At 33.8% G+C, this 70,168-nt stretch overlaps 2 protein-coding genes across 6 annotated transcripts; both read left to right on the top strand.

Moving 5' to 3' along the window:
* The first annotated feature begins 9,589 nt into the window (after positions 1 to 9,589).
* On the top strand, positions 9,590 to 23,168 carry LOC128235486 (bcl-2-like protein 1). 2 transcript variants are annotated; one of them, XM_052950303.1, is made up of 6 exons: positions 9,590 to 10,238; positions 11,092 to 11,142; positions 12,738 to 12,812; positions 14,985 to 15,008; positions 15,686 to 15,761; positions 21,860 to 23,168. In XM_052950303.1, the coding sequence occupies exons 1-6, from the start codon at positions 9,711 to 9,713 to the stop codon at positions 21,862 to 21,864; spliced, it is 759 nt and encodes a 252-aa protein (XP_052806263.1). In that variant the 5' UTR covers positions 9,590 to 9,710; the 3' UTR covers positions 21,865 to 23,168. The 2 variants fall into 2 exon arrangements, with proteins under 2 accessions (XP_052806263.1, XP_052806269.1); XM_052950309.1 differs by lacking the exon at positions 14,985 to 15,008.
* Positions 23,169 to 35,412: 12,244 nt separating this feature from the next.
* LOC128233727 (bcl-2-like protein 1) lies at positions 35,413 to 47,473 on the top strand. 4 transcript variants are annotated; one of them, XM_052947555.1, is made up of 4 exons: positions 35,413 to 36,068; positions 40,199 to 40,273; positions 43,440 to 43,494; positions 44,817 to 47,473. In XM_052947555.1, the coding sequence occupies exons 1-4, from the start codon at positions 35,532 to 35,534 to the stop codon at positions 44,819 to 44,821; spliced, it is 672 nt and encodes a 223-aa protein (XP_052803515.1). In that variant the 5' UTR covers positions 35,413 to 35,531; the 3' UTR covers positions 44,822 to 47,473. The 4 variants fall into 4 exon arrangements, with proteins under 4 accessions (XP_052803515.1, XP_052803530.1, XP_052803523.1 ...); XM_052947570.1 differs by lacking the exon at positions 40,199 to 40,273; XM_052947563.1 differs by lacking the exon at positions 43,440 to 43,494.
* Positions 47,474 to 70,168: the final 22,695 nt, after the last annotated feature.

Genomic DNA, 70,168 nt, shown 5'->3' with positions numbered 1-70,168 from the left:
AAATCTCTTCTACACCATTACATGTGGTATATAGCATGTACCCTTCTACACCATTACACGTGGTATATAACACGTACCCTTCTACAGCATTACACGTGGTAATTAGCGTGTACCCTTCTACAACATTACACGTGGTATATAGCATGTACCCTTCTACAACATTACACGTGGTATGTAGCATGTACACTTCTTCACCATTACACGTGGTATATAGCAGGTACCTTTCTACAACATTACACGTGGTATGTAGCATGTACCCTTCTACACCATTACACGTGGTATATAGCGAAATCCCTTCTACACCATTACACGTGTGCTATATCGAAAACCCTTCTACACCATTACACGTGTGATATATCGAGAACTGTTCTACAGCATTACACGTGGTATGTAGCGTGTACCAATCTACACCATTACATGTGGTATATAGCGAGAACCCTTCCACACCATTACACGTGGTATGTAGCGTGTACCCTTCTACACCATTACACGTGGTATGTAGCATGTAACCTTCTACACCATTACACGTGGTATATAGCGAAATCCCTTCTACACCATTACACGTGTGATATATCGAGAACCCTTCTACAGCATTACACATGATATGTAGCGTGTACCAATCTACACCATTACACGTGGTATATAGCGAGATCCATTCTACACCATTACACATGGTATATAGCGAGATCCCTTCTACACCATTACACGTGCTATTTAGCGTGTAACCTTCTACACCATTACACGTGCTATATAGCATATACACTTCCCTATAACACGTGGTTATAGAGTGTACCCTCTTACAATATTATACGTGGTTAATGAGTGTACCCTTCTACACCATTACACGTGATATATAGAGTGTACCATACTTCACCATTACATGTGGTTAAAGAGTGTACCCTTCTACACCATAGCACCTGATTGTAGAGTGTACGCTTCTACACCATTACACGTGGTATATAGCGTGTACCCGACTACCGCGTTACACGTGTATATCGAGTACCTTTCTACACTATAACATGTGGTACATAGCGAAATCCCTTTTACACCATTACACGTGGTATATAACGAGTACCCTTCTACACCATCACACGTAGTATATAGCGTGTACCCTTCTACACCATTTCACGTGGTATATAGCGAAATCCCTTCTGCACCATTACACGTGGTATATAACGAGTACCCTTCTACACCATCACACGTGGTATATAGCGTGTACCCTTCTACACCATTACACGTGGTATATAGCGCGTACCCTTCTACACCATTACACGTGGTATGTAGCATGCACACTTATACACGGTGGAATGCAGTTCCCTTCCATACCATTACACGTGGTATATAGTGTGAACCCTTCTACACCAATACACGTGGTATATAGCGTGTACCCTTGTAAACCATTATACGTGGTATGTAGCGTGTACCCTTCTTCATCATAGCAGGTGTTATATAACGTGTACCCGTCCACATCATTACATGTGCTATATAGCGTGTACCCTTTTTCATCATTACACCTGGTATATAGCGTGTACCCTTCTACACCAATACGCGTGGTATGTAGCGTGTACCCTTCATCATCATCATAACACGTGTTATATAGCGTGTATCCTTCTACACCAATACACGTGGTATATAGCGTGTACCCTTCTTCACCATAGCAAGTGTTATATAGCGTGTACCCGTCTACACCATTACTTGTGTTATATAGCGTGTATCCTTTTTCATCATTACACCTGGGATATAGTGTGTACCTTTATACACCACTGTACGTGCTATATAATGTGTTCTACACCAAACACGTGGCATATAGCGAGTACCTTTCTATAAAATTAAACTGTAGACAGCGTGTTCCCTTCTACCCTTCTATTCCATTACATGTGGTATATAGGGTGTACACTTCTACATTATTACACGTGGTATATAGCGTGTATCCTTCTACATCATTACACGTGGTATATAGCGTGTACGCTTCTACACCATTACACGTAGTATGTAGCATGTACCATTTACACCATTTCACGTGGTATGTAGCATGTATCCCTCTACAACATTACACGTTGTATATAGCGTATATATAGCGCGTACCTTTATACACCATTACACGTGGTATGTAGCATGTACCCTTCTACACCATTTCACGTGGTATGTAGCATGAACCCCCCTACAACATCACACGTGGTATGTAGCATGTACCCTTCTACTCCATTTTACGTGGTATGTAGCGTGTACCCTTCTACAACACTGCACGTGGTATATAGCATGTACCCTTCTACACCATTACACGTTGCATATAGCGTGTACCCTTCTACACCATAACACGTTCCATACAGCGTGTATCCTTCTGCACCATTTCACGTTGCATATAATGCGTACCCTTCTACATCATTACACGTTGCATATAGCGTGTACCCTTATACACCATTACACGTTGCATATAGCGTGTGCCCTTCTACACCATTACACGTTGCATATAGCGTGTATCCTTTTACCCTTTTACACGTGGTATATAACGTGTACCCTTCTACACCATTACACGTGGTATGTAGCATGTACCCTTCTACACCATTACACGTGGTATATAGCATGTACCTATCTACACCATTTCACGTGGTATGTAGCATGTGCCCCTCTACAACTTTACACGTTGTATATAACGTGTACCCTTCTACATCATCACACGTGGTATTTAGCATGTACCCATCTACACATTTTACGTGGTATGTAGCATGAACCCCTCAACAACATTACACGTGGTATATAGCATGTACCCTTCTACACCATTACACGTGGTATATAGCATGTACCCTTCTACACCATTACACGTGGTATGTAGCATGTACCCTTCTACACCATTACACGTGGTATGTAGCATGTACCCTTCTATACCATTACACGTGGTATGTAGCGTGTACCCTTCTACACCATTACACGTGGTATTTAGCGTGCACCTTTCTACACCATTAAACGTGGTATGTAGCGTGTACCCTTCTACACCATTACACGTGGTATGTAGCAAGTACCCTTCTACACCATTACACGTAGTATGTAGCATGTACCATTTACACCATTTCACGTGGTATGTAGCATGTATCCCTCTACAACATTACACGTTGTATATAGCGTATATATAGCGTGTACCTTTATACACCATGACACGTGGTATGTAGCATGTACCCTTCTACACCATTTCACGTGGTATGTAGCATGAACCCCTCTACAACATCACACGTGGTATGTAGCATGTACCCTTCTACTCCATTTTACGTGGTATGTAGCGTGTACCCTTCTACAACACTGCACGTGGTATATAGCATGTACCCTTCTACACCATTACACGTTGCATATAGCGTGTACCCTTCTACACCATTACACGTTCCATACAGCGTGTATCCTTCTGCACCATTTCACGTTGCATATAGTGTGTACCCTTTTACATCATTACACGTTGCATATAGCGTGTACCCTTATACACCATTACACGTTGCATATAGCGTGTACCCTTCTACACCATTACACGTTGCATATAGCGTGTATCCTTTTACCCTTTTACACGTGGTATATAACGTGTACCCTTCTACACCATTACACGTGGTATGTAGCATGTACCCTTCTACACCATTACACGTGGTATATAGCATGTACCTATCTACACCATTTCACGTGGTATGTAGCATGTGCCCCTCTACAACATTACACGTTGTATATAACGTGTACCCTTCTACACCATTACACGTGGTATATAGCATGTACCCTTCTACACCATTACACGTGCTATATAGCATGTACCCTTCTACACCATTACACGTGGTATGTAGCATGTACCCTTCTACACCATTACACGTGGTATGTAGCATGTACCCTTCCATACCATTACACGTGGTATGTAGCGTGTACCCTTCTACACCATTACACGTGGTATTTAGCGTGCACCTTTCTACACCATTAAACGTGATATGTAGCGTGTACCCTTCTACACCATTACACGTGGTATGTAGCAAGTACCCTTCTACACCATTACACGTGGTATGTAGCGTGTACCCTTCTACTGCATTACACGTGGTATGTAGCATGTACCCTTCTACACCATTTCACGTGGTATGTAGCATGAACCCCTCTACAACATTACACGTGGTATATAGCATGTACCCTTCTACACCATTACCCGTTGCATATAGCGTGTACCCTTTTATACCATTACACGTGGTATGTAGCATTACACTTCTACACCATTACTCGCGTTATGTAGTGTGTACCCGTCTACAACATCACACGTGGTATGTAGCGTGAACACCATTACTGGCGGTAGAATGCAGATCCCTTCTACACCAGTATTCGTGGTATGGAGCGTGTACCTTTCTCCACCATAACACGTGTTATATAGCTTGTACCCGTCTACACCATAACGTGTGCATTAGAGCGTGTACCCTTTTTCAACATTATACCTGGTATATAGCGTGTACCTTTCTATACTATCACACGTGGTATATAGCTTGTACATTTTTTCACCATTACACCTGCTATATAGCATGTACCTTTCTATACCAGTACACGTTGTATATAACGTGTACCCTTCTACACCATAACACGTGTAGATAGCTTGACCTATCTACACCTGTGCACGTGCTATATAGCTTGTACCCTTCTACACCAGTACACGTTGTATATAGCGTGTACCCTTCTACACTATTAAACGTGTTAGATAGCTTGTGCGCTTCTACACCAGTACACGTGATATAAAGCTTACACCCTTCTACAACATTACACGTGGTATATAGTGTTTATTCCTCTCTCTACACCATACAACATGGTATATAGCGTGTATCCTTTTACATCATTACACGTATTTCTAACGCGTGAACCGTTCTTCACCATTACACTAGGTCGATAGCGGATATCCTTCTACACCATTACACGTTATATATCGTATATCCTTCTATACCATTACACGTGGTATATAGCGTGTACCCTTCTACAAAATCACACGTGGTCGATAGCGTGTACCCCTCTACACCATTAAACGTGGTATATAGCGTGTACCCTTCTACACCAGTACATGTGGTATATAGCGAGATCTTACCCTTCTACACCAGTAAAAGTGGTATATAGCGAGATCTCTTCTACACCATTTTATGTGATATGTATCGTGTTCCCTTCATCACCATTGCACGTGCTATATTGCGTGTACCCTTTTACATCATTACACGTGGTATATAGCGTGTACCCTTCTACAAAATCACACGTGGTCGATAGCGTGTACCCCTCTACACCATTAAAAGTGGTTTATAGCGTGTACCCTTCTACACTATTAAACGTGGTATACAGCGTGTACCCTTCTACACCATTACATGTGGTATATAGCGAGATCTTACCCTTCTACACCAGTAAAAGTGGTATATACCGAGATCTCTTCTACACCAGCTTATGTCATATGTATCGTGTTCTCTTCATCACCATTGCACGTGCTATATTGCGTGTACCCTTTTACATCATTACACGTGGTATATAGCGTGTACCCGTCTACACCATTAAAAGTGGTTTATAGCTTGCACCCTTCTACACTATTACACGTGGTATATAGCGTGTACCCTTCTACACCAGTACAAGTGGTATATAGCGTGTACCCTTCTACACCATTAGACGTGGAATATAGCGTGTACCCTTTTACAACATTACACTTGTTATATAGCGTGCACCCGTCTAAACCATTACATGTGGTATATAGTGTGTTTCCGTCTACACCAATACACGTGATATATGGCGTGTACATTTCAACACCATTATACGTGATATATAGCGTGTACCCTTCTACACCATTGTACGTGGAATATAGCGTGTATCCTTTTACACCAATAGACCTGGTATACAGTGTGTATTCTTTTACACCATTACACGTGGTATATAGCGAGACCCTTCTACAACATTACACGTGGTATATAGCGAGTACCCTTCTAAACCATTTCATGTGGTACGTAGCGTGTATCCTTCTACACCATTACACGTGGTATGTAGCGTGTATCCTTCTACACAATAACACGTGGTATATAGCATGTACCCTTCTACACCAGTACACGTGGTAAATAGCTTGTACCCCTTCTACGCCATTACACGTGCTATATAGCGTGTATCCTTTTATACCAATGCACATGTTATATAGTGTGTATACTTCTACACCATTGTACGGGGTTTATAGCGTGTACCCTTCTACACCAATAGACCTGGTATACAGTGTGATTTCTTCTACACCATTACACGTGGTATATTGCGTGTACACTTCTACACTATTACTCGTGGCTTATATCGTGTACCCTTCTACACCATTACACGTGGAATATAGCGTTTACCCTTTTACACCAATACACGTGGTATACAGTGTGTATCCTTCTACACCATTACACGTTGTATACAGTGTGTATCCTTCTACCCTTTTACACGTAGTATACAGCTTGTACCCTTCTACATCATTACACGTGGTATATAGCGTGTACCATTCAACACCATTACAAGTGGTATATAGCGAGATCTTTTCTACACCATTTTAATGTGTTCCCTTCAACCCCATTGCACGTGGTATATAGTGTGTACCCTTTTACACCATTATATGTGATACTGTGAAATCATTAATGTTCGTGGGCATGAAATTTCGTGGTTTGCCGAAAAAAAAACAATTTCGTGGGTACTTAAATTCGTGGATTTTCATTTTTGAAAAAAAAATCGAAGATGCGATTGTCCTAGATCGTCTGCATAATATCCACGCGCTGGCCCGTGATTTCCGTCTTCTACGTCACTCGGTTTATGACACTCGCTAATGTGGTACGACATGCCAATTAGTGCATATACCCAAGTCACTTATCGATTTAATTGGGAATAAAGGTAATAAAAGAAGATGTACCCTGATCATAAATACAGATAGGGGAAGCCATTGAATGCCAATTAAGAATTTTGCAAACTGTGAAAAGGTGCGTATATTGTCACGTTCGGTGCTTAGTAACCTTCAATATACTAGTAATCGATTAATACTTTTATTAAATAAAAAATCGAGTATTGACACTCATCACGCACATCTTGTAAACTTGGAGATTTTCATTAACAGCACACGTTTAAACACGTGCTTATAACTGTCATTTGCTGCATAAAGCACATTTAATTGATTTGGTTGATTATTTGTTAAAGGCAGTTATAATATATTAACAGAATAATGATCGTAAGTTATACAGTGAGACAGGTTTTATCACTGTATACTGCGACCTCTGTAAAGAATATACTAGAGTATGTACGTAACAAGGCAATTGAAAAAGTGAATAAAGGGTTTATATTTCGTGGGATCTTGAATTCGTGGATCACCCAACCCACGAAAACCACGAATATTAATGCCCCACGAACATTAATGATTTCACAGTATATAGTGTGTAATATTTCATTCAGCAAACGGAGACAATATTGATTGCACAAATTTCTATGAATAATACGATACCTTCTCACCCTAGGTCCCGAAATTGCTTAAGCTTAACATGCTTAAGTGGTGTATTTTAATTTGTATGCTCAATTATTTTTTGGTAACTCAGAACCTGACTAAAAAAGCAAACGCCGCCATTTACATGCAGCATGTTACATTGAAATGAAGGTGAAGTAAGAGGATTATATAATACGTTGTATCAAGTTAAAAAAGGATGTATCAATCACTAAAATCTTCTCAAGCAACCTTCAAACAAAAGATTTACTTAAAAGCCTTAGGATATGCTTTAGAATAATTGTAATTCGTAGTTGAAATCTTCATTAGCTCATTCGTTTGCAGGTTGTCATTAGTTTATCAGCTGATGTGATTTGCCCTATTTTATTTTTGATTGAACATCCGATTACATTTCATTTTATCGGAATGATATTTAATAACCATTGAGAAAAGTCTGGAGTTTTGGCATACACACAAGAGAATGACGTCGGAACCATAATAATAAATTGGTTGTATTGCAGTCCGAGTATGAGTTTTTGCTTGTTCGGCTATTTTCGCGCAGTAATTCTGTATCCCGGGAATTATATTTAGCAGAATATAACTATTTTTAGATCGCTATATTATCAGATTAATGTGGGTCAAAATAATTTAGGCTCTGGTAGGAAGGTAACCTAATGATATTCACTCTGAGTTTAACCCATGATGTTCCAGAAATTATTACCGACCCAAGTGTCCCATCGTCTGCAGGGTCTGTTATTATAACCTGACGTGACCCTGAATTTGTAATGGTGCATTATTTATTTTACTTTTATGAGATAAGAAACAAAAATGATTGTTGGAGTGTCAAAATAGTTGTATCTCAGGTTTCGCGTTGCTAATGCTTTGAATACTATAATTTACCTGCCACACAATAACAAGAGACTTTTCAATCTATGATTTTAGGCGTTTATATTTCTAATGAGATGATTTCATTTTTTGCATAAAAGCTTCGTTTCGGTGTATTCTAGGCATAGTTTAAGACATTATGTTTTCAATTTATATAAGCACACATGCCCTGATACGACTGTGAGTCATGCATACATTTGGTGAAGCAAAGTAGTTCGGATTAAACCTGTAAAACACCCAAAGAGTACGAAACATTCATAACAGCAGTAGTACTATTTCTACACAGATACATAAAACATAAATAACAGTAAATTTATCAATGAACTTTAAAAAAATTATTAGAACAGACAAGTTCCGATAATCTAAAAATAGTTTCAACTACATTAACTGACCGATATTTTTTACATACATTAACTGACCACTTGTTTGTCCTCACCACGGGAAAACGACCATCTGAAAAGCTCTGCATTTTGAAATGAATTATTGCCAAAGTTGTTCCTAAAATAAAATCATTTTACTTAAACAATTAAAACGTGTATGTTCATAAAACTTGCCTAACGTATGATATATAATCAAAGCACCGAATTTGTTTTAGAAACGATTGAAAGGGGCATGCATTATAACTTCAAATATATGGGGATGGGGGATACGTCGACTGAAGTGATAAGCTGTGCATTTTGAAGGGAATTATTGCTCATGTTGGTTTTAAACAAATTATTTTCCTTTAACAAAACGTGTATGTTCATAACTGGAAATGGTATATATAATGCATTATACTTTCCTATCGTATGATATCTAATGAAAGCAACGAAAAATCTTAAGAAACGATTGAAAGGGGCATGCATTGTAACATGAAATACATGGGGATGGGGGGTTACGACGTTTAACAATTAAACAAGTGACGTTTACATATACAAAATGACACCAGACGCCATAAAATAGATATATAGATAAGTTTGTTTCCTCGCCCAATCTGGGCACAAGCTCTCTTGACCCTCGGCACAGTCTTCACTTTTATTTACGTGCCCTTCATCTATTCCAATTGTTCAAATAAAATAAGCAACTCTCACATATTTGCCTGCAGATAGTCTTTCAGCGCATTCGCGCTTTGATTTTAAAAAGTAAACAGGTACACTCAGTAGGTATGTATTATTTCATGGATATATAAATATCCGTTCAAACCGAAAATATTGCCCTTGCGATATAAAAAGATATTGCGTGTTAAACATGATTCTATTTATAGATGTGCATTTCAGATACAGGTAACAAGGAAGACGTTTTTTAATCTCTTTTATTCAAACAGTTTATGAAGCAGCAAAGGTGTTTTATTCGTTTATAACATGTGATGAACATACTAATCATTACATAAGTGTAAACAATGTCGGATTTTGAGTCTATGACGGAATTAATAACACAAGACTATCTGAGTTACAAACTTCAAGAGTTAGGCTTCGACTTTGAAAGTTTTTCAAAATGGCCGACGGTATATTGTCAAAGGTGCAAATCGAAACTAGAGACGGAGGTGATTACGCATTGCGATAATTGCGACGACACCAAAATGTTCTCAGTGCCTGAAAATAAAGCTCCATGTCAGCGAGAGTTAAAGTTCACGAGAAAAGTGTGTGATTTATATCTAAACGATTTTGAAAAGCGATTTGACATAGATACTGCGAACATCAAACCAAATAAAGCAACAGTTCAGATTACATTTTTGGAAGAAGCCGATAACTTATTTGAAAAGGAAACTGACTGGATGGGAATCGTGGGTTTGTTGATCCTCAGTGGAGTATTGGCAACAAGGTGTGCAGAAAAAGGCTATATTTCTGAAGTGAAAAGTATTCAATGCATAACAAGCTGGTACATCAACGAAAAACTAGAGACATGGATGAAAGAACATGGCGGATGGGTCTGTATATTTTATACACTCGGAAAACGGATTTGGCGAGGTTGGGGAGGAAAGGGTAGCAGTTTGCTTTTTATCGACAAGTTTACCACATATTTTGCCATACTATATTGGATAAGTTTCATTTAGTCATTAAAGAAAATTGATTACATTAGAAAACGACTTATTTATAGCTTAATCTGGCAACATCTATTTCCTCGCAGTGCCTGTAATTTTTGTCTTAAACGTGTAATGCCCCGTTTCGCAGTGCAGTGTGTGTGTGTGTGTGTGTGTGTCTGTTGGTCGTGGATTTGAGAAGCCTTTTAAAATAACAGGATGAAGTCATAAATGTATTCATAAAGTAACAAGGTAAAGTCTTAATCGTATTTATGAAACATCAGGATAAAGTTATACATGACAAAATAGGTAAACTAATAAATGTTTTCATGTATCATGGTAAACTGTGATTTTTTTATTATTATTTTAACATTTAGTCTCGGTTATAGCAAAATAAATCTGATTGGAGCAGTTTAATCATTATAAATGATACATTTGAAATTGTACCACATTAAGTACAATTTGCATGCTTTATTAAAAGGAGCGCGTCAATTGTTTTGTTTAATTTTATCTTAAATGGCTTGGTACTTAATAATATACCCGCTTTTCCGTTGGAGGCATACTTTTCGCACTGAATGTTGGTAACCGAAGACCGGCTTAAACATTGGACCGCTTTTTAATTGCGTATCTAGTCGCCATTAAGAATATAGACACATGTATCTACTTTTATTTAAGAATGTTCCATTATATATGTTTGAATGCAATCTTTATTTGTATAATGTGCATGATTAATGTGTGCTTATAATCGACAATATTTCAGGGAAGCTTCTCCATATGGACAGATTTTATTATTGAGCTCAAACAATTTAAGGTAAATACTTTTCGATTACTTATGACAGAACTGGCTGGTTGTTGTGGGGGGCGTGGGAGCAGTCATCGTCTACTGTAATAAGTGTCTGCTCTTTATCAAACATTTTACCATAACTGTTGGCATACTTATAAATTAGTTTAAAAATGTCTTTAAAGATATTGATTAAAATTTGAACCGACTCATTATAGCTTAAAATGCTAACATATGTTTCCTTTCTACTACCTGTACTTATGTTTACTACCTTACAACCTGACATGACGTGACAGGTAATAAGGTCATACATTATTTATGAAGTGAGAGGATAAAGTCATAGAGTATTAAAGAGTAGTCATACAGTATTCATACAAGTTAAAGGATAAAGTCATATATGTATTCATGAAGCAATAGGATAAAGTCATACAATATTCACTAAGCAACAGGATAAAGTCATACAGAATTTTTGAAGCAACATGATAAAGTCATACGTATTCAAGAAGCAACAGGATAAAATCAGCTATGAATTAATGAAGCAACAGGATAAATTCAAAAATGTTTTCATGAAGTTCGAGGATAAACTCATAAATGTTTTTATGAAGTAATAGGATGAGGTTATACAGTATTCATGAAGCAAGAGGATAAAGTAATCTTTGTATTAATCAAGCAACAGGATAAAGTTATAAATGTTTTCATAAAGTAACAGGATAAAGTCATAAATGTTTCCATAAAGTAACAGGATGAAGTCATAAATGTTTTCATAAAGTAACAGGATAAAGTCATAATTGTTTTCATAAAGTAACAGGATAAAGTCATAAATGTTTTCATAAAGTAACAGGATGAAGTCATAAATGTTTTCATAAAGTAACAGGATGAAGTCATAAATGTTTTCATAAAGTAACAGGATAAAGTCATAAATGTTTTCATAAAGTAACAGGATAAAGTCATAAATGTTTTCATAAAGTAACAGGATAAAGTCATAAATGTTTTCATAAAGTAACAGGATGAAGTCATAAATGTTTTCATAAAGTAACAGGATAAAGTCATAAATGTTTTCATAAAGTAACAGGATAAAGTCATAAATGTTTTCATAAAGTAACAGGATGAAGTCATAATTTTTTTCATAAAGTAACAGGATGAAGTCATTAATGTTATTATGTATAAAAAGGATACAGTGATTTTGTTTTTCACATTTAGTCTCTGTTTATGCAACAGGAATTTGATTTGAGCTGTTTTATCATTATAAAAGATATATTTGAAGTTTTAACACTTAAGTACAATTTACTTGCTAGATACTGAGGTGCAACTCAGGTGTGTGGTGACTTTTATTATAAAATGATTTGGTACTTTATAATATCCCCGCTTCTTTGAAGGGGGCAGACGCATTTTTCGCTTTGAATCTTGGTAACCAAAGACCGGCCTTAACACAGGATCACCTAGGATCACCTATAATTTGCATATCTAGTCGCCATAAAGAATAAGTTTAAGAATCTGTCCAATAGACACATGTAACTATTTTTATTTATTTTATTACAGATTTCATTATAATATATGTTTGAGTGTTATCTATATTCTTATAATGTGCATGTTTGAGTGTTTGCTTATACTCAATAGCATTGCAGGAACGCTACTCCAAAAGGATGGACACCAGCGAGGCGCAACGTAGATTAAACATTTTATTAGATAGCATCATGAAGGTAAATATCCATTTCAGTTGATTAAATGCCTATCAATTTATTGTTACAATAGCCATATTCAAATTTATTCTGTTTCCTTCTAGTATTTTATATTGAGTGCCGCAGCGGTTCACACATGCCCTTCTTTAAATGATTTATTTTTTTAAATCATAAATTACATTATTTTTCTTTTTGTAAAGAAACATACCTAATTCACAAATCTCTATGAAATATTTCAATTGCTTTGTTGAGTTCAATTTCCAGGATTTGCACAATTTCATTATTAATAATAATGCGACTTATTACATAATGTTATCTCCTCTTCGTAGCATAGAAACCATGGAACCTTCGTTTCGCTAAAAGTAGTCGCCTTGTTTAAAACTGAACGCAGTTAATTTAAACATGGCTTTTATTATATAAATCAAATCAGCCATGTTCATGCATTTTCGGCGAATTGTATCACGCCTCATACGGTATGATACTTGCAATGCTCAATGGAACCATATTCTCGAAATTGACGACATGCAAGTCACAAAAAGCATTCTTAAATAATATCGCGTATATCCCGAATATCGTAATAGTTCCTACAGAATCAGGTTAAACATATGAATGCCTACTCCAACATCGCTGATCTGATACAAGTTGTTGGTTGAAATTCTTTTTCCCCGATTCGTTGTACACTCCCATGTAAGAGTCGCCAGTTTATTCAATGTGCAGTTTAAATAATAAAGAAAAACAATAACTACAGGTTTTCGAAAGTTTGTTATCATTAGTACCGATTAACGAATTCAGGGAAATGTCGAGCGGTTACGGTGGTTAGATTCTATCTAGCATAGTACATTTAACATTGAATTAATCGCTAAAGGGATTATATGTTAAACCTAATTACACACAAACAAGCGTTCTTAAATCACATCTTTCTGACCTCAATCGCGTTTCGTAATGAAGATATCGAAGATATATTTGAAATTTTAACACTTAAGTACAATTTACTTGCTAGATATTGAGGTGCAACTCAGGTGTGCAATGACTTTTATTATAAAATGACTTGGTACTTTATATTATCCCAGCTTCTTTGAAGGGGGCATACCGCTACTCGATTTTCGCTTTGAATCTTGGTAAACAAAGACTGGACTTAAAGCTGCACTCTCACAGATTGACCGTTTTGACAATTTTTTTTATTATTTTTTGTCTTGGAACGAGCAAATTTTTGCGAAAATCCATGAAAACTAGTCAAATAAGACTGCTGACAAAAAATTAGATCGCAGCTTTTTATATTTAAGTTCAAAAATTGATGTTTTATGCATTTTCCTTAAACCGTTAGTAACGGTTTAATATATATGCAAAAAGCTACAGAAACATGCTTAGTAGCAAAAAGTTTAAACATAAACCCGGTTTAGTGGCAATGGGCAACGCCAAAGACATAGAACACAAATTCACAAGAAACATAGAACAGCACACAACTCTACAAACAGCACAGTGCATAAATACTATATATATATATATATATATATATATATATATATATATATAATTGGTATGTTTATCAAGAATTGTTAGGTACCGCCTTGGAACGGTCAGTATAATGTAAATTTACTGGGTGTTTAAACCAGTTTATGTGCACAAACCTCACTCTTATCCCAACAATTCTTAATAAAGATAAAACGCAAAAGATAAATCTTATCAAAGTATGCATTATCAATAAAACAAAACAAAACGAAAAGGTAAACCCCAAGTACTTGAACAATGATTAGAGGTCCCAACTCTATCCGCAGACGGAGGGAAACAATTCAGAGCACCTAATGCAAATACTTTTCAAAGATACGATGCAATCATCGTTAGAAACCAAAAGCTTCACACACAGTCTGCCTTAAAAGGTTTAAAACTGTGTGATCATAGAGTTTCATAATAAAAAGCATCATTGTACTAAAACTGGGAACAAATAAAGAAAAACATTATCAAAAATAAAAGCGACTATTATATAATTATGCTATTCTCTCCTTCCAAATGATTTGAAAACGTAAAATATTTGAAGAAATTTAAGTCACAGCCAAAACACTCGGAGTCAGTCAACACGTGTCCTCCAAAAACGGTTTTAAAGATAACATGAATTAGCAAATTTTTCATAAAAATCAAAGCACTGAAAGTTTAGTTATGAAAGGATGCTATATTCAACCCGATATTTTGTTTCAGGTATTCATCTTCAAATACAAGAAGGCAAGTGCTCTTCAAAATATTGCCTTAATATCCACGGTTTAAATAAAATCCAAGTAATTCATTAAGTCTATCTGTCCAACTGCCTGCTGGAAACTTAATTTTACGAATTTTCTTTAAAACATCACCATAAAAATCGGGATGAGCAATACTATCAACAATGAGCGATTTAGATTTCTATTGTACTTTGATATGAGATTATAATGACCATTAACAAATTTAGAGAAAGTTTTCCTTAATTTAAAATATCGGAAACCCTGTTTTAGAAGTTTTTGCGTCATAAGTTTACTGCGAGAGCTGAAAGTTTTTACATACGTACATATTTAAGCCATAAAACATTAATTTTCGAACGGAAATATGAAAATCTACGATCTGATTTTTGTCAGCAAACTTATATTATTGGTTTGCAGATATTTACGCAAAAATTTGCTCTCTCCAAGACAAAAAATAAAAAAGTTGTAAAAATGGTATATCTGTGAGAGTGCAGCTTTAACACAGGATCACCTATAATTTGCATTTCTAGTCGCCATAAAGAATAAGGTTAAGAATCTGTTCTATAGACACATGTAACTATTTTTATTTATTTTATTAGAGATTTTATTACAATATATGTTTAAGTGTTATCTGTATTCTTTTAATGTGCATGTTTGAGTGTTTGCTTATACTCAATAGTATTGCAGGGATTCTATTCCAAAAGGTTGGACACCATCGAGGCGCAACGTAGATTTAACATGGTACTTAATAGCATCCGTCCAGGTAAATATTCATTTTAGTTTATTAAATGCCTATCAATTTATTGTTACAATAGCCATATTCAAATTTATTCTGTATCCTTCTAGTATTTTATATTGAGTGCCGCAGCGGTTCACACATACTCTTTTTTAAATAATTTATTTTTTTAAATCATAAAATACATTATTTTTCTTTTTGTAAAGAATCATACCTAATTCACAAATCTCTATGAAATATTTCAATTGCTTTGTTGAGTTCAATTTCCAGGATTTGCATCAATTCATAATTTAATAATGCGACTTATTACATAATGCTATCTCCTCTTCGTAGCATAGAAATCATGAAACCTTCGTTTCGCTAAAAGCAGTCACCTTGTTTAAAACTGAACGCGGTTAATTTAAACATGGCATTTATTATAATAATAAGGTGATTTCATATTGGCCAAGTTATTTTTCCGAGGTTAGCTGTATTTGCATGAGCCCAACAAATACAGCTGACCGAGGACAAATAACCGGGCCAATATAAAATCACCTAATTAGTAAGTATTTAATTAATTAATTAACTATTACCAATTTGGTTAAAAACATTCTTATAACTTACCTTTAGTTCACATTGAAGCCGTATTTATCCCTTAACCATTCATGGTGTCTGCTTTTCAAAACTTGACTTTGCTGATTTTGGCATGCATCCTTAAAGTGACATTGCACGTACTTATGAATAAAGCACGGTACATTGTAAGGAAGCATGTATTTTTGTCTTAATTTCGTAAATCGGTTGCCAAAACGTCCAATGTTTCACCTTCGTCGTCCATTTTGTCGGTGTACAAAATCGTCATAGTCGTAAAATCCACAAACGTGTTAAATACAATTGTAATACCAAAGCGTACTAGGTGGTTCAATCATTCAATTGGTTCAAGTATTCCAGGTTTATACGAAGCACAAACTTTTCAAAACAGCCGGAAAACAAAATGGCTACCTTTAAAAATAATTTCCGGCATATTTCTCATATTAGGCGAGTTTCGACAGCCAATGAAAATGGCCCATTTCTCAAATCCTATATTAGGCGAGTTTTTAGCCGATCAAAACGGAAGAAACTCATATTAGACGAGTTTTGTTGATATTGGCCGAGTTTGTCGATATTGAGCGAGTTCTGGCATGTATTGTCTTAATTGTCTGGTATTGGTACCGCAATTGTCTCTGTATCTCGCCAAATACGTAAAAGTTGATTAATAATAATCAAATCAGCCATGTTCATGCATTTTCGGCGAATTGTATCACGCCTCATACGGTATGATACTTGCATTGCGCAATGGATCCATATTTTCGAAATTGACGACATGCAATTCACAAAAAGCATTCTTAAATAATGTCGCGTATATCGTTCATATCGTAATAGTTTCTACATAATCAAGTTAAACATATGAATGCCTTCTCCAACATCGCTGATCTTATACAAGATGTTGGTTGAAAAATTTCTTTCCCCGATTCGTTGTACACTCCCATGTAAGAGTCGCCAGTTTATTCAATTCGCAGTTTTAATTATTAAGAAAAACAATAACTACAGGTTTTTGAAAGTGTGTTATCATTAGTACCGATGAACGAATTCAGGGAAATGTCGAGCGGTTACGGTGGTTAGATTCTATCTAGCATAGTACATTTAACATTGAATTAATCGCTAAAGGAATTATACTTTATACCTAATTACACACAAACAAGCGTTCTTAAATAACATCTTTCTGACCTCAATCGCGTAATGCGAGAGGTCAATCGATCTACGAGTCACAAAAACAATCTATAACAATTGTAGAGGTCTTGAATTTCTCCAAACACAATATGAAAATTGAAGAAAATCGCCTTAACGAAACCAACTTAAAACTTTTAATAAAAATATATTAGAATTTAATACGCACGAAAATGAAACAAACTAATTCAAGATGAGACTTGAGAATACGTTCACTGAAAAATAAAAATAAAATAAAAAAAAATCTAATAGAACGTCTGTTATAAAAATGCAATGAATGTCGTGACTTTTACGTACTAACACAGCGAAAGGAAGTAAGTGGTGCAGGACGCAAAAGGATGATTGTTAGTATTATCATTATTATCATTAAATGTAAAGTCATCAATGTATTTATGAAGTAACATGAAAAAGTCATTTATGTATTCTTGAAGCAATAGCGTATAAACATGAATGTATTCATGAAGTAATAACATAAAGTCATCAATGAATTCATGAAGTAATAGGAAAAAGTCATCAATGTATTCATGAAGTAATAGGATAAAGTCATAAATGTATCCATGAAGCAATAGGATAAAGCCATAAATGTATTCATGAAGCAATAGGGTAAAATCATAAATGTGTTTATGAAGTAATAAGATAAAAAAAAACATAAATATATTCATGAAGTTACAGGATAAAGTCATAAATGTATTCATGAAGCAATAGGATAAAGTCATTAATGTATTTATGAAATACTAGGATAAAGTCATAAATGTATTCATGAAGCAATAGGATAAAGTAATAAATGTATTCGCGAAGTAATAGGATAAAGTCATTTATGTATTTGAAGCAATACGGTAAAATCATTAATGCATTCAAGAAGTAATAGGATGAAGTCATTTGTGTATTCTTGAAGCAATAGGATATAATCATGAATGTATTTATGACGTAAGAGGATACAGTCATAAATGTATTCAAGAAGTAATAGGATAAAGTAATAAATGCATTCTTGAAGTAACAGGATAAAGGCATACATGCTCTCATAAAGTAATAAGGTAAAGTCATAAATTCATTCTTAAAGAAAAAGGATGAAGTCATCAATGCATTCTTTAAGCAAAAGGATAAATTTATAAATGCATTGCTACAATAACAGATAAAGCCATAAATGCAGTTATAGGGTAGAGTTATAAAATATTATTGAAGTGACAGGATAAAGTAAAAAAAAATGTTTTCATGAGATGAAAGGGAAATACCATAAATGTTTTCAGGAAGTAACAGGAAATAGTCATAAATGTGTTTAAGAAGAAATAGGATACTGTCATACATGTTTTCCTGGACTTATAGAGTAGAGTCATCGATGTATTATTGAATTGATAGGATAAAGACATCAATATATTCATAACCTAATAAGATGAAATTATAAATGTATTCATAAAGTAATAGGTTAAAGTCATATATGTACCCTTGAAGCATTGTGATAAAGTCATAAATGTATCCATGAAGCAATGGGGTTAAGTCATAAATGTATCCATGAAGCAATGGGGTTAAGTCATAAATGAATTCATGAAGTAATAGGGTAAAGCCATTAATGTATTCATAAAGAAATATAACAAAGTCATAAATGTATTCATGTCGTAATAAGATAAAGCCATAAAGGTATTCATGAAGTAATAGGATAAAGTCATACATGCATTCATTAAGTAATAGGGTAAGGCATAAAATCATTTTTGAATTAAAAGGATGAAGTCATCAATGTATTCTTAAAGCAACAGGAAAAATTCGTAAATGTTTTGATATTTTAACAGGATAAAGTCATATATGTATTCATGGAACTATAGGGTAAAGTCATTAAATAGTATTGAAGTAACAGGATAAATTAAAAACAAATGTATTCATAAAGTGAACGGGAAATACCATAAATGCTTTAAGGAAGTAACAGGAAGTAGTCATAAATTTGTTCATAAAGTAATAGGATACAGTCATACATGTATTTCTTCACTTCTTAGATAAAGTCATCGATCTGTTATTAAATTTATAGAATAAAGTCATAAATATAACCATACCGTAATAAGATAGAGTCATAAATGTATTGATAAAGTAATTAGTTAAAGTCATATATGTATTCATACAAAACAGGATAAAGTCATAAATGTTATCATGTATCAACAGGATATAGTGAATTTTTAGATTTTTTCCTTTAAAATTAGTCTCTGTTTATGCAAAAGAAATCTGATTTGAAATGTTTAATCATTACAGAAGATATTTGAAATTGTGACACATAAAGTACAATTTAGTCGCTAAAGAGATGGAGATGCACCTTAACGTTTTGTTGACTGTTATTGTAAACTGCCTTAGTATTCCATACTACCTTCTTCGAAGGGGGATACTATTTTTCGCTCTGAATGTTGGGAACCAAAGAACGGCCTTTAACACAGGATAACTTATAATATGCAGAACTAGGTAAATGTCCATTTAAGTTTATTTAATGGCTTTGAATTTATTATCACAAAAGTCTAATGTAACTGTATCCCTTATTGTTCAAGTGTTTTTTTTTGAGTGCTGCAGCGGTTCACACATGCCAATTCAAAAATCATTTTTTTCTTCAATTCATATTTAATACATTATTTATCTTTTTGTAAAAGGAACATATCTATAACATAAATCGTTATGAACTATTTCAAATGCTTTATCGTGTTCTAACCCCATGATGTGCTTACAATAATTAATATTAATGCGACTTATTTAATAATTTTATCCCTTCACCGGAGGAAAGAAACCATGGAACCTTCATTTCGCTAAATATTGTCGACTTGGTTAAACTGAACGCGGTGCAAAAACATGGACTTTTATTTGTTTAATAAAAAAAGCTATATAAACATAGTACAATGGTTACTTTTCTTGCCAAGTGTATCACTCATTATTCGGTGTGAGACTTGCATTGCACAATCTCGTTTGATTAATGAATTAGAAATTGACGACATGCAACTGGGAAAAAGCGTTCTTAAATAATGGCGCTTGTATCTTAAATATCATCATCGTTTCTACAGAATGTCCACTCCAGCATCGTAGTTCTTAAACAAAATGCTGGAATATGAATGTGTTTTTCCCGATTCCTTGTAAACTCCCCTGTGTCTAAAGGAGTCGTCAACTTCTTCAAACATAGTTTAAATTATACAAACAGAAATAAATACAGGTTTTTGGAAGTTTGTTACCATTAATACTGACGAAACAAATTCTCAAAAATGCCGTTCGGTTACGTTGATTAGATACCATAAAACGTGGTACATTAAACATTAAATCAATCGATAAAGGGTTTATTCTTAATACCTAATGACAAGTAAACAAGCATTCTAAAATAGCATTTGTCTGATCTTTACCGCGTCTCAAAGTAAGCACACGAAATGCGAGATGTCAATGGATCTATAATTGCTTACACACCAACGTCGACGTGTAGCAAGTCGCAAAAGCGGCGAATTGCAATATCGTTTATAATATGGATCCAGACTTATAACAAAATTCTTATTTATATTGTAAAAAGTAATGAATTGCAAGCCTATAAATTTTAAATAATCAAATGTATTTGTTCTAAGCAACGGGAAATGCTCAGAGTTCTACAAATGGAATCAGTCACGCTACAATCTTTGGTAAAACATTTCAATGTACTTTCTTGTAGGACATATATTCTAAAACAATTGAAGTGTTAATTAATAAATATCTTCAAATATTAAAAAAGCTTTTCTTTAGAGTCGTGATTTTCTGTCGACACAGTTTGAACAATAAAAAACATTAAAACAAAACCAACTTTAAGCGGTTTTCTTTTGCAAGTTCAAACCAATCCCAATTTTAGAAAAAAAAAACACAACTTGCGGTCACTTTCAAATTGATTTCTGATTTCGTATCATTCTAGGACTGCTCACTGAGTGCTGCAGTGATTCATACACTAAAATCTTTCAAAATATTTTTACTGGCTTTTTTGTTGAATTCATAACAAGTATAAGTAATTGAAATTCTTTATTGTGCTCAAATGCTAGGATTGGCACAAAATCATTGATATAAATGCGACTTTTTTTTAAAATGATGTCTCCATTCCGGGGCAAGAAACCATGTAACCTTCGGGTCCTTTTTTGCAGTCATTTTGATTAAAACTGAACGCGGTTCAATAACTATGGACTTTTAATTGTTTTATCAAAACACTATATATACATATTACAAGTATTACGTTTTCTGACGAAGATTAACATGCCTCATTCGGTGTGAGATTTGCAATGCACAATCTCGGTGGACCCTTATATTCGATATTGAAGATATGCATGTCGCAAAAAAACGTTTGAATAAATTCGCACTCATCTTAAATATCAATAGATAAGGTTGTTAATTACATGATTTTTGCTTGTCCTTTTCAGGATAGTGCTCCCTGCTCACGACGACGCCTATACTTCAGTATATCTTCAATTTGACACTGGAATTTGTATGCTAGTGCCATGTGAGGGCCCAGATGTGTTTGTCCTAACAGTTCTTAAACGTCACAAGCTTTAGTAGCATATATCATCAAGACAAATGTCTTGCTTCATCCTGATATTACGAAATGAAAATAAGTTGAACTTAAATATCATGAAGATCATTTTCTTAAACTCTTAAGAATGTTATTAATGCATATTTACACCAAAACAAAAATAATGAGCTTAGCTTTTTACTGCTGTAAAGGTTTCGAGAATTTGGGACTATGTGTTTGTGTTATTGTACAGGATGTTATTAATCAGAACTAGTTCACTTTCGTTGTGCTGCAGTTTGTTCAAAATATGGTGTGCCGTTTCATACAATATTTTCGTTTTTGTTTGTTTTTTGTTCTTGAATGTTTTTTTTCTATGTACATTGTATATTTTATGTGGTATATATATGTATCTGATCATTGTTTACCACTCGGAGAGTATATTTGTAAATTATTACAAATTCATCTGGTCCATGTATTATCTCTTTCATCAGGCATATTCTTAAGTGATAAAACGACACATCCTTTCTGCAAATGCCTTGATGCCTTCATGTATTAACATTTGCTGTGTACGAATGTTCATAGGGGTCATTATGGACCTGGGGCCTTGTGAACGAACCGTCTCCAGTCTGCGTTAAGACTCAAGATAAAAAAAAAACCTGCAACCCTCTCACTTTTTTTTCAGAGCAATGATGGTGAAAACAGTTAGATATATTACCACAACGACGTTTTTCACATTCTAAGGATACTATATAGAAATCATATTATTTAAATGATGTTTAGTACCTTAATTGTTTTGCTTTTTTGAGTATGAATCTGTACTCAGACCTAAGACTGTTTGTAATCATGGCCACAATGTGCTGAATAGCAGGAATTAATGTAGAATCGTGTGAAATGTATTAAAAACATCCTGAAGCACATCATAAATAAGTGAATTTTAGTGATCAAAGTGATTTTTTTCTCACTTTATTCACAAACACTCGACTTTGATTGCAGACTGGCTATTAAAAAGAGTTTAAACTCATCAATATATTGATTAAACTATATATCTAACTATGTTTTACGTGTGAATGAATTAAAGTAGAATGTATAGGAAAATATTAAGGGGTTTATGACCGGCAGTTTTTTTTAACTTTTTCTGATTTAACTTCGTCAATGTATTATTGTAGATGGTTGTTGGGTACTCCTTACCATCATAGTTATAAATAAACTAATTAACACTTTTTCATGTTGATAGTTCTCATTTATGGCTCTCGAGAACGAATACATAAATTTGAGTACGTCTTTGAATCCGAAATATAATCCAAATACCATTCACTTACCGAGAAATGGGGATTTCCTGCATTTTTAGATTAACATGTGTATTTAAACACAGACGGTTAACTCCCAAATGGAATTGAATCACATACCCCCTTGGTATGGTCCTAGACAATTATGTATGGAAAAGCGCCAATAAGAAGCCTCAAAACCATACATTACAATAACTGTATCTATAGTAATTTCTTCGGTCATACCTTTTTTTCCAAATTGTCCTTAGCAAGCAATGTTTTTTTTTCTAATGATACCAACATTGTACGGGGCCACTGGGAATCCAAAATCGGCTTTATGTTCCGTAATAGAATGAACCAATGACAAGCTTCACATAGGTTACAATAGACTGTGAACACCGGCATTATTTAAAACTAACTATAATAACAAATACATTAGGAACTGTAAATGTCAAATCTGGTTTTCGAAAGATAAAGTTGTCATGTTTTGATAATGTTATGGCAGGAATTATTTTCTTATGTGCATACATACGTATTTACCTCGATCATCAAAAATGTGAACGTCAATACGTTCACTCAATGGCTCGAATTCTTACAGTAATTTAACCATCGCGAAATATAGTGCCACGCGAGCTTGAAAAAACAGACACTCAATTAACGTTTCTTTTAAATTTTGATAGTGTCCGTCTCGATAACATAACTATATTCATGAAAATAAATATACGTATAATAATTATATTTGTATAAAGGATAATATGCAATTCCCTTTGTTTTTAAAGTTTATCAAAGAAAAGGCTTTTGATATATGTCGAACATTATACAGTGAACATGACCCACTAGGTTGCACGAAATGCAAATCATGATCTAGTATAATTAGTCACGCTTTAAACCTCACTTTCAGGTTAATGTGTGTTCACACTCCTAGTTTTCATTTTTGCATCGTCATTGATATTCACTAATTTGACGTTATGCATACTAAAAACATTATGATATGTCTCTATTTTATATAAGAGCTAATAAAAACCATGGTGTGACTTTCCAAAAAACACGAATCAACACACTAGTTCTCAGACAGGCAACAACGTACAAAGAAATGAGTGCACACATTTTTATAAAATATTTACGAAAAAGAACATTTTGTAGCATACCAATATTCCCGAAACAATTAATTGACTCAACAGAACAAGTATACAGTTACTTAATGGTCATTTTGAACTGTTGTCCCATGGTGGTAGGGATGACATCTAAACTGTTGCTCGAGAACAATATGCCGAGGGCAACAGTACATAAATATTTGATGGCTGATAGGGGAAAGAAAAATTGTCAACTTGTGGAAAAACTGTCGAAATCTTAAACTCTCCGCATTTTTTTATTGTACTGAAACAATTTTAGGAGATCAAATGCTTGTTTAAAATACAAAATGCCATTTAAAACCAAGAAAGACTTTCTATTATCAAATTATCGCAGTAAACAAAATAACGTTAAGGGGTACTAGCTATTTCGTCATCTTACTACAAGTGCATGTACATAAATCTTCCATTAGTAAGTTTAATTGATAGAAGGGTATATCTTGTATTTTACGTCAATTTTGCATTTTTCTATCATACGTTTTAAAATCCAGTATTTCACACTATCATTGTACTGCACGTTTAGTATTCTTCGAATGTTTTACGTCATCTAGAATACTGTATTTGATGATTTCTGGTGAATTTAAGAAATTTATCAGTGAAATAAAAATGATACAAGACGGATCCAGGTTATGTCGTTAGAGGGGATATAACCATTTGACTTACGTCCTTTACTCAGAACAGAAATTTATTGGGTTTAAAATGTTGGCAGGGGGAGGGAGTTAAAAATAAAAGTTCTAGTCCAAAATGGTGCATATTGGGCGTATTGTAACCTTTTATATTGGAATTAAAGTAAACTAGGACAATTTTAGTTGTTACTTCACTGTTTTTGAACAGTGAATTAAAAATTTGATATTTGACACTTTTTAATTTTTTTAAAAGCTTATCAGACGTCAGCGTACACTGGACTGGGACACAACTTCAACAACGGCATTTCCGAAATGACGTTGCATTCGCGTAAAATCTTGCGCGACTGGATAGTTACACTCAATATTTATGCGAAAAGCTACAGAAACAAGCTCAGTAGCAAAACGTTTAAACATAACCCCGGTTTAATGGCACTGGGTAAACGCCAAAGACATAGAACATAAAATCACAGACAAGAAACACTGAAGAACAGCACAAAACTCCACAAGCAGCACATTGCATACATACTATATATAAAAAACTAGGTATGTTTATCAAGGATTGTTAGGTACCGCCTTGGAACGGTCAGTAAAATGTAAATTTACTGGGGGTTTAAACCAGTTTGCGTGCACAACCTAACTCTTATTCAAATCTGATTTTAAATCATTTAAGGAAAATAATAAAAATGTTTGCTTGTTTCAGTATAAGATCGCAAGGCATCTATCATCGTGTACACCTAATGTATATATATCACTCGTGGTCACACCAATCGTAAAATATATATTTTGGTGTTTACTCGGTGAAATATATAACAATCATACATCTGAACAAACACTTATCCTCTATCTCATATATGACTGTGTATGACAATATTTACCACTATTGAAACACATATAAAATACAATGCGTAATATAAATATTATTGCCAGTTTTCTAGTGCAAATGGACTTCCAAGAGACGGCCGATTAAACATTTTCAAGATTTTGTTCGCACGAATAATGTCTTTATCCATTATCCGTCTTCCAACAGCATTATTGATATTACTTTTATTCAACGGTGTTGCGTGCTGGGAATCGTTTTGGAACGCCTCAAGCGCTAAGGCGATGTGTTTCTCGTCAATTTGAACCTCTTTGAAGACGTCACTTAACACACCCTTTGGGTCTGCTATGAGATCTTCATACGTAATTGGTATACATTTTCCTACATTGTCACGAAATCTCATTATCAACGAAATACAATTACCCAATGCATATGTAAAGAGCTCAACTGTGTTCAGATTTTCTGGCCTCAAAGAAACATAGTGTTCATCCAAACCATAGCAAAAGTATTGGTACATCCGTTTCCTTAAGAATGGAACCATCGCAGAAAAACTGTCACTGTCGTGAGGTACATAGCAAGACTTCTGAAACCATCAGGCCAAGAAAAGAAGAAACAGTGTTCAAGTTATTTCTGTAACCAAACACAAACTTTGTTTTCGGGAATTTTTTTCGTATGGCTTCAACGTGGCATGTTGCACATGATCTGGTTTTGATGCAAATTCTTGAAACACCAGTCATGGGTCTGCACAATATGCAAATATTGCAGCCAATAATTCCTCGTACTGTTGTTGGTTTAAAGCCACAGACCTCCAGAGACTAGCAAGGTTTGGCAGACTGTCTGGTTTGGCATGTAGTCGCGTTCCTGGTGTCTTTTCGAGGGCTTGAGACAATAAGCTAGACCCACACCGTCCTGTATTAGGCATAAATAAAACATGTTCTTCCTCGTATCTTATGGATTCGCAGAATCGAATAAAAGCTTTTACAGGCATGGATATCAGTTTCTTAGCATGATTAAACTGACCGATATACTGAAATGGATTGGTTTCAGATTTGAAGACATCCGTTGTTACATCCGTCTCTATAAAGTAAACATAGTTCTTGGTTGTACAATACATTGAAACGTTTCCTTGTATAACATAAATCGGATGGACCCGTCCATTATGCACGGCGAAGAAATCTGTTGGCGCAGCAACATCAATAGTGAAGAATTTCCTTTTCCACCTTATTGTTTGAATATGGCAGCTTTGCTCAAATTTTCTCTCTTTACCTTGATTGGTGATAATCGATACCCCTTTTCGAAATATTAAGTATACAGTTAAAAGTGAAGTATAGACAGTAAATCCGATAATGTTAGATGCATATCGAAATATATCTCCAAACAAATCCATGCTTGTAAAACATGTGCACACCAAACCGTCGAATAAAGCATGCGTCTTCACGTGTGCACGTTCAATTATAACTAAACATTAGGGACCGTGATCCCACGGCAAAGTTTGTATAAAATAATAATCCATGGGAATCGTATTCTACTACACTAGTTACTATTAAACTAATACACTGTTAGGTCAGAGTTAATCAAGAACGCAGTCAAGCCATGCTATTAAAACTAAAAAAAATATCACTGTATTTACATTTAAGAGTTGACCGAAAGTTTAACAGCATTGACCGGATTGTAAGTGTCTGGCGCGCATGTAAAAATATACTAGTAGATAAAGATATAGAGTCCAATTTGCAGCAAGGCTTTGCGGGAAAAAAATGCTTAAAGAACTCAATATATATAATGTTGCTGGATAAAATATATTATTAAAAAGTACTTTAAATTGTGTTTCTGTATGATTATAAATAGACAAACGGATTTTTAAACGATCTAAAATATTTAGTCTAGTATATTTTTTGCATATTATTCCGGTGTTGAAGAGGACAAGTGTGAATCATTACAAAAAGAAATCATTCGCGTGCAGGGAAAATAAAGACACAAAACGCGTCTATCTCTCTCTCTCTCTCCACCCCCTCTCCCCCTCCCCCCCCCCCTCTCTCTCTCTCTCTCTCTCTCTCTCTCTCTCTCTCTCTCTCTCTCTGTCTCTGTCTCTCTCTCTCTCTCTGCATTAATGTATATCCATATGAAAAACGACTGATTGATTGATTGATGTTTGTTCATGTATATAAATCACTGAACCTTTAAGTGTGACCGTTTGAATTATCATAGTTATAAATAGTCATAACTAGAAGAGTCCGACAATAGATCAACTTGTCTATACACCAAAGATGTACATCATGTACATACACTACATGTAACACTTTCCTATTAGTTTTACTTTATAGAACATGATTTCTACATAGATGTACTTCAAAGCAGGGTCTTGCAAGCAATCTAAACACAAAGGATTTTCGGTGAGCAAAATAACACTTGAATTTCTCAATTTCTGACATACCAAATAAATGCTGACATACACTATGAGCTTAATCATACGATGGGTTCCGTATAATATCATGCCGAACACATTAAAGAATAATATGTAGTCACTCGAACTTAATAAAGTAGCTTTTTGTTTGAAAATGTCATATGAATTGTTTTATAATCTTATAAAATAACAGCTATGAAATTCTTATCAGTTAGAACTAATACAATAATTGACGGCATTATACACACACGTTAACAAAAGTACGTGATTCATAAATATGGTACATTTTAAAAGTGTACACTCACTGATATCCTCACTATTACAATTTGTCTTAGCGATGGTGAAGGTTATCCGTGTCCGTATCTCTACAACCAAATGATTATATTTGTACATGTACGAATAATGATATCTTTACAACAATGTTGTAATAATACGAAAGGGACATACTTATTTGTATACTTTTGTATCGTGCATCTTCGTAAGATCATAACATAAACGCTACAAAGGACAATGTATTGGGTTCAGTGTTTGTTGATGTTAGTAAGTGTATTGAATCCCAAAGTGTCTGTTACGGGGTCACACAGAAGCAGAAAACAATTTCAATGAATAAATGATGAACAATTACTGCAGTGTCTGTTTCTCTCCAAAATAATAATTTTTGAAAACCCTGATCAATTTTAATGAACGAAACTTCTGGGATAACGTTCTTGTAATTATAGAGTCGACACGAAAATGGATGAAAGGCGTAGATATAGTGGTGTTTGCGATGTGTTAATTACGATTTAAGGACTGAAAACAAATATGTGTTTATACATTTCTCACTCATTTTCATGTGTGTAATTTATTTTACAGTGAAAAGACACCAAAGTTATGACATTGGTTTCTGACATTCGCAACGGCAAGCTTTTTGGTTTCCATCTCGGCACGGTTTGTGAAAACATGACATTGGTTATAAACGCTTCAACTAACACTTGTCTTCACTCTAACCGCAATGTGTAAGAAGATACGAAATGAAAAATGTAACGCTTCAAGAACTAGAGCTTACTGATAAAGTATTCTACAATATATATATTCTTTGTTTTCAGGTTTGTGAATGTAACAGACAGTCACGAGATTGAGTATTCCTGGAATCCATGTCTTAATTTCACTGAGGGAGAATGTAACGATGTTGCTGTAAGTCCACATAATTTCATTAATCGTTAGGAACAATAAGTTAAAACGTTAATTAACAACGACTGTATAGGAAACCTCTGCTTTTAGTCACTCTCATTGCAACGATGTAGCGCGAGCGTGTGGTCTTGAGTTGTGGTGGAAACCGGAGTCCCGAGGTAAACCCACTTGTCCGGCTTGGTGACCCAAAAGCATACTCACATAAGCAATCGCCGGAAGTCAAACACAGAATGCATTGATGTCCGCTTACCGGACAGTAATATGTAAAGTTATTGTAATTAATTAACCATAACACAGTGTCCAGAATGAGTAGAAATATAGCAGGTTAGTTTAACAAAATATGTGAACAACAAAACCCACAAGATCCTTCAAGTTACACAATTTGAACATCAAGAGTCTTTTAAATGTATTTGATAAAGGAAAAAAATGAAACAAATTCAACAGTAGTTAACATAATGCACTTATTTTAATGACACCAAGGCCGTTTGGGCAAACTCGTACAAACATTTATTAACGTAATACAATCAGGAAGAGAGAAAACAAAACAATTCTAAATAGCATCCATCGGCCTCTTTATATGCAAAAATAGTAATCTCTTGCTTCCAGGCATTGAGGTACATATTTCAATCATGGTTTACCCAATTTTGATCTCGAAACCGTTGTAGTATTCTGTGTTTCCATGCAAGTTTTAAGGCGGCGTCCCCAACATTTATAGATATCGATATTTAATACTGAATGTGACCTGTCTCTGTTGTCATGTTGCGTCTATTGTCCCGTCCATTGCTCCTTCTGCATCCTGCTCGGCTGTCTCAATGTATAAGTTGGTATGATGGATGACGACACAAACTTGCTATTTTAATTGATTCTGCTTTTGTCTTTATTCTAGCTATGTTCAATCGAGCCATCCATCCCCCCAACATATATAACACTCTTGGGTTTCAAAGCGGCTACTTCATCAAAAATAGCCCAGACATTTTATCATGATAATGTATGTCTATCCATGCACAGATTGCTTTAAAGTGTAGTGTGTTTAATTAAACTATTCATTAGTCTAAACAAATATACATGTATAAAGGAACATCCATTCATTTCAGCTTATAAGGAATTAGATAATCAAAGTGAATGTGTTTTTGAAAAGGGGTTCAAACACAAAACATACTTGGAGAGAGGAGGACACATACAACGCTAACCTACCCGAACAAATTATCAACCCTTTAAAAGTATATTTACTTTAGAATCTTTTCTTTTCAGAAAATGGCATATCAAGTTGGTTTGTACGACAGGCGATTTAAACAGTACCTAATTCAATGTAATGGACCAGCTTATCAAGATTTTCCAGACTATGTAGGTGCTCTGTCAAGATAACCAGTACTATGTAGGTATACTGCCAAGATACCCAAGACAATGTAGGCATACTGCCAAAAATCCCAAGACTATGTAGGTATGCTGCCAAGATAGCCACGACTATGAAGGTATCCTTCCAAGAATCCCAATACTTAATAGGTATACTGCTTAAATTCCCAAGACAATGTAGATATACTGCCAAGATACCCAAGACAATCTAGGGATACTGCTAAGATACCCATTACTGTGTAGGTATTCTGCCAAGAAACCCAATACTATGTTGGTATACTGTGAAGATACCCAAGACTTAGTAGGTATACTGCTTAGATTCCCAAGACAATGTAGGTATACTGCCAAGAATCTCAAGACTATGTAGGTATACTGTCAAGAGTTTCTATTCTTTGTAGGTTTTCTGCCAAGAATCTCAAAATTTGTAGGTATTCTGCCAAGAGTCTCAAGATTTTGTAGGTATACTGCCAAGATCCCCCATATTTCTAGCCTAAAGCCTATGTAGGTGTTTTGCCATTAATCTCAAGACTTTGTAGGTATATTGCCAAGAATCTTTAGACTATGTAGGTATTCTGCAACGAGTTTCAAGACTTTGTAGGTATTCTGCCAAGAGTCTCAAGACTGTGTAGGTATTCTGCCAAGAATCTGAAGACTTTGTAGGTATACTGCAAATAATCTTAAGACAATGTAGGTATACTGAAAATAATCTTAAGACTATGTAGTTATTCTGTTAAGAGTCTCAAGACTATATACGAAGTCTGTCAAGAATCTCGAGACTCTCTATCACTCACTCTCTAGCGTTGGACTTGCATTGTTCTGTCTTATTGACCTTTTTCATTAAATTTAACAAATGACAAACTAAAGTTTGTTTATTGCAGAATTTCAAAATAAAGAATCAGCTATATTAGTTAGGTTGTCGAATGCGTAACATGCTTTCAAGGAAATACAATTTTGGGCCTATATATCGAATGTAAATTTTGACATCTCTCGGAGTTCTTGTATTTTCATTGTGACTTTTACTTCTTGATATTGTTACCCTTATCCTACATATGCCTCATCTTTATACTCAGCGGAGTTGAAGCAATTATCAGACAAAAAAAATCTTATTACCTTTTTATGCCATAACGCTCTGTATCGGTACTGCATTTTTTCTCGTCTGTTTTACACATTCAATGAGGAGGTGGTGTATGAATCGCAGTATCCTTAAGGTTCTTATTAAATAAGGTCTAACATACAGCAATACTGTTGCTTAAAGAGATTGGGACCCCCATTTAATGTCCCTCCCAGAAGACAATTAGTATTTTAGTGATGCGACGGGGAATCGAACCTGCGACCCCTGGATTGATAGTCAAGTGTGTTACCACTAGACCACGGATCCGCTACCCGACCCCCAAACAAATGCAAACTGATGGCCTATTTCGAAACACAGTTACCTGATATTTGGACTGCAGGTTAAGACAGTGGAGATTCTGATTCGAGCAATTCGGTCCCAAGGGTGATCGCTCGGTCTGAGAATTATAAAAATGTGTTCTTATACTCTATGATACACATAATAAACAAAAAATCACTTTTTATACGACCAAAAGTGAATCTTTCCTGCTTTTTTTTATTAATTTTCGGCAACTGTTATAACACAATTAAATGAGCCGATGGTTCATCGTCGTTAAATTTCAAATCGTAAGTGTTCTGGAAGTCAAATGGATACACTAGTGATCTGCTGTATTTCTAGAAAGATTAAGACAACTCTTCGAGCATTATCATCATGTATTTCAAAGATCGTATAGTTTTATATACACGCAAAGAAGTTAATAATAGTTGTAGTACATTTTTGTGTTTGGATTTTTGTTGTTGCCACCCCCTTGTATCTGTTGTTGCCACAAATAAACTAGTCTCGTCAGCATAAACGGTGTTTGTTTTGGTAAGGGTGAGTTGAGACGTGTTAGGTTATAGCATACAAACTTGTTTAAGTACACAATAGACTGGTATCCCAGTACTGATGACTCCAATGCGGGAATCCCATCATTTATCGGTAAAACTATTTTGATGCGTGTGTTGTCTGTTTCTATATTTGTGAGTGTAATGTTTATATTTATGGGTCTCTAATTCATTGTACTTTGTGTCCATGTCTTCTGCCTCTAAACAGGGTTTATTTTCGAACTTTCGATATCTGGGCTTGTCAGTGGATCAGTGGAAATTTGTGCTGTTCTTCCATGTTTCTTGTTTGTGATTTTTTTGTTTTTGTGTTATATGTCTTTGGTGTTTACCCAGTGACATTAAAGCGGGTTTATGTTGAAACCTTTTGCTAATGAGCTTTTTTCCGTAGTTTTTCACATAAGTATTGTCCCTGTATTATATTGTGCCATTTAGACACATCTGAGGGTGGTTTCCCATAAACAAGTATAAACTCATGTGAACTCCTGATTCTTTCAAGGGTAAATTCCTAAAGGTTTATTGAAAATTAACGTTGACTCTGTCTCTGGTTTTATCTATGTAATATATAATATGTGCATATATATAACCTTGTTTCTCTGAACAGGGTCATTCTTTAGTTTTAAACTTTTAAACCCGCTCAATTCCATTACATTAAAAAAAGAACATCAATACTGTAGGGCTTCAATTTGATTAATGAGATCTACTTTTATAAAAAATAGTTAATGCTTAATGAAGCTTTATTATACTTTTTTTAAATGTCACAACGTGACTGTAATGAATTCATTTTACCGAAAATGTAGACGTTCCCCGTTTGCATTTCTTCAGCTTTTTTGTGGATATCTTCAAAGTTTTATTCACAAAGAGATCAGCATAGAAATAAACATAACTTTTTAGATCTAATTCACTTTTTATTGTTATATATTGTTTAAAACTGGTGAATGGAGAAATATTTAGAAACAACGTATTGTTGTTAGTGATCTTACTGTTTTGAGATATCTTCTGATAAATAATAAAAAAAGGAAATAGTTTGTTTATTGTAATATGTCTATATGGAGCTGAGAAATAAACGATAGATGTCCTTCAATTAACCTATCATCGCGGTGGATCACTGCACACCGGATATAGTAGCCCAAATGAGATGTAAACAATGCCAGTGTCACAGGAACAGTAAGGGTTTTACCTGTGTTTGTTGTAAATAACCTAAGTTTGACACAATGAAGTATCAGTATATTGAGTACAGACATGTCCTGGTGTGCAGACACCAACACAACTCTGATGCATGGCTTTAAAACATTCATAAACTGGTGATGAAGAAGGTAGCTCCCGGGCAAGGGCAGGTTTTAACAAAATTCTTTTAATAGTGTGCACTGCACACGCCAATTAACTTCTTAGTATAATTGGATAATTTCTCGATTAAACTAGCAAAGGTAATGTACTAAGTATAGATATTTTAACGCAAATACTGTATGGAGTATAGCCTTTCCTTGTACTTGTTTCCTTGATAGTTGTGGTATTGAAATGCGCTCTATGACTATTCCAATTACAGTGTTGATATTTAGCATTCTTATTCAAATATTGTATGTGACACAAAGAATACATACCATATTTTGTCTTTTGTTTTTTTGTTTCTCCCTGTTAGCAGTGCTTTTTGAATATTTGTACCGAAATAAAGTGATCAGCAGAAAAGAACTGTGTCACACTCATCATACTGACGATGTGGAATTGATAGTCCAGCAAATGCTCTACCTTATTTTATCTAGTTTGGGTAGGGGGACTCACTTATACTTTGTTTGATTTCACTTAACTGGTCCTGTCTAAATTTGACGATGTAAGTACTCACCATTATTTTCCCTGATAGGATGACGCGTGATGGAAATATACTCCATGAAAATATAATTAAAAAATTAGTAAACTTAAATCTACGCCGAGTGCAGATAATTTTACCACTAACTAGCCACGAATTATAAGTTCCATGTGCACTGTCACTGTGACACCAATTGATTGTGTTTTCAAATAAGTTCTTTAAAGATTTCAAGTCATCTATCAGGTGCGTAGCTGACTGTACGCAAACACTCAGTTGGTGTTTTGAAGTTTTCGTCCGACCGAAAATCGCAAATTTGAAATACCCCCTCCCACACCTACCACGAGGCATCGATCTGCGTAATCCCTAATTGGCCCTAGCTACGCGCCTGACTATAAATGCGATAATACCTGCTATAATTACTAATGCACGTGGTTACCAAAATGTGTGTACTTGGTTATGCTGGATGATTTTTGTAAAAAAACAACTTACATTCAAATAAAATACATTTATGAAAAACAAATTCTTGTCACGGTTGGTTTATTTATTGAATATAACGTTAACAAATAATTTCTGTACGAAGTGCCCTTTTCATATACACGCGTTTTACTTTAATTGTATTGTTTGGGTGGGTATCAATCACATGGTGAATTGTGACAACTGACATTGAAGTCGTCGGCTGCCTTGCTGAAATGTGAATATCTATAGAAGCTAGAACATAGGTGATGTTAATTTCTGCATCATGTATTTTTGCGTTTTACCAATGTACATAATGCAAAATAAAAAAGTACTTTCACGAACTTTTTTAATTGCTTCATAACCTGTTTATTAAATATACTGGCTCACTCAGTTGGTATGTGTTATTGCATGGATCTATAAATATCCGTTCAAATCGAAAGTATTGCCCTGGCGTTATAAAACGATATTGCGTTTTAAACGTGATTCTATTTATAGATGTGCTATTCAGATAAAGGTAACAAGGAAGACGTTTTTGATTCTCTTTTATACAAACGGTTTATGAAGCAGCAAACGTGTTTAATCTTTTTTAAAATGTGATGAACATACTTATAATTACATAAGTGTACACAATGTCGGATTTTGTGTCTATGACGGAATTAATAACACAAGACTATCTGTGTTACCAACTTCAAAAGTCAGGCTACGATTTTGAAACTTTTTCAAAATGGCCGACGGTATATTGTCAAGGATGCAAATCGAAACTAGAGACAGATGTGTTTACGCGTTGCTTTACTTGCGAAGATTCCAAAATGTACACGGTTCCGGAAGAAAAGTCAGATGAAGCTCAATGTCAGAGAGAATTAAAGCTCATGCGAAAAACGTGTGATATCTTTGAAGACGATTTCGAAAAGGGATTTGAAATAGATACTGCAAACATTAATCCAAATAAAGCAACAGTGCTGATAACTCTTTTGCAAGAGGCCGATAACTTATTTAAAAATGAAACAAACTCGAAGGGCATCGTATATTTGCTGATCATCAGCGGAGAATTGGCAAAAAAATGTGCAGAAAAAGGCTATGATTCTGAAGTCAATAGTATTCAACGCATAACAAGCTGGTACATCAACGAAAAACTAGGTCCATGGATAAACGAACATGGCGGATGGGTCTGTATATTTCATACACTCTGAAAACGGATTTTACTTTTGGATTAACCATGACAGGGCGGGGTCGGGGGAGGAGGGGTAGCAGTCTGCGTCATATTAGGAGTCTTCTCTTTATCGACAAGTTTACCAAATATTTTGGCATACTATCTTGCATAAGTTTAACCAGTCATTAAATAATTTGATTACATTATGAAACGACTTTTTATTGCTAAACAGGTAACATATATTTTCTTGTAGTGTCTGTACTTAAAGCCCTAAAACGTGTAATACCCCGTTTCGCAGTGCGACTAACAGGATAAAGTCATAAATTTATTCATAAAGTAGAAGGGTTAAGTCACCAATGAATTCATGGTATAACGGGATAAAGTTGTAAATGTATTCATGAAGTAGAAGGGTAAAGTCAAACATGTATCCATGAAATAACAGGATAAAGTCATACAGTATTCATGTATCAACAGGATAAAGTAATAATTGTATTCATACAGTAACATGAAAACATGATAAAGTCTTGAATGTAAGCATAAATTAAAAGGATAAAGTCATAAATGTAGCGATGAAATAACAGAATAAAGTCATACAGTATTCGTGTATCAGCAGGGTTAAGTAATAAATGTTTTCATAAAGTAACATGATAACATGATAAAGTCATACATGTATTCATAAATTATTAAGATTAAGTCATAAATGTAATCATGAAGTAACAGGAAGAATTCATACATATATAAATGACTTGACAGAATAAAATCATACACTATTCATATATCAACAGCAATAGATGAGTTCCATTATCATTAACTTTACCAAAAATATACTTATATAAAAATATAAAAAACACCTTAAAATACGTGATGTCAGTAAATACAAATTACTGCGCGTCATGACGTCAATAAACGTCATCGCACGCGCTTTATTGTAAAATGTACAAAAAAGGATATTTTAATTATTTTCTGCGCAAAGAATGTATTTATGCTAGAAACATATTTAATATGTGCGTCCGTTCCGGATTAATAATATCTGTCATGTGTTCCCGTTCCGGATAGAAAAATCCGACCCGAGGGCACCTGCGTTGCCAGGTAACGAGGCTTGCCGAGTTACCGGCTACGCAGCGTGCCTGAGGATCAGATTTTTCTATCCGGAACGGACACACATGATAGATATTTTTTCTAGCATACCTTAAATTCTATTTTTGGTGAAGAAAATGCATAACAAAGCTCATTTTTGTACATTTCACCAATAAGCGTGTGCGATGATGTTTACTGACGTCATGACGCGCAGTAATTTGTATTCACTGCATACGTCAATAAACTCCTTCGATATCAGGTCTTTTCAGGGTTATTTTGTTTTGTTATGAAGATATATTTTTGTAAAGTTAATGTTTATGGTACTCATCTATTGAAATCTAATAATTATGGTTACTTAAAATATATAATAAATGAAATAAAAAGTATTACGTCACAGCGCGTGACTCATCTGGCATGAGGGGATGCCAGATGGAATTTTCCAGCACGGCTGACGTCACCGGAAATGCCTATCCGGTGTGCTAGAAAGAAGCATTCGGCACTCGGGCACGCTGCGTTGTCAGAAACTCGGCAAGCCTTGTTACCTGACAATGCAGGTGCCCTCGGATCGGATTATTCTATCCGGAACGGGAACAAATGACATATTTTATTGATCTATCCCTTGGGCACGCTGCGTAACCGCAAGCCTCCTTACCTGGCAACGTAGGTTCCCTCGGGTTGGATTTTTTTCTATCCGGACAGAAACACATGACAGACAGTTTTATTTAGCCGTTTGATATTGATGCATTCGCATAACGAAACATAAAATATCAGTTTGCTAAATTTTCGTATTCAGAATACTCCTTTATCCGGTTGCATTATAAAAAACATATATGACTTTATCCTGTTACTTCATGAATACATGTATGACTTTATCCTGTTACTTCATGAATACATGTATGACTTTATCCTGTTCCTTCATGAAAACCTTTATGACTTTATCATGTTATCATGTTACTTCATGTTACGTCATGAATACATTTATTACCTAATCATGTTGATACATGAGTACTGTATGACTTTATCCAGTCATTTCATGAATATATTTATGACTTTATCCTGTTACTTCATGAATACATGCATTATTCTATTCTGTTCCTTCATGAAAACATTTATGACTTTATCATGTTATCATGTTACACCATGAATACATTTATTATTTAATCTCATAATAATAATTACATAATGTGTATAATAAAAGCAATAGAAATTATTACGTCACAGCGCGTGACTCAACTGGCATGGGGGAGGGGAGTGCCAGATCGATATTTCGAGCACGGCAGAATTCACCGGAAATGCCTATCCGGTGTGCAAGAATTTTCTATCCGGACCGGACACACATGATTGATATTTTTCCTAGCACATCTTTAATTACATTTGTGAAAAACATTACATAGAAATGACGCGCAATAATTTTTATTCATTGCAAACGTCAAGAATTCCTTCAGTATTACGTCGTTTAAGGGTTATTCTGTTTGGTTTTGAAAGTATGTTTTTGTAAAAGTAATGTTTATGGAACTCATTCATTGAATTCTCATAAGTATGGTTAAAAGAGGTTAACTATAAAAGCAATAAAAAGTATGTCTTCACAGCGCGTGACTCCTCTGGCATTGTAGTGCCAGATGGAATTTTCCAGCACGGTGAATTCACCGGAAATGCCAATCTGATGTGGTAGAAAGCACACTCTGGCGCACGGATGATGTTACATACCGCCAACAACGTCAACATTTAGCACTTTTTGACTTTCTTAAGATATTCTCCGCCCGTCAGTACACAATAGCTATGTCTGCTTATCCATATATGGTAAATGTCTGCGTACCACTCATTGTCAAATCTAGACACGATCCTCTGTGTCGTCTGTTAAAGGTCAACAATTGCAGCGAAGTGTTGTCCCCGCAACTGCCGCTTTATCACCAGAAACACACGGGGGTCTATTTGTGTCAGATCGACGCTGTACGTGGGATGTTCCAATATCTCAAATCCAAGAAGACTAATTTCCAGCTGCATGGACGCTGCTCTATGCGCCGGGGCATTATACTGATGGAGATTAATGCGGTAAAGGTCAAAAAGTGGCCGTTTTATACGAATCGTGTGCACGAGATCCCTCCGCAGTACGTTGGAGTAGTAATCGACATTTAGGGTCCGACCTGGAACGCGGTGTTGCAGAATCATGCATTTCTTTTTTGTGGAAGAAATCATATCCATTTTCTTTTTAATATTCCAATAAAAATATGACTCAGTTACTCATACATACATTTTTAGAGAATTAGAAGAACATATCGGCATTTTACAGTATATTTCCTCGAACTTCCAGGACACCCCTTGTACATGTATTACACTATGACTTGGCTTTTTCATGGCTTGAACAGACTATAAAGCTTAAACTGGTAACATCAATTTTTTGAAGTTTCTGTTATGCTCCGTTTCGCAGCAGGCTTGTTTGTATCTCTGTTGGCTGTGGATTTGAAGTCTCATGGCTATTTAAAGTTATAAATGCATTCATGAAGTAAAGGATAATTTCGTACATGTATTCATGAAGTAAAGGATAATGTCCTACATGTACTCATGAAGTAAAGGATCATGTCCTGCATGTACTCATGAAGTTAAGGATAAATGTCCTACATGTACTCATGAAGTAAAGGATAATGTCCTACATGTACCCATGAAGTAAAGGATAATGTCCTACATGTACTCATGAAGTAAAGGATAATTTCCTACATGTACTCATGAAGTAAAGGATAATGTCCTACATGTATTCATGAAGTTAAGGATAAATGTACACATGAAGTAGACAATAAGGTCATAAATGTATTTATCAAATGGCAGATAAGTCATAAATGCATTCATGAAGTAACGAACAATGTTATACATGCTGTCATCTAGTAAGGTATAAAGTCATAAATGTTTTCATGAAGTAAAGGATTAGGTCGTAACTGTATTTATAAAGACACATTTATCTATTTTTATTTTATTTATTCTATTTGAGATTTTTTTATTATATATGTTTGAATGTAATCCTTATTCATATAATGTGCTAGTTTCAGTGTTTGCTCATAATCGATAACATTGCAGGAATGCTTCTTCAAATGGTCAGAATCCATCAACAAATTCTACGATGCATTTATGGAAATAGTACTTCATTTTATGGTAAATATTCTTTTTATACACTCGGAAATCGGGCTTGACCTTTAGATTACTTATGGTAAGGGTTATTATTCATCGTATACTTCAAAAATTATCTGCCATTTATCAAACATTATTACCATATCATTTGGCATACTTATATATACGTTAACTCAGTCATTTAAGAAATTGATTACAATTTGAACCGACCTATCTATACCTTAAACTGCTAACATTTATTTCCTTTTTACTACCTGTACTTATGGCCTTACAAGGCGTGTAATGCTCCGATTCGCAGCACTCCTGTTTGTTTTTATAGTTGGTCGTTGATTTGAGGTCTCATTGATACCTAAAGTCATACATGTATTCAGGAAGTATTATGATCGAGTCGAAAATGTATTCATAAATATAAAGGACAAAGTCATACATGTATTCATGAGGTAACAGAATAAAGACATACATGTATTCATGAAGTTCTATCATAAAGTCATAAATGGATTCATGAAGTTATATGATAAAGTCAGAAATGGATTCATGAAGTTATATGATAAAGTCATAAATGTATTAATGAAGTAATATGATTAAGTCATAAATGGATTCATGAAGTAATATGATAAAGTCATCAATGTATTAATGAAGTATTAAGATACAGTCAGAAATGTATTAATGAAGTAACACGATAAAGTTATAAATGGATTCATGAAGTAACATGATAAAGTCATAAATTGATTAATGAAGTAATATGATCAAGTCAGAAATGGATTCATGAAGTTATACGATAAAGTCATAAATGTATTAATGAAGTAACATGATAAAGTCATTAATGTATGCATGAAGTTGTATGATAAAGTCCTAAATGGATTCATGAAGTAATACGATAAAGTCATAAATGTATTAATGAAGTATTTTGACAGAGTCATCAATGTATTTATGAAGTTTTATGATAAAGTCATCAATGTATTAATGAAGTAACACGATAAAGTCATCAATGGATTCATGAAGTAGCATGATAAAGTCATAAATGTATTAATGAAGTAATATGGTAAAATCATAAATGTGTTAATAAAGTAATATGATAAAGTCATAAATACATTAATAAAGTAACAGGATAAAGTCATAAATGTATTCATGAAGTTATTTGATACAGTCATCAATGTATTAATGAAGTATTTTGACAAAGTCATAAATGTTTTTATGAAGTTTTATGATAAAGTCATCAATGTATTAATAAAGTAACACGATAAAGTCATCAATGGATTCATGAAGTAGCATGATAAAGTCATATATGTGTTAACAAAGTAATATGATAAAGTCATAAATACATTAATAAAGTAACAGGATAAAGTCATAAATGTATTCATGAAGTTATTTGATACAGTCATCAATGGATTCATGAAGTATATGATAAAGTCATAATTGGATTCATGAAGTAACACGATGAGGTCATTAATTGATTCATGAAGTAACACGATAAAGTCATAAATGTATTAATGAAGTATTATGATCAAGTCATAAATGTATTAATGAAGTAACAGGATAAAGTCATGAATGTATTAATGAAGTAACAGGATAAATTCATGAATGTATTAATGAAGTAACAGGATAAAGTCATGAAAGTATTAATGAAGTAATTGGATAAATTCATAAATGTATTAATGAAGTAACAGGATAAAGTCATCAATGGATTCATGAAGTAATAGGATAAAGTCATAAATGCATTCCTAAAGTAACATGAAAGAGACATAAATGTTATCATGTATCAACAGAAAACAGTAATTGTTTTCAAATCTTGTATCTAGTTATGCAACAGAAATTTGATTTGAGCTGTTTTATCATTATAGAAGATAAATTTGAAATGTTTACACATTAAGTACAATTTAGATAACAAGCATGCTAGATATAGAGGTGCACCTCAGGATTTTGATGACTTTTATTATAAAATGACTTGGTACTTCATAATACCCCGTTTCGTCGAAGGGGGCATACTAAAGAACGGCCTTAACACAGGATAACTTATAAGTTGCTTAGCTAGGTAAATGTCCATTTAAGTTTATTAAATGCCTTTCAATTTACTATCACAAAAAAATCAATTAACTTTATCCCGTATCGTACAAGTGTTTTATATTGAGTGCTGCAGCGGTTCACACATGCCAATTCTAAAATGATTTTTTTCTTGAATTCATAAAATAGATTATTTATCTTCTTGTAAAAGGAACATACATAATACACAAATCGTTATGAAATATTTCAAATGGGTTATTATGTTCAAATTTCAAGATGTGCATACAATCATTAAGATTAATGCGACTTATTTAATAATGTTATCTCCTCACCGGAAGAAAGAAACCATGCAACCTTCGTGTCGCTAATTATAGTCATCTTGGTTAAAACTGAACGCGGTGCAATACACATGGACTTTTATTCGTTTAATAAAGGAACTATATAAACATAGTACAGTGGTTACATTTCTTGCCAAGTGTATCACTCATCATTTGTAGTGAGACTTGCATTGCACAATCTTGGTGGATTAATGAATTTGAAATTGACGACATGCAAGTCGCATAAAGCGTTCTTAAATAATAGATCATGTATCTTAAATATCATCATCGTTCTTACAGAATGAAGACAACAAATGTGGATGTCTACTCTAGCACCGTAGACCTTAAAAAAATGCTGGGATATGGATTTGTTTTTCCCGATTCCTTGTAAACTCCTGTTTATCTAAAGGAGACGTCAATTTCTTTTAAACACAGTTTAAATACTACAAAAAAGAATAAATACAGGTTTTGGGAAGTTTGTTACCATAAGTTCTGACGAAACAAATTCTCAGAAATGTCGTTTGGTAACGTTGGCTAGATACCATGAAACATAGTACATTAAGCATTCAATCAATCGATAAAGGGTTTATTCTTTATACCTAATTACAAGTAAACAAACATTCTAAAATAGCATTTGTCTGATCTTTACCGCGTCTCAAAGTAAACACCCGTAATGCGAGATTTTAATGGATCTACACATGCTTACACACCAACGTCGATGTGTAGCAAGACGCAAAAACGGCGAATTGCAATATCGTTTATAATAATTTAAAGAGGTTTATCCAGACTTATAACAAAATACTTATTCATATTGTAAAATTTAATGAATTGCAAGCCTATAATTTTTAATAATCAAATGTATTCGTTTTAAGGCATGGATAAGGCCAGGAGTTCTATCTATGGAATCAGTCCCGCTACAATCTTTTGGTAAGACAGTTTAAATGTACTTTCTTGTAGAATAAACATTCTAAAACAATTGAAGTGTAAATTAAATATTTTCAAATATTAGAAAAGCTTTTCTAAAGAGTCGTGATTTTCTGCCGACACAGTTTGAACAATAAAAAACGTTTAAACAAAACTGTAAACGGTTTTCTTCTGCAAGTTTAATTTTATCATGTTGAAAATGAATATGCACGAAATAAACAAACCAATCCAAATTCTGTAAAAAAAACGTGAGGTTAAATTGATTTCTGATTTCGTATCGTTCTAGGACTGCTCACTGAGCGCTGCAGGGGTACACACACTAAAATCTTTCAAAATCATTCTAGTGGCTTTTTTGTTGAATTCATGTTGTCCTCTCCGGGGGAAAGAAACCATGCAGCCTTCGGGTCTCTAATTGCGGTCACCTTGGTTAAAATTAAACGCGGCATAATAAACATGGACTTTAATTCGTTTGATCAAAAAACTATATTTGAATTAATCGACAAAGGGATTATAGCTTATACCAGATTACATGTAAACAAGCGTTCTTAAGTAACACTTTCCCGATCTTTAAAACGTCTCCATGTGTGTACACACATGCTTACACACCGAAGTCGCCATGTAGGAAGTCGCAAAAACATTCTTTAGCAATTGTAGAAGCTTAAATTTCTCCAAACACTGTATGAACAATAATGGAAACGTCTAAACAAAACCAACTTAAAACGTTCAATATAATATTTTCGGAACTGAATATGCACGAAAATGAAAACAAAGTAATTCTAGGTAAGACGTGAGGTTATGTTATTAGTCAAAACTTCTCGCATTCTTTTGAAAATTGTAAACACATTTTAGGCACAAACATAATTTAAAAAAAAGTAAAAAAAACAACAACATCTGATAGGACGCTTACATCACAATCATCTGTTTGTAAAAATAAAAGCACGGTCGCGACGTTTACGTACTAACACACCGACGTTAGTGGTGCACGACACCAAAGGCTTTTTGTATAATCGTTTATTATTACTATTGTTATTATCATTATTTTTATTATTATTATTATTTTTATTATTATTATTATTATTATTATTATTATTATTATTATTATTATTATTATTATTATTATTAATAGTATTGGAAAATGTTATGCCTCGTCGGTCGCCGTGCACTTTTATTCACAATTGTACTCTAATGTTCGTATTTCATCTAAAAAAGCATTGGTATTAACGGAATAACTCCAATGAAAATTCAATGAAATTAACGGCTTATGGCCTGACCAAGATATACTAGATAAGGTAGTTAATTACATGATTTTTGTATGCTATTTTCAGGATAGTGCTCCCGCCAAACCACGCCAATACTTTCAATAGTATTTCTTCAAAATGGAATTCAGACGTTGTGTTCCTGACGTCTTCACGAGATTTGCTGCAGTTTAAAAACAAGGAAAAGGGTCGTAGTGTGGATGTAAGGAATATTTTAACATGTGATGATGAATTTAACATAATTAAATGAATTATATCTCACCGTGCTAAACATAACACTTTAATGGATTTGTAATTTTATATTTTGTCTTTTAATTGCGTTCTCCTACTCTGTATGATGAAGTTTATTTGATGTACTGTTGGTATGTTTGATATATCTATTGCATGCTAGATTTTACTAAATTAAAATAAATTTAACTGAAATATCATGAAGATAATTTTCTTAAGCTCTTAAGAATGTTATTAGTACACATTGTATACCAAAACAAAAAAAAATGAGCTTAGCTTTTTACTGCTGTAATGGTTTCGAGAATTTGTATTTGTGTTACTGTACAGGACGTAATTAATCAGAACTAGTTCATTTTAATTTTGCTGCAGATTGTTAAACATATGATGTGCCGTTTTATACAATATTTTCTTTTCTGTGGGTTTGATGTTTTGCCTTTCTTGTATGTACATATTAGTTTTTAGATCTAAGGCCAGAATAATTTATGCGATGTCGTGTTGTACGCCGTCCGTGCGTCCGTGCGTCTGTAAACAATTGGTTTGTGAACATGATACAGTCTTTTGTTTGGATAGTGTATCTTGATGAAACTTGTACAGTAGGGAGCTCGGATGAGAGCTCGGATGAGAGCTCGGATCCTTTCGAAATCCAGCCAGATTCGCCAAAATATATTACTCTTGAAATAATAAAACAAATGCGTTTTTAGCCAATATATATATATGAACAACTACAGAAACAAGATCAGTAGCCAAAAACTTTCAAAGTCTAGAGTTAAAGATTGACAAAATAATTTAAGCTAGTGCATTTGGTTTTATATTTCAATATCCCATGCCCTTGTTAAAAAGAGATCAAAATTATAGTTTAGGGGTTGGTTGATATTTAAATACATTGGCCAATGCCAATGGCCAGAACAGTCCATGCGATGGTGTAGGGTCTGTCATTCTTGCGTCTGTCTCGGCATCATTTCTTGTGAATGTTGTTCAAAAATATGTCCCTGCTGTTATTACTGGCCACGCCCCGGGGATCACAAGTTTGGTATACTTATATAAGGACATTTTTGAAAATCTTTTTGTCTGAAACCGCTAGGCAAAGCCCCCCTTGATATTATTAAAAAGGCACCATTTAGAGGTCCTCTACCAAGATTGTTTAAATTATACCCATGGGGTCAAAACTGGCCCTCCCAAGGGGTCACAAGTTTTCTAGACATTTATATAAGCCAAACTTTCAAATTATTCTTGTTTCAAACCACAAGTCGCATACCTTTGAAATAAGTTGTGGAGCATCGTATGATGGCCGTCTACACAAGAAAGTTGAAACTATGCTCCTGGGGCCGAAGCTGGCCCCACCCTTTTTGACCTACTTTCTTATTTTCAAAGCTACAGCAATGCAATACGGACCATGTGTACAGTTTTGAAAACAAATATTGTGTTGTGCTTGGATGGCCTTGAATTTGACTTTTGATCTTCTTTCTTATATTTGACGCTACGGCAATGAAATTTGGATCATATGTACAGTTTTGGAAACAAATATTTATTTTGGAGTTTGATGACATTGTTTGTAAAATTTTGACCTTCTTTCTTATTGTTGAAACTACATAAATGATAATGGACCATGTGTACAGTTTTGAAAGCAATAAGCAATGCTATCTTTGGATGACCTTGTTGTTGGCATTTCGACCTACTCTCTTATTATTGATGTTACACAATGACATTTAATTATGTTTTGCTTGGATGACCTTGATTTTGACATTTTTACCTAGTTTCTTACTCTTACTAACCATTAACTGTGCATGCTTATTTTCTGATCATTGTTTTCCACATATCAGTGTATATTTGTAAATTATTACGTCTTTAGCCGATTATCTCTTTCATAAAAATGCATATTGTTAAGATTTAAGACGAAACATTCTTTCTGCCAATTCCTTAATATAAAGGTTACTTTCTGTGTAAATACTTTTTTTTAGTAGAAATGATGGTGAAAACACTTGAATATATTACCTCAACGAAGATTTTCACATCCTAAGGATATTATATACAAATTTAATTTAAATGATGTTAAGTCATTTAATTGTTTTGCTTTTCTGAGAATGAATGTGGACTCAGACCTTAGACTGTTTGTTATCATTTCCACAATGGGCTTTATTTCAAGTAATAATGTAGAAGCGTCGTGTGAAATGTATTTAAAAAAAAACATCATTAAGTACATCATTTTGCATGAATTAGTGCATTTCAGCGATCAAAGTGATCATTTTTCAATTTATTCTCAAACACTCGATTTTGACTGTAGGGATGGCTATTTTAAAGGAGTCTAAAATCATCAATATATTGATCCAACTGTAATTCTAACTGTTTTATATGTGAATGAAAATAAGTACAATATAATATTAGGGGTTTATGACCTGTTGTTTACATGTTTTACGTTTTCTGATTTCGTCACTGTATTATGGTATATGGTTGTTGGGTAAACCTTACCTTCATAGTTGTAAATAAATTAAAATACACTTTTTCATGTTGATATGTTTTTCATTTATGGCTTACGGGAACGAATACATAAATTTAAGTACGTCATCGAATCCGAAATACAATTAAAATAACATTCAATTACCAAGAAATGGGGTTTTCCTGCATTTTAGGCATAACACGTGTCAGAAACAATGTATGCGTTTTAGCTGAACATGTGTTTTCAAAAACAGACGGTTAAAGCCCAAATTGAAATGAATTACAAACCCCATTGTTATGGTCCTAACCAAACATGTATGAAAAAGGAGCAAATAAAAAGCCACAAAACCACACATTACAATAACTGTATCTATAGTTATTTCTTCGGTCATTTATTTTTTAATTTCGCCATTTAAGTTAGCAAGCAAAGCCTGTTTAAATGATACCAACATTATACGGCGCCACTGGGGATCTAAATCAGTGCGACTCCCAAACAACATGCCAAACATTAACCGCAACCTGCAATGTAGCTGAGGTGAGTTACTCTAACATTTACTGCATTAAGATAGCAGGCAGACTAAAGCATTTCGGTACCCAATGGGAACAAATGACCACTGACAAGAGTATTTTAGAGACTGTTCATGGCTGTACCATATAATTTATTGACACGCCAAATCCGACTCATGTACGTGAAACAAAATTAAATTCAAAAGAGACAATAGTGCTTGATGGAGAAATAAAGAACCTTTTACTTAAAGGCGTAATTGAGAGCATGGTGATGGAAAATTTATCTCGACAGTGTTTTTAAGGCGAAAATTCTAATGGTGATATTAAACTTAAATTTTTTTAATGAGTCGATCGAGTACATACATGTTAAAATGGAAAGTTTACATGCGGCTATACGGCTTATTACAACTGGTTGTTTCATGGCGTCAATAGACTTAAAAGATGCATATTGTACGGTGAACGTATCTGAGGAATTTAGGAAATATTTAAGATTTATATGGAGGGGTCAGCTTTATCAATATACATGTCTTGCAAACGGTTTAGCCTGTGCACCAAGGACATTCACCAAACTATTCAAGCCTGTATTTTCATGTCTTCGTATAAAAGGTTTTCCGTCTGTGGTGTATTTGAATGACTCGTATTTACAAGGCACTACGTACGCGGAGTGTCTTGAAAATGTTTCTGTCACACAAGAGTTGCTTGCTGATATAGGTTTCGTTATAAATAATGAGAAATCGGTGTTTATACCTACACAGGAACTTGTCTTTTTGGGATTCATTCTTAATTCAAATACTATGACCATTTCACTTACATAACAAAAAGTGCAAACAATAACGCTAGCTTTACAAATTTTACAGAACTCTGCTAATTATACAATTAGGCAGGTAGCAGAAATAAAAGGAAAAATGATTTCGTATAGAATAGCAATACCTTATGGGATACTTTACACAAAGGTTTTCGAACAGGATAAAACAAGTGCTTTGAAATATAATAAAGACATTTTTGATTCCCATATATCATGAAGTGCTGAATGTCTGAATGATCTAGATTGGTGGTTAAGAGCTGTTAAGAACAGCGGGGCGCCTGTGTACAGGGACATACCAGTTATCCCATTAACAACCGATGCCTCTTCAAGGGGATGGGGGCAGTATGTGAAGATAACAGTACAGGTGGCCAGTGGACTATAGCAGAAGCTTCTTTTAGGGACAATATCAATTATTTAGAACTAAACGCTGTGTTACTTGGGTTAAAGGCTTATACATTGTGCCTAAGAGAAAAGCACGTCAGAGTAAGAGTAGACAATTCTACGGCAGTTGCATATATCAATCACATGGGGGGGGGGTACCCGCTCAAAACAATGCAATGATATTGCACGTGTAATTTGGGAATATGCTTATCAGCATTATATTTGGCTGCTGAGCATGTACCAGGCAAAGATAATTACCTTGCTGATAGAGAAAGAAGAGTATTTCTTACAGGTAAGTCTCGTTTAATTGATCACTTATACAGTGCACATGACCCACTAGGTTGAACAACTAAATATAATTCATGATCCAGTATAATAAAGTTAACAGAAGGAATTAGCCAACTGAGGGGAGACCTCAAAAGTATGTTGAAAAAAGATGAAATAGAAGAACTTATAAAAAATACTGTAACATCCATCTTTTCAAAACTGGAAGAAACCATGAAAAAACAAATCGAGATTGAAATAACAAATAAAACGAAGGTGTTAAATGACAAAATAACAGGTCTCGAGTTTGAAAAAGATCATCTAAAAGAAGAACTCAAAACTCTAGAGAAAAAAAACTCAGATATGTATACTGAAATGAAATCTAAGATCGACAGAGCCAGTGAAACAGGCTTGGAAGCTCTGAAACTAGCCAATTACAATGAACAATATTCACGAAAAAACAACATCAAAGTAATGAATGTCAAACAGGCAGCCAATGAAACAGAGCCAGAACTTATAGAAAATGTGTCAAAAAATTTAAAGTCTGCTGCGGACATAGACCTAAATGCGGATAACATCCTGGCTATCCATCGCATTCCTTCAAAACAGGGTACTACTAGACCAATCATCCTGAAACTGAGGAGCAACAACGCCAAAACAGAAATCATGCGAAAAAGATCCCCAATGAAGAGCTGTGGTCATCGACTTGTCGATGACGTCACAAAACGAAACCAAGGGCTGATTAGTAGGCTTCTACTCCATACAGACATTAAAAGCGCGTGTTTTTTTAATGGTTCAGTGTACGGACAAACATCGAGTGACGAACGGATCAAATTTGACATTTTTGACAATATCGGTGAAGTGATTAGCGAGCATCGAAGTCGTGACAGGTTCTCTAGAAAAGGACACAGATAAATCAACACTGAAAATATGAATACAGACAATATAGACTGCTAATAATAGGTAAAAACATGTGTATAAAACCTATATATCTCTGTTTTTGTTATATAAATTCACGTACATTAATGCTATTAATAATGATCATATATAGAATACAATATACACCATTTTTTGATGAGTTGTGAATGCATGGTAAAATCCTACCGCTTTTTTATTATATATTTGTCTAAAACTTCAACTATCAATTTATTCCAAAAAAGAATGTACTGTATGCATTTACCTAGATATGTTTAAATCTTACATATGTATATGTACAATTGTTAATATCTTTGTGTTAGTGTTTCTGGTGCCTGGGTGTGCATATTTACATGCACGGGTACATATATATATACATGGGATCATGTGAATGCATGAATATTTCTTATACACTGTATAACTTTAAGTATGTCGCCAGAGTAAGATATATGTTTGAGTTTATATCTGTCACTAAATAATTTTGATAAACTGCATTAATATGTCCAAATGTGTTATCATAAAATGTATTGTATGCTTGTATAAATTGAAAGCATATGTATTGTCTATATGTAAAATTCCAATTAGGGTATCATATTCATGTAACACAAGTTCATGCACAACCCCATTTTATTAACTCTTTAAAAAAAAAAAACAGATATAGGTATAAATACCTGCATTAAGAAAAATAAACAGTAGAAAGCCTTATTATAATTATACAAAAATGTAAATATATATACTTTGGAAACACATATTGCTATATAATAAGAGCTTTTTGTCTTTTGTAACTATTATTTTTTCTTTTCTTCAAATGTTTTTATTAACATTTATAGTCATATTATCCAAAATGCAACTTGTGGATATAATTGCAAATCTGCCTTCCACAAAACGCAAGGCACCAATTGACCAAATGACTTCAACCTTTTTTACTGATATCTTATCTTCTCTCTCCTGTCCTCATGAGCCACATGATAGTTCTGATTTATCCTCTTGTAACAATGATCACACGCAGAGTATATTTAAACAAAACATGAACATACTGATATATAAAACATGCATCTAAAAATATGTACATTTAATGCTAAAGGCTTAGCATCAAAAGAAAAACGAACTAAGTTGTTTGAATTTTTAAAACTAAAAAAATATAACATATGTCTCATCCAAGAAATGCACTGTATAAAAAACAAAGATGAACAGAAATGGAAAACAGAATGGAAACATGACATAATTCTAAGTGGTAACAAATCAAACAGCCAAGGAGTAGGCATTCTCATAAACAATAATATAAATTGTAACATACTAGAATACAATGATATTATAAGTGGTAGGCTTCAATCATTAAAACTTGAAATCAATGATGAAACAATAATGTTTATAAATGTTTATGGTCCAAATACATACGATAAACATTTTCTTGATACACTTCAAAACTTGATTGTAGATAATAATAACGAAACACTGATAATTGGAGGAGATTTTAACGTAGTGCTTAACTCAGAAATTGACAAATTGAATGGTAAAGATAACACAAACAAACAAAGCACACATAGACTTAATAATATCTTAGAAAATAATGATCTCCATGACATATGGCGCTTAAGCAACCCACAAACAAAAAGTTATACATGGCATAGTAATACAAAACCGCCTATATTCTGCAGATTAGACTACTTTCTAGTATCTCAAAATTTAATTAACACTATATCTAATTGTAATATCTCTCCAGGCTATAGATCAGATCATTCATTCGTTAATCTCAACATAGATTTATCAAGATCTGCCAAAGGACCAGGATATTTTAAATTTAATAACAACATACTGCTCAACAAAGAATACCAAAACATCATACGCAATGCAATTAATGAAACTGTACAAATTAATAATGCAGCTAACCCTAACACTCTATGGGAAATAATAAAAGGCACTATACGAAATGAAACAATTAAATATTCAGCTAAAATAAAAAAAGAAAATGAAAACGAAATAACGGAAATTGAAAATACTATTAAAAGAATTGAAAAAAAATTAACCCTATCTACTGATAAAAACAACCTTATAAAAGAGCTAAACGAACAGAAAACCAGATTAAACTATTTTCTTGACGAAAAAACAAAAAGTATATTATTAAGAACAAAAGCTGAATGGATCGAAGGAGCAGAAAAAAATACAAAATACTTCGCAAACCTAGAAAAAAAGCAAGCAAGCGAAAGATCAATAAATAAAATAATTCACAATGGAGTAGAAAAAACAAAAAGTGAAGAAATAATCAAAGACATTTATTCATTCTACAGTAATCTATATAAAAAAGACATTAACATACAAACCGATAACAACTTCTTTCCAGATAATAACAAAAAACTCAATGATGAGCAAAAAAAATCATGTGAAGGTTTATTGACAGAGTATGAATGTGGCAAAGCACTAAAAGAAATGCAAAACAGAAAAAGTCCGGGATCTGACGGCATAACTACCGAATTCTATAAAATCTTTTGGAATGATATAAAACGATTCTTAGTAAACTCATTAAATTTTTCATTTCAAAATAAAAACCTAACTGAACTCCAAAAACAAAGCGTCATATCTCTTCTACCAAAAAAAGACAAACTATTAACAGACATTAACAACTGGAGGCCAATATCACTTCTCAATATAGATTATAAAATAGCCTCAAAATCCATAGCAAATAGAATCAAAAACATACTAGCCAACCTTATTAATGAAGATCAAACTGGATTTATTAAAGGGCGATATATAGGTGAAAACGTAAGAATTCTGTATGACATTATTGAACAAATAAATAAAGATAATGAAAAAGGAATTATTTTCTTCTCTGATTTTCATAAAGCCTTCGATAGTGTGAACCATGACTATATGTTTGAATGTTTAAAGTATTTCAACTTTGGAGAAACACTTATAAATTGGGTAAAACTATTTTACAATGATGCCCAAAGTTGCATTAATGTGAATGGACACTTATCAAACTTCTTTAAAATTGACAAAGGTGTAAGACAAGGGTGTCCCCTATCACCTTATCTATTTCTCATATGTATTGAAATTTTATCACTGAATATAAATAACAACAACAACATAAAAGGAATAAACATTTTCAATAATGAAATAAAACAAACATTATTTGCTGACGATGCAAGCTTTTTCCTTGATGGTACAGAAACCTCATTCCAAAACCTTGTAACAACATTTGAAAAATTTAGTCAAATATCTGGACTAAAATAGAACATATCAAAATGTACTGTCTTGAGAATCGGTACACTGCGATGTACCAATAAAAAATTCTGTAAGTCAAAAAAATTTGTATGGACATCTAATGAAGCCTCGACGTTAGGTATATGTTTCTCAAATGACCATAGAAAGATACATGAACTAAATTTAGAACCTAAAATAAATGCATTTCAACACACTCTCTATAAATGGAAAAGATGGAAACTCTCATTGATAGGAAAAATCACTGTTTTAAAATCATATGCATTCCCGAAACTTGTTTACCCACTAACAGTGCTACCTAATCCAACAGAACCAACAATAAAACGAATTAAAAATATTATGTTTGACTTTCTTTGGGACTCAAAACCAGATAAAATTTCCAGAGACACAATATACCAAACCTATGAAAATGGCGGACTAAAAATGCTAGACATAGAATCCTTTATCAATGCATTAAAAGCTAGTTGGATCAAAAGATTAATAACTAAGAGTAATGCTAAATGGAATAAACTATATAACTCAGAACTCAATAAATTTGGTGGAACAAACATATGGAAATATAACACTAATGTAAACGATGCTAGCAACTTCCAGCTAAATTTTACCTTTCTAAAACAAATCCTTACATCTTGGTGCAAAATCAATTATAACAAGACCGTGAAAAATCTAGCAAAAGAATTTTTATGGAATAACTCTAATCTTAAACAAAGCAATGGCAATACCCTTCTTTATAAAGACTGGCAAAAAAAAATAATATTTTATGTTGAACAAATTTTCGATTTTGAAATTAAAGATTTTTTTACTTTCGAACAGATGCAAATTAAATATAACATTGTGGATGGTGATTTTCTCAAATATCTTACGTTAATAAAAACTATAAATAAAATATGGGGACAAGAACTAAAAGACTACCATGCCACTTTAAACAAAGAGCCAGAATACCTTATAGACAAGTTAAGAAAAAAGAACAAAGTAAACAAAATCCTTTATAATAAACAAATTGAATTAAAACAAAAAAATAACAAATGTCTTATTAAATGGGACATTGAATTTCCTGAGGAAGAATTAAATTGGAAGCATATACTGACAACACCAATCCACTCTACAATAGACACAAAATTAAGAGAATATCAATATAAGTATATAATGAATTTAGTTCCCAACAATGATTACCTACACAAATGTAAAATCACAAACTCAAGACTATGCGATTTTTGTTCAATGGCACCAGAAACACAAAAACATCTCTTCTGGGAATGTCCAATAACTCAAAACTTTTGGTCAAATTTACAAAATTTTATTAATACAAAACATATTCAAACAAGCATAATGCAATACAGAGTAATATCATTAGGAGTTAAAAAGAACAATAATAATACAAACATTAATTTGATAAACTTTCTTCTGATATTAGCAAAGTACTACATAAGTTATTGTAAATATGACAGAAAAATACCAGAAATAGCATCATTTAAAAACTATTTGTTGAGGCGCATCTTAATAGAAAAAATAATCGCAACACAAAAAGACAAACTAGATGTATTTGAAGCAAAATGGAATGAATTTTTGCAACTGTGTTAATATATCTGCATGTGATCAAACACCTTACTTATGAAATTACACTTCCAACTAAACAATAGAATTATCTCCCTTAGAGTACCCTTTTAAAAATATATCTGCCTGTGATCTAACAACTCACTTATGAAAGTACACTATCAACTAAATTATAGAATTATCTCCCTTATAGTATTTTTTTCTTTATTATTTATTGGCTCCCCCTATCTCCTCTCTCTTTGTTCTCTACAAAAAACTTAAAAATTCAAGAATAGGAAAAACATACTTTATATTGATGAATAAACTTTGCTCGATATAAACTATATAAATATATATACTTCTTACTTAATTGTTATAGATTATGTCAACATGTTAATTTATATTGACTGAACTTTTTAAATTCTTTATATTGACTGTCTGTGTATGTATATGTATATTTGTATATGTTTATATTGTTCCAAAATCTTGAATAAAAATAATTGAAAAAAAATAAATAAAGTTAACGTTTAAACCACAGTCGCGCTTTTAACCTCATTTTCAGGTTCATGTATGTTGTCACTCCTAGTTTTAAATTTTGTATAGTGTGTTACCAACTAGAACATATTCTTAATATTTCGCCAATATAAACAACAACAACACTGCATCGTCATTGATATAAACTTATTTGACATTATGCATACTGTGTCTCGATTTGATATAAGAGCTAATAAAAACCATGGTGTGACCCGCCCCAAAACACGTATTAACACACACGTTCTCAGACACGCATCAACGTACAAACAAAAACAAACAAATGAGTGAACACATTTTTATAAAATATTTACGGTTAAAAATATTTTGTTGCATACCAGTATTGCCGAAACAAATAATTGATTCAACAGAACATGAATACAGTAATTTTAATAGTCACTTTGGTAACACTCACAACTGTTATCCAAAGGTGGAGGGGATGACATCTAAACTGTTGCCCTAGACCATTTGGCCGAGGGCAACAGTACATAAATAGTTGATGGCTGATAGGGGAAAAATGTCACTTGTGGCAATACTGTCGAAATGTTATCATTATTTTATTGTACCGAAACAATTTGAGAAATGTTTTTTTATTAAAATACAAAATGCCATTTAAAACAAAGAAAGACTTTCAATTATCAATTTATCGCAGAAAACCATATAACTTAAGATTACTAGCTATTTCGTCACCATACTACAAGTGCATGTACATTAACCTTCCATTAGTAAGTGTCATTGCTAGATGGGAATATCTTGTATTTTATGTCAATTTTACTTTTTTCTATCACACGTTTTGTCATCTAGTATTTCAGCGTTTCATCACTTGTTTACTCAACAGAAGGTTGATCCACCGTTGTACTGCAAGTTAAGTATTCAAAAAATGTTTTTGTTTCTACTGGAATAATGTAATATATGAAATTCGGTAAATTTAAGAAATTTATCAGTGAAACAATTGATACAAGAGGCAGGTGAAGGACTTGTCGGAAGAGGGGGCGTAACCTTTTGACTTGCGCCCTTCTCTCTGAACCGAGGTTTAAAATGTTGGCAGCGGGGCTGGCGGTATTCCCCCATGAAAAACAACAACAATTTTTAGTTCGAAATGGTGCATTTAGTGTGTATTTTGTTACTTTCCCTCATAATGAAATGAAAAGCCCAGGGTGAGCCCATTGGATCCGCTAATGGGTACTTCAATGTTTCACAAAGTGCCAGAGTGAAATGATCAAGTTGTCAATCACTATTATTTTCCACTATTTCACCAATATGCTTTAAATAAATTAAGATTTTGCACTCAAACGACTAAGCATTGCAGTTTTTACAACTACTGAAACCCACATAAATAGACATTTCATGTTAAAAAAGTTTCTGTCCGTTTCATAGTGCGAATGGACTTCCAAGAGACGGTAGATTTATCATTTTCAGGATTTTATTCGCACGAATTATGTCTTTATCCATATTCCGTCTTCGGGCAGCATTATTGATATTACTCTTGTGCAATGGGGTTCCTTCCTGTGAGTCGTTTCGGAACGCTTCAAGCGCTTGGTCGATGTGTTTCTCGTCAATTTGAACTTCTTTGAAGACGTCCTTCAACACACCCTTTGTGTCTGCTATGGGATCTTCATAAGTAAATGGTATGCATTTTCCTCCATTGTCACGAAATCTCATTATCATCGAAACACAATTACACCATGCAAATGCAAAATTTTCGACCGTGTTTAGATTTTCTGGCCTCAGAGAAACAAAGTGTTCATCCAAACCAAAGCAAAAGTATTGGTACATCCGTTTCCTAAAGAAAGGAACCATCGCAGAAAAACTGCCACTGTCGATGAGGTACATAGCAAGACTTGGGGCAGTTTCTGACACCATCAGGCCAAGAAAAGAAGAAACAGTGTTCAAGTTATTTCTGTAACCAAACACAAACTTTGTTTTTGGGAAATGTTTTTGTATAGCTTTAACGTGGCATGATGCACATGATCTGGTTTTGATGCAAATTTTAGAATCACCAGTCATGGGTCTGCACAAATATGCAAAAATTGCAGCCAATATTTAATTACTGATTTTGGTTTAAAGCCCCAGACCTCCAGAGACTAGCAAGGTTTGGCAGACTGTCTGGTTCGGCATAGAGCCGCGTTCCTGGTGTCTTTTCGAGGGTTTGAGACAATAAGGTAGACCCACACCGCCCTGTATTAGGCAGGAATAAAACATAAGGATTTGCAGAAACGAATAAAAGCTTGTACTGGCATGGATATCAGTTTCTTGGCATGATTAAACTGTCCGATGTACTCGCACGGATATCAGTTTCTTAGCATGATTAAACTGTCCGATGTACTGGCATGGATATCAGTTTCTTAGCATGATTAAACTGTCCGATGTACTGAAATGGATTTGTTTCAGATTTGAAGATATCCGTTGTTACACCATATTGTTTGAACATGGCAGCTTTGTTCAAATTCCCACTCTCTACCGCGATTGGTGATAATCGAAACCCCTTTTCGAAATGATAAGTATACAGTTAATAATAAAGTATAGACAGTAAATCCGATTAAGTTCGATGCATATCGAAATATATCTCCAAACAAACCCATACTTTCAAAACGCATGTACATCAAGCCGTCAGAATCAAGCATGCATGTTCACGTGTGCACGTTCAATAATTACTAAACATATAGAACCGTGATCACACAGGAAAAGTTTGTATAAGATTATAGTCCATGGGAATCGTATTCTACTACACTAGTTATTATTATACTAATACACTGTGAAGTCAGCGTTTATCAAAAATGGGGTCAAGCCATGCTATTAATTTAAAAACTGAAATGAAATATGACTGTAGAGTTCATCAAAAGTTTAATATCATTGACCTGATTAAAAATGTTTGGCACGCACGTAAATATATATAGATGTAGACTCCAATTTCACCAAGGATTTGTGGCAATTTTGCCAAAAGAACAACTTTAAATAATGTCGCTAGATAGAGTACTTAAGTTTATTTATAATATTGTAACAAATAGACAAACTGAGTTTGGAAATTTGAAATTGGCATAAAAATATGATTTTTTTTTAAAGAGCGGACAAAGTAATAATATTTACCTAAACATAGACATTGTCTAAATAGTTTTAAACCTAGAAACATATATTGTTCGAATAATATTCAAAGTTGTAAAATTACCACTTCACGATTACAATTATATTAATTCTTAAAATGGAAATGTTACAGTGGTATTTTATTCCCTTTCGTATAACAAAAACATTATCAATGTAAACAACATATGACACAGACTTTATTGGCAGGAAAATGACCTCGATGCGTGTTATGACCCTAATGGTAGTTCGTGAGAGGTATTTGTCGACAAAAAAATCGGTATTAATGATAACGATAATCGAGCTCTATTAACGTTAACTTAAAGCATAAAACATGTTTGCATCAAATTAATAAAGTGACACACAACCATAATAATGCATGGCAACTATTTTTCGGATTTTGCGGATGTCCAACTTAGCATTTTGTTCTAAACGGCGGCTATGGGTGCACGGTATTTTTATGTGTTATCCCCCCCCCCCCCGTCATCCGAATGACAAACCTCATGATCATATCATAAGAAAACGTATGCCGAGGCCTCCTAACTCCACAATCCAGGAGGAGTAGTCAACTATTTTGTATAAAAAATGACACAAAACGCGTAGCGTATGTGTATATAAATGAATGCATTGATAAGTATGTATTTATGTATATGTGTAAATGAATGTGTCCATGCATTTCTCTCTCTCTCTCTCTCTCTCTCTCTCTCTCTCTCTCCCCCCCCTCTCTCTCTCTCTCTCTGCATTCATTGTTAGTGTATGTTCATGTGACCAACGACTGATTGTTTGTTGATTGTATATAAATCACTGAACCTATTGCATATTATTTATGTATGATCGTTGGTTTGTACATAGTTATATATAGTCATAACTATAAGTGTCCGACAATAAAACATCATACAATGGCGTCGCTATACTATCATACCCAACACATTCAAGCATAACATGTACTCACTCGATCTTTAAACAAAAGTACATTTTTGTTAAAAAATGCCATTTGAATTGTTTTATAATCTTATAAAATAACAGCTATGGAATTCTTATCAGTTAGAAATAATACATCAATTGACAGAAAATCACGGCATTATACACATACGTTTACAAAAGTTCGTGATTCATAAAACTGGTAAGTTTAAAATCATAACCTGTACGCTACAAAGGACAATGTATTGGGTTCAGTGTTTGTTAATGTTAGTTAGTGTATTAATGTACAGCGGTCAAGTGAAATCCTAAGCGGTCTGTACAGGAATGACCTCATCCTTTTGTCAATATGAGAACGGTCAGTTTCTGGATATATCGAGATTGGGGAGAACCTTAAATTCACATTTTTGTCCTGGCTCCTTTATTAGGTTCCACACGTTTGCACCTCTAGGAATATATAATCCTTTAAACACTTTTGCATCTTTGATGAATAAATAACCTTATTTGTTATAACCTCTACGGACAATTGGCAGCCGATGAATGACAATAGCTTTTCGATTTGTTCTTTCTCGACTGTGTACATGTATATTGTAAAAGGATTTGCTTTTCTCCCTAACTTTAACTATTAGTAAGTGTGGCTTTATAACTATTTAAGAACATTAAAGGTTGTTTTCTATCTGAAGGGAAGGGGTCACACATAAACAAACAATTTCAATGAATAAATGATGAATAATTACTGCAATGTCTGTCTCTCTCCAACAATAATGATTTTGAAAACACTGATCAACTTAAATGAAAGTAGCTTATTGAATAACGTCCTTGTAATTATAGAGTTGGCACGAAAATGGATGAAAGGCGTAGATATAATGAGGTTTGCGATATGTTCGATACGATTAACAAATTGAAAGAAAAGATGTGTTTATGCACATCTCACTCATTTTTATGTGTGCAATTGACATTACAGTGAAACTACACCAACATAAGTTTGACATAATGATATTGGTTTCTGACATTCTCAACGGCAAGCTTTTTGTTTATCATCTTGGAACGGCCTGTGAAAACGTAACACCATCTCATTGGTAATAAACGCTTAATCTAACACTAGTCCCAACTCTGAACACAATGTGTAAGAAGATACGAAATGAAAACTTGTAACTCTTCGAGTACTAGTGCGTACCATTATAGTTTTCTACTATTTTCTTTGTTTTCATGTTTGTGAATGTTACAGATATTCACAAGATTGAGTATTCATAGAATCCATGTTTTAATTTCACTTAGGAAAAATGTAACGATGTTGCTATAAGTAATAATAATTTGATTAATCTTTAAGAACATCTAGTTGAAACGTTATTTGACACCGGCTGAAGAGAAAACTTATGCTTTTAGTCACTCTCGTTTCAACGATGTAACGCGGGCGTGTTGTCTTGAGTTGTGGTCGAAACCTGAGTCCCGAGTAAAACCCACTTGTCCATCTTCGTGTCCCAAACCAATACTCACATACGCCATTGCCGAACATCGAACCCAGAATACCTTGATGAGATGGCAGTGCGCTGACTACTGCGCTTACTGGACAGTAATATGTAAAGTCGTTTTAATTTATTAACCATACCACAGTGTCAAGAATGAGTAGAAATATAGCAGGTAAGGTTAACAAAATATGTGAACAATAAAACTCACAAGATCCTTCAAGTCACACCATTTGTACATCAAAGGTCTGTTAAATGTATTTGATAAAGGAAAATAAGGAAGCATTTTCATCAACAGTAAACATAATTTGACAATTTAAATGGCACCTAGGCCGTTTGTGCAAAATCATACGCACATTTACAAAAGTAACGCAATCAGGAAGAGTAAAAAACAAAACAAATCTAATAGCATCAATCAGCTTAATATGCTTAAATAGTAATCTCTTGCTTTCAGGTAGTGAGGTGCTTATTTTAAGCATGTTTCATTTTTATTTGCGCATTTATGATCTCGGAAACCGTTATAGTATACCGTGTTTCCATGCAAGTTTAAGGGCGGCGTCCCAAACATTGATAAAAATTGATATTTTAATACTGATATGGCCTGTTTCTGTTAATTATGTGTCAATCGTTATAGTTGATATAATGGATGACGACAAAACTTGCTATTTTAATTTATTCTGTTGTTGTCTTTATTCTAGCTATGTTCAATCGAGCCACCCATCCCCGGCAATATATATAACACTCTTGGGCTTCAAAACGGCTACACCTTCATCAAAAATAGCTCAGACAACAGTATAACACTACAATATACAGCAAACAAACGGTAAGTACATTGCGCTTTCTTATACTTAACCTCAATTATTTTATCATGATAATATATGTCTATCAATGAACAGATTGCTTGATAGTGTAGTGTGATTAATTAAACTGTTCATTAGTCAATGGCGTTTTATATACAATTTTGATACTGTTGACCCTATAAAATATTGGTTTCTTTTAAAACTTAGGTCACGTATAATGAAACAATATGTTAACTTTTTTCGAAAGAAATTATACAAATACCATTATTCGATATTAATATATTAAAATATATGTCTTTTCCCGTCAGTTGAATAAAATAACAATACACGAACCGAAATGATTTCATCTGTATAATATTTTTGATCATCCATTTTACATATTAGTAATCACTAATCAACATGCATGCAATGTCTTCAGCTTTTGTATAGGGTGGCCAATTATCAGGATTTAACTCAATCGCCAATAGCCCGACTTTCGAAACAGATATACATGTAAAATGTATATCCATTCATTTCAGCTTCATAAGGAATGAGAAAATTAAAGAAAATGTGTTTTTAATAAGGGGTTCACACACAAAACATATTAGGAGAGAAGAGGACACAAACAACGAAAACCTACCGGAACAAATTATTTACCCTTTAAAAGTATATTTATTTAGGAACCTCTTCCTTTCATAAATCCCATACCAAGTTGGTTTGTACGAGATAACCAGTACTATGTAGGTATACTGCCAAGATACCCAAGGTTGTATAGGTATACTGCCAAGATTCTCAAGACTATGTAGGTATACTGCCAATATACCCAATACTTTGTACGTATTCTGTCAAGAATCCTATGACTATGTAGGTATACTGCAAAGATACTCGAGACTTAGTAGGTATGCTGCTTAGATTCCCAAGACAATGTCGGTATAATGCCAAGAATCTCATGACTATGTACGTATACTGACAAGAGTCTCGAGACTCTATAGGTATTCTGCCAAGAATCTCAAGAGTTTGTAGATATTCTGCCAAGGGTCTCAAGACTATGTAGGTATTTTGCAAACAATCTCAAGACATTTTAGGTTTATTGCCAAGAGTCTCAAGACTGTGTAGATATTCTGCCAAGGGTCTCAGGACTATTTAGGTATATTGCCAAGATACCCAATACTTTGTAGTTATTCTGCCAATAGCCTCAAGACTATGTAGGTATTCTGTAAACAATCTCAAGACCTTTTAGGTATACTGTCAGGAGTCTCAAGACTTTGTACGTATTCTGCCAAAAAGCTCAAGACTATGTTAGTATTCTGCCAAGATACCCAAGACTATGTGGGTATTCTGCCAAGAGTCTCAAGACTTTGTAGGTATTCTGCCAAAAATCCTAAGACTATGTAGGTATCCTTTAAAGAATCTTAAGACTATGTAGGTATTCTGTTAAGAATCTCAAGACTATATACGAAGTCTGCCAAGAATCTCAGGACTCTCTATCACTCACTTTCTGTCGTTGGACATGTATTGTTCTATATTATAGACCTATTTCTCTAAATTTAACTAATGCCAAGCTAAATTTTGTTTAATGCAGAATTTCAAAATAAAAAGTCAGCTATATTAGTTAGGTTGTCGCATGCGTAACATAATTTCAAGGAAATCAAATTCAGAGCCTATATATCGAATGGTAAATTCGACGTCTCTCGGAGTACATTTTCATTGTGACCTTTACCTCCCGATATTGTTACCCCTTACCTACATATGCCTCATCCTATTACTCAGCGGAGTTGAAGCAATTATCAGACAAAAACATCTTATTACTATTTTATGCCATAACGCTCTCTATCGGTACTGCATTTTTACTCGTCTCTTTTATACATTCACTGAGGTGGTGTATGTATCGCAGTATGCTTATGGTTTTTATTAAATAAGGATTAACATAGAACATTATAGTTGCTTAAAGAGATTGGTTTTATTGCTTCTTTCTGGTGTTGGATTACCCGAGGGACCAACCGAGCAATGCTTTATGTTTATGAATATAATTGTCACAGTTATTCACTTGCGCTTTGAGTGTTGTAAGGTTGCACAACAATTGACGAAGAGGACCTTTTGACTCAAACACAATTTTTACTATATAAATGATTTTGTCCAAAAATGTTTGCCAAATAATTATATCTATAAGAATATGGGGCGTTTCAAAAGAATAAAAACATATTAATCAATAATTACGCCATGCTGATTGGATGTTTTGGTGATATTGGTGACCCATCTTCACTGTTTTTACATATTCAAAGTATTATTGTGTGAAATTTGGAAGCCTGTTGTTACAATGTATATACATTTATATACATTATCAGTTTTTATCGTTTAAAAGGTTTGTATATATAGTGAGCAAATATGTAAAATATCTAACGATTGTTTGCAAATTATATAATTTCACGTCAAGTGGATGTGGAAACATTATGCAGCCAAATGGCGCGGGCAGACCTTATGATATCATATAAACCAATATATTACATACTAGTAACAATTCAAATGATTGTAAACTATGGATCGATGAAAATATTTTTAAATCAGAAACCTTGAATATTGGATTCAATTCAATTAAAATAATAAAACCTAGCTTAAATGAAAACAAATTCAATTATTCAACAATTTAAGAGATTAATACACTTTAATCAAGACAATCACACTATTCTTAATTTGTCTTAAGTTCCATGTAATTAATCTTTTTAGCTATTAATGTGATGAAATAAAGTGATTGGTGCATGTGCATGGACCAGCGGAATTCAATTTTGTAATAGATTCTAATCGTAAAGAGTTCACTTAGCATGTGATTCGTTCTTAATGGTAATTGTAAATTTCCATTCAGTCCACATAATGTTGACCAGACAATACTTTAAGATATTTCAAACCAAGGTTTCTTTGTGACACAGTCAGATTTACTTTAACGAAATAGCGAGCATTAACGTTAACGGCTTATACATGTTATTTATTGGCCATTGTAAGATGTTTAAAATGACCTATACCTCGACTTCTCCACTGACCGTTCCAGTCTTGACACTTTCAGAGTAATTGATCTCAGTGTCTACCTTAAACATATGAAATGATGCATAACCAATGTATTTGCTAATTTGGTCGATGGGAAATACATAATACATAAAATATAAATAAGAGTAATAAGTGTTTTAATAGTTATATGACTGATATATTTATATCCACTTGAAATGCATGGCCATCATTGTTATATTCTTATTGTGAAGCGTCATGTTTAAGAAAATTAATGAGTCATTATATATAAGATATAACAGTTCCTTTTTTCTCATTCTAAAGCATTGTAATAATAACTTATATTATTATTTGATAAAGTGATAAAAAATGACGAGATATTTTTGTTTTTTATATACTCACCAGAACTGCACAGCAGACGGCAATACAGAGTAAGATCGAAAAAAAGAAGTTGTCTATGGGTAGGGATAACTTATGGTAGGCTTAATCTAGGCCTTTTCAGCAAAGTCGTTTTTAAATTTATATTTGTTCCAGTAGATTTCCTGTAACTATTCATACTTTTGTTTCAGTTTTTCGAGCTACGAAGCCCTTTGTGTTGCTCACAAGGAACTCCAAAGGTGACAACTAGACGTCCAACCACGAGTAAGCCGGGTTCTACATATCCAAATAAAGGTTTGAAAGGAGAACTAGTCACCGTGTCGTAAGTATTCCACTGAATAAGATCGTACTGAATTCTTAAATTCTGTTTATTTTTCATTGCTTTAACAAGCACTTGAGAGCAATAGTATTTCGTTCACTTGATGTTGGTAATTAGTCTATGAGCCTGGTTAGTTTCATAAACTGGGACGTGACGCCATAGGTAATGATCTGTTAGTTGGTTCATGTTTTACAAATAAGGAGAATATATATTTCTATTGTCGCTGACGGTCCCTAAGAATTTGTAATACACGGATATAGCATATATGCAGTGATTTAAATATGGGTGTTTCAAATTGCATTATTGAAAGTTTGGTAAACATTAAACTAAAAGAGTTGACCAGCGCTGATTGAATTGATATTGTCCTGGCATTGGTGTCATTGCCGTCGACGACGACCTTGGTCTCAGTGGCGTCTTTGGGGCGTGCAAATACTTTGACCTTGACCATGATTCAAAAATATTTATGATATTCAAATGCCCATGTTGCCTCAGATAATATGCACATAACACTACTTGTATGTAACAACGTCAATCTATCTACCTCTTATAATTGTAAAAGTTTGCCCCAGTTTTAGTAAACAGTAACATATTAGTGTTGTTGTTCACTTTGTGACGCTCTTGTTATTTAAGATGAGACTGAATGTTTGGTGTTTTGTTCCTTCAATGAATTAATCTTAAAAAATGTATTCAGTCAAAATATTTTGAATATAAATCGTAATGATATGATTTTACGCCATGTGATATCTTAAAAACCGGATGAAAACAAATTAAAGAACAGAAAAGATTCTAAATAGATATAAATCAACAGATACATTTTAAAAATCCATTCTACTTTAAATTTCAGATTCCTGGCAGCGGACTTAGCAGCTAGTCATATGATGAACTTAAGTCCGGGATCTGAGTGCTAATCTCATATTTTAGCGGTGGAATAACAATGCGATTTAAGACATTTAAAACATTTAAAGTGAATATTTAAGCAAATAATGTAGTGCAATTTTGATGGTGTTGACATAATTGAAATGCCAGGGAATCTGGCAGACACTAACAAACAATTTGTAAAGAAACATACATCGTGTGTGATTGATTTCATACAAATGCAAACTTACGAAGCATTTGGAAAGGGTAAAATATTAAAATGATATACGCATGTTTACTTTATGACAATGTTTATAATACATCAAATGCTGCATAACATTTGGAAATACTCTACTTGTATGTGATATACAATAAAAAAGGCAACAACAATTATACTTATGAAGCTTATAGAATATTCTAAAAAAGCTGAAGAGTATGCCATTTATATTGACAATTACAATAATGAACTTTAGTTATTTATGAACCTAAATACCTAAAAGTGTATAGCATGTTGTAAGTTTTAAATTTACTTATCACTTTTTGAAGGTGGTATTGTGGGAAGTATGCTTTTATCGAAACAAGATCTGGCCGGTTTCCAGCTAAAACATTGGAAACTTACAGTAAATATAGAATCAATATTGTACGACCAAGTTTCATGATTCGTTGAGGTGATTATATGATGAAATGTTCTAGTGTGTGCTATTGAACTTTTTCGAATCTTTCTTTTGAAAAAGCTATCTAATACTTTTTATTAACGAACGACAATTTGTTGGTGGGTTGTCGTAATACCCTAGAGCAATACATTTTACGTCTCTATTTTGTCACAAACTGTCGGAAGCGGATGGACATCTGTTTTATGTGAATGTTGAAGTGCCAAACTGTGCACTTATTTGCTACATTTTAGAAAATATTTCAGTCTTATGGGATTGACATGGCACCATTGAATTAGAAAAAACGTATATCTTTACTTATTTGCTTTGAACAATACAATATATATTGCGCATGGATCAGGCCTAACAGACACAAGAGAGACAAACAACGTCATATGACAAAACAGAAATGAGTCCTCGCACAATTCGTCTTTCAGAGGAAAATATTATGGACGAATAAAATACCTCTTAAATTCATTTGAAGGAATTATGTAGATGAGTGTGTGACCTCAAAATCGGTCACTTTTACTGACACCTTATCTTTACTATCAATTATATGAAAATGCTGAATGTAACAACTATACCTTTAATCTGGGAAACATGCGATGAGATCATACCTCTTACTGATCACTGTTATATTACACAAGTAAATATGGGCCGATGGTTGTTCATCGTTGTTAACATTCAAATCGTTAATGCTCTCGAAGTTAAATGGATACACTAATGATCTGTTGTATTTCTAAGTAATATTTGTAAGATTTAGACAACTGTTTGTGCTGTACTCGATTGTTGATATATTTATATGTGGGTAGATCATTCAGTGTTTACGTTTGAATGTTAACAACGATGTCGTTGATCACGTTGTTATCTTTGACAAAGTTTCTGATCAAGCGGCACAATATGAACAAGGGACATTCGAAACGTGCGTAGACGTTCTTAATATCTTATTACGATTTGGACGTCTACTCATAAGATTTGGTTAAAAATGTAAATTGAAGTATTCATTTAAAAAAAAGTTATTCAGGTTCAGGTTTTTAGATGCTTGTTTTCACAATAAAAAGCTAAGACGTTTAAATGGCAGTGTGTAGATGTTCATGTTATTAAACCAGTATACATGCGTCTTATGCAACCAAACTTTGCATCAGTGCATTAGTGTAGTATTGGTAAATATTTAATAATAAAAAAAAACAAAAACATTTTGATATTAAAGCTTTCATTACTGAAGTAAGTTAAGAACATGGGTGACGTCGAAATGTGTATTCTACATATATAAATAACTATTTTTTCTTTTGAATTTTTCGTGAAAAGCTAATTTGTTGAAAAATATTTGTTAATTTACATGTAAGTGCAGTGATACTACGTAGATATTTGTTTTAATATTAAAGTTTGAAGTACTTTTGCAATTGTCTGTGTTCTTCAGACCCCAACTGTTAATTAAAAAACATAGTATTCAATAACAATGTTAACTCAGCTTGCAGCGCTTTATTTGCAAACACGATAAGTTCAATTTCTCCAAGATAATTATAAATCTATACGTTTTGCAGACTTTTCCAACAGTTTGTTCAAGCGTTGGTGGTGTTTGTGGAGAAATTTACGTTATTTGCAACACGTTTACGTAATGCGCAGACAAATTTTATTAGCAAATCAAGATTTGGGAGAGTTAATTTTCGTGAGTTTTACTAAAGGTCTAGCATTTTTGTAGTTAACTCCATAATGGTTCGTTTACTAGCGTGCATTGATTGTGAACAACGTCGTCGGGAACGAGTGCGTGCACTTTGTCTAATTGGTGTTTAAGCTAATGTTTCAACCACGAAGTGAATGCGTGGAATGCAAGAATGGACACCAGCTCTGACTTTAATCTGATTAAACAAATCCATCCGCACTTGCGCCTATCAAGTGTGTGGTCCGTCGCCAGAGGTCACCCCAAGAGTCTCTCCCTCATGAAGCTACTAGCATGTCTGTGCCTCCAGACCAGCCGATTGATTTTCGCTGATGCCACAGACCATGCAGCCACACGCTCGAGCACCTGATGTTCAGTTGTTGTTCAAAACGCGACTTATCTTGCCTCCTATCAAAAACATTATATTCCTGAAAGCAATTTAAAGTTTGAGTGGACTCAAGTATGACTTACTTAATACGACATCGAGGCATTCATTTATTTTTAAAACACACTTTGCAAAATCGACGAACATTTGATAAAAATACTCGAATTACTATTATACACGGACTTCCATTTCAACTGTGCTACATTGTGCAATGTTTATTTATTGACGCTTTACGATGCATGCAGTTAGCCGATGACACTTCTGCTCGACAAAATACGCTAATCCTTATTTCGTTACCGAAGAAATATTGTTTGAATTAATTAGACGCAATTGTCCGTTGGTTTTAGCCAATGCATTTTCTTATTAATCGTTTGTTAAGATAAGACTACTATGCAGCCTAAATTACAAATGTAACCAACGTAATGTGTACAAACTATACTTGTTATAATTACTGTTACGGTGACTTCTTATAATCTCGTTTCATAACTATATACGATCACAACTGTATTGTGCTTGTTAGTTTCATTCTCATGTATGTAGGAAACCGGCCTCAGCAATTAATTCATCTTACGCACTAGCTTGTGTAAATTGCAGATACTGCTTCCCCAGTATGAATTAAACAAGTATCAAATTTCTAGTATGTTTGGATTCTTAAAGGCCTAGCTTAAGGAATGTTTGGCATGATAATTCCCTGCTGTGCATCTCCTGCTAATTGTACTGCTGTTACAGTAGGGGCCAATTTCCCGTGAATTCGTTTATAGGCTCAGACTATTTAGAGTCATTCGATAATGAAACTTCCAAAACTGCACAGCAGAATACTCAAATCGGAGATATGATAAGAGGGAGCAAGGCAAGTAGATTAAGATCAATAAATGGAGGTTGTGTATGTTTTTTGTTTTTTTTTTGTTGTTGTTGTTGTTTTTTTTTTTTTTTTTGGGGGGGGGGGTGCTTATAGAAGACTTAAACCAGGCCTTTAAATACCACTTAGTGGTTTCTCGAAATGTCAATGCTTAAGCAAACAGTGGATTTCCAGCCCTAATTAACCAATAATTTGATATGCATAACCCCATCTAACAAATAAAAGAAATACACTTATACAATACAAGCTGTTTTTAAAGTT

The sequence above is a fragment of the Mya arenaria genome, chromosome 1, assembly GCF_026914265.1.
Source record: "Mya arenaria isolate MELC-2E11 chromosome 1, ASM2691426v1".
Lineage (NCBI taxonomy): Eukaryota > Metazoa > Mollusca > Bivalvia > Myida > Myidae > Mya > Mya arenaria.
Note: the sequence above shows the minus strand (reverse complement) of the source record. Positions and strands in the feature narration are given on the sequence as shown.

What these genes read in the sequence shown, in the direction of transcription:
- LOC128233727 (XM_052947547.1), top strand. Translation starts at nt 35,532, where the DNA reads ATGTCGGATTTTGTGTCTATGACGGAATTAATAACACAAGACTATCTG. An exon ending in TAAACGAACATGGCGGATGG is followed by an intron (nt 36,069 to 38,992) that starts GTCTGTATATTT and finishes CGTCTGTTAAAG; the next exon opens with GTCAACAATTGCAGCGAAGT.
- LOC128235486 (XM_052950303.1), top strand. Translation starts at nt 9,711, where the DNA reads ATGTCGGATTTTGAGTCTATGACGGAATTAATAACACAAGACTATCTG. An exon ending in TTGAGCTCAAACAATTTAAG is followed by an intron (nt 11,143 to 12,737) that starts GTAAATACTTTT and finishes ATAGCATTGCAG; the next exon opens with GAACGCTACTCCAAAAGGAT. An exon ending in TATTAGATAGCATCATGAAG is followed by an intron (nt 12,813 to 14,984) that starts GTAAATATCCAT and finishes ATTTTGTTTCAG; the next exon opens with GTATTCATCTTCAAATACAA.